This window comes from Papaver somniferum, chromosome 9 (genome assembly GCF_003573695.1).
Source record: "Papaver somniferum cultivar HN1 chromosome 9, ASM357369v1, whole genome shotgun sequence".
NCBI classification, from domain to species: Eukaryota; Viridiplantae; Streptophyta; class Magnoliopsida; order Ranunculales; family Papaveraceae; genus Papaver; species Papaver somniferum.
The window spans coordinates 168,799,743-168,871,831 of NC_039366.1; the positions used below are offsets into that span (position 1 = coordinate 168,799,743).

Consider the following 72,089-nt stretch of genomic DNA (forward strand, 5'->3'; position numbering starts at 1 on the left):
CTTCGGAAAAGCACGATAGACAGGTATCATCATATTGATGCATAATTACACCAATTATTGTTCAGTCACATTTGGATTGTGACCCTCCAATGCCTGAATTCTGGAGCTCTTGACATAATCGTTTGAATTTTCTTTGTTTCGCTGAAACGTCTGACAGAGTGATTCTCCCAAGCTGTGGATTCTTTCTCGACATGGTGATGACGCGGGCATCGTTATCTTCTTCAGGCTGCTCTCTTGAGGTGTCGGCTCCAGTAGATCTGAAGATGTCTCAGGCTCGCTCTTGTCCGGGTGGACATAATAGGCGAACCTTTTATGATAATTTGAAGATGTGTCAAGCCTCCTTTGTTATTGTAGATGTACGAATTCTCGGAATTACACCATGTTCTGGATCTACACGTCTTGTTGATGAAGCGATAGCGGATACTCCTGACCTTAAATTGGTAGCAGTGGTGGAACAGAGATAGACTTTTTTTCTTGTGACCTCTACAGGTGTCTTCCTAGGACTCCCTTGGTGCTGAATTTGTTGTCGACTATCTCCATACTAGAACAACAGCTACACGATCTTCACTTTGTATTTCTGGGTGTGGACCCTTTGAGGCATTTCTGGCTTGCTCCATACAACACTTGTGGTGTTTGAAGAAAAGGCGGTTGCTCCATCCGGATCTCCAGAGAAGCCGTTGCGTTCTTCTAAGTAGTAGTCAAGTCTTATTGTGCCTCCACGCGGCCTTCTGGTCCTTTCATCTGGGAGATTTACTGGTGCTCAGCTATCCAAGGCGTTTCCAGTAACATTGCTTGTAAAAGCATTTTTGTAAAGCTTCTTAGCGAATGGAACACCAGAATTGAAATTGGTTGTTGAACCTAAATTGAATTTAATGATTGAATTGGATCTAAGATCCACCCTTTTGAAATTGAGAAAACTGGAATGAATATTGAAATATTTATTTTGCAACCGAGAGATCAATCTCCCACTGTGGTCGCCAATTGTTTGAGGGTAAAAACTGATTCTGCCATTTTTGGTACATTTGGGTGTGTTGATGAGAAACGAATCTAAACCCTAAACAAATGCACTGCACCGGAGTACTTTAGATTCGAGTGATCAATCTGTACAATTCTGGCCTAAACCAAGAAATGGTCGTTCCATACTTGCTTCGGTCATAAAGTGAAGGAGAAGGGTTGATCTTAGGGAGGGAAGCGAAGAAGGTGTTGAGATCAAAAATATTGAATTTTGAAGGTGTGGCCATTTATGACTTGTATCAGAATGTGGAACTGGCTTGCATAATGTAAGCTATCAGTTCTGGGTGTTTTCTGGATACTGTGTTAACAACACTTGTGTTCCTGTTTGTCGAAATAGGTTGAAAACCTATTTATACAAGTCATTTGAGCGCAACCTTGATCTCGTAGGAAGTGGAGAAGGTTAAGTGATGGAGTAGTGGGGTTGTATAGGAGATGGTGATCATCACGTGGTCACTCCTTCACCCACTTCTCTCATTGTTGTTAACCGTTCATCTCTTCCTGACACGTTCTCGTGATGGGCGCGTTGCACGCCGCACGCTGTAAATCGCCAGACCAATACCCCAGTAAGTATCCCCCAGTTTGCGACATGTGTGATGTCTCGAGTAAGTGGGTCAAGTCGTTGGACTTGCCGCAAAGAATAACATACAATGCTATTAGGTGAAACAACTAAGTTGTTTATGGAGTCGATATTCATAAAATATCGCATGTGTTCGATGCATGTAATGCATCGCTTTTAAGCAAGAAGCTCAAGACAATCGATATGCATGAAGCATCGTTGTTTTAAAGCTTGATTGAATAAGTCGCTGATTGAGCGTCTTAAAATAGCAGCATGTCCGACCACCTTCGGGTGATCGTTTGAAGGTCGCATGGGCGAGCCATCATTTGGTCGATCGTTCCCCGTGACAAAGTGGCGGCCGGTGATCATTAAGGTACCTCATTGATCGCCTAATATCTAATCCAAACTGTCCGACCAAGCAGGAGAAGTTGGACGGACGAGATGATTTGCGGCAGATGTTTGTCGTCATTGATATAATTTTAAGGTTTAGGGACATGCGGACGTTCCTTCTTTGGCTAGTCGAATCCAAGCACTGGTTGCTAATTCGAACGGACCGATTGGGCATGTGTGGAGACAAGCCGCCAGCGTGCATGCCTACATCTCTTGGTCCATCAAAATCGGATCTAGGCCACTCGATTCGGCCGGCGAAGATGAGCGGCCACGATCAATTTACGACAGAAATATATTGCCGCAAAGCGCAAATTAGGGTTTTGGACAGCCGCGGCTACTTCAGTTCGATCGAGCAATTCGATGCTCCATTGACCTCCCACAGGTAAGTCGATCGAACACGAATAGAGTTGGGCCAATGGTGAACTCGTGTGCACTTCCATGATCTTCCAAAACGCGATCTAATCCATCCAAACAGGATGGCTAAGTTGGATGCTCGTGATCGATTTAAGACACTAATGTACTTCTGCGTCCCAAATTAGGGTTTAGAAGCATCACGCCTGCCATAGTTTGGGCAAACTATTTATTGCCTTATGGTCTTGCTGTGGACAGACCGATCGAGTGGGGGGGAAAGCTGGGCCGCCGGTGTGCGTGCTAGCAATTCCCTAATCACTCGTGGAGTAATCCAAGCCGTCCAACCAGGATGGCAAAGTTGGACGACCGTGACGCTTTTAAGACTGTCTTGGACAGTCTATGCTCGTTCGAGCTTCTTTCCACAGCGTGACCACCCTACTTAGGGTTGGCGTTTGACAACGCTGGGATGCTTTTAGGCAAGGTCCGATCAGTTGGGGCGTTGGTGGGCCCGCCGATGGTCATCATGATGGTTGCCTATTTCCGCCAAGGCTTGGCCAGGCTTGTTGAATTGCGCGGCCAAATTGTGTGGCCGTGATCGTTTCTGAGACTGATATGGACAGTCTAGATTTTCCTTAAGGAAATTAAACATGTCAAATCGAGACGCCTTTAGTTAAAAGCGCGTCGATACAATATTCTCTTTGTTAGAGAGTGATGTAGCCAGTGTGGTTTTTTTTTTTTTTTTTAAGGAAAGCTTTATTAAAAAAAAGAGAGTTAAATTTATAGACCAAAAAAAGAACTAAAAAAGGTAGGAACAGAACAAAAGCTAAGGAAAAAGGAACAAAAAACTAAACAACTCTATAGTAAGGTTGCCCTGGGAATTCAAGTCTTAGCATATTGCTTGGTCTTTCATTAAAACTCAAAGTCTGCCCCTTCTGCAAATGAGCCCCCTTCTTAGCAAAATGATTAGCTGAGAAATTGATATCTCTATAGGCATGTTTGAAGGTAATTGATTGAATGCTAACCATAATTCTTTGCCACCTAGCCAGCAAAAACCAAGGGATCTTCTTTTGTTGTAAAGCTTTTGCACACATACTAGAATCAGATTGCAGAATTAACTTGAAGGAGAGGTGCTCAACTGCATATTCTAAAGCCTTGATACAAAAAATGAATTCTGCAACATAATTAGAAGTAATCCCCAAACCACCAGATTCTGCAAAGATGAAAGCTCTAACATGATCCCTTACTACAAAGCCATCGCCTGCATTGCCTGGATTCCCTCTTGAAGCCTCATCACAACATAATAACAATTCATTCTCATTTGGTAGATAGAAGAATATTTCAATAATTCTTATTCTTCTCAATAATTCAATATCTGTTCCCCCACATAATACCTTTCAGTCTAATTTCACAATCATGGACTTTTCTAGCAATTCTTAATTGTATTTTAGTTAACACAGGCTTCTCAGCATCATAATATATTGCATTTCTTAAGAACCATAATTCAACCATAACTGTACAGGAACTGATAATCCATAACTCTTTGATCCCAGGACTAGAATTTGTATGCATTTTCAAAACATCCTCAAAAGAATTTGGTTTGGTAGATAAGAATATACCTGAAAGCCAATTCCACAAGCTGGTACTGAATTCACATTTCCACAAGATATGATCTATACTATCTTCTCCATCATGACAGATGTAACATCTTGAAGCAAATTGAAAACCTTTTTTCCTCAGATTCTCTACTGTTGCACACACATTTCTGGCAATCTTCCAAACATTAGCATATGTTGAAGGAAGCACTGCAGGGTTCCAGATTTTTTTATACCAGTGCAACTTAGGCTGGTGCATTCTGATTTTGTTAATAGCATCAGAAACTGTGAAAACCCCAGAATGACAGTTACACCATATAAGTAAATCATCACCTTCTTTCAGAACATGTAATTGATCAGTATTGAAGAATTGAAGAAAGTCTTCATGAAAACACCACTGATTATCAACAATTAAATCTTGAACTTTAAGGTGAGCATGCAAGGCAATATAAGGATGATTAGGAAATAACTTGCATATTGGTTCATCAAAAATCCATTTATCATTCCACAAGGAAACCTTTGCACCATTACCAACTATCCATCTAGTATTTTCAATGAATTATGGGAGGACTCATTTAATGCCATTCCACACATAGGATTTCCTCTAATAAGTAATCCAGTTTCCATGTTTGTCCATATACTTAGCAAGAAAAAAATTAGCCCATTCATCATGACAGTTAAGGATTTTCCACAGTAGTTTCATTAAAAGAGCCTTGTTCACATCTTCTAGCTTTCTAATATCAAGACCTCCTTCTTCTTTAGAAGTGCAAACATTGTCCCACTTTAAGGCAATACATTTTCTTTCTTCAGCATTGCCTAACCATAAGTAGTTCCTGATGATTTTTTCACAAGCTTCTAGAACTTTTCTAGGCCATCTATAAATGGATAGATTATAAATAGGAATACTACTTAGCACATGATTTACCAATGTGAGTCTAGCTTGAAAGTTTAGGATCTTTCCACTCCATGAAGCTAGTCTAAGATGCATATAATCAACCAAATACCAAATATGAATAGATTTTATTTTACCTTGAGCAAGAAAGACTCCCAAATATTTGTCAGGAAAAAAGGAAAGATCCATTTAAAATTACTCTGCAATTTGTCTTCTCCTTGTATCATAAGTACCATCTACAAAACATTTGCTTTTTGTAGCATTAAAAACTTGGCCAAAAGCAGCTTGATATTCCATTAAAAGAGATTTCAAATTTCCAATGCTTTTCTTACCTCCATTGCAAAATAAAAAGATGTCATCAGCAAACATTAGATGTGTAGGATGAATACCATTTCTTACCACCATTGGTTGAATTTTTCCTTCCATGACTAATTGATGAATTTTCCTACTAAGGACATCTTGAGCAAGAATAAACAGAATTGGAAAAAGTGTGTCTCCCTGTTTAAGGCCTCTACCCACACCAAAAAAGCCAATTGGTCCTCCATTGAGCGTAATAGACAATTTAGTAGACTGGAGGACCATAATCCAGTTACAAAATTTAGCTGAAAAACCAAACTTTTTTAAAGATCTGTAAAGGAACTCCCAACTCATAGTATCATAGGCTTGTGAAATATCTAGTTTGAGACCTACATTACCCCCTCTTCTAGTAGTTGACATTTCATTCACTAATTCAGAAGCTAACAATATCTGCTCATGAATATTCCTTTTAATGAAGGCATATTGTTGCTGAGAGACAAGATTTGGAAAATATCTAGTAAGCCTTTCAGTAATAATCTTGGTGATAATTTTAAAGCAAAAATTACTAAGACCAATTGGTCTAAAGCTTTTAGCAGTTTTAGCCCCTTTAACTTTAGGAATCAAGACAAGAAAGTTTGAATTCATACCACTTGGTATTATGTTGTTCCTCCTACAGAATTGAATAGCATCCAATAAGTTTCCTTTAATGATATCCCAAGCTTCTCTATAAAAAATTCCAGTGAAACCATCAGGGCCTGGTGCACTATCAGCATTCAAATTAAAAACAACCTTTTGTATTTCCTCTTCATTTGGACATTCTTCCAAGAAAGTATTGTCAGCTTCATAAATGAGATGAGGTACAACATCAAATATTGATTCATTAATCTGAACTGATTGGTATTCAAATTTCTTCTTGAAATAATCAATTAGAATCTCTGAAATACCCTGTTGAGTTGTTATAATATCACCTGAATCATTCTCCAATTCAGAAATAGTATTCTGAGCTTGTCTCATCTTTATAGTAGTATGAAAAGAATTTGGAATTCACATCACCATCCTTAATCCAATTCAATCTTGATTTATCTCTCAAAGTGTATTATAGTTATTTGCAGCTTCTTCATATTTACCTCTAGCAGTAACCAAATTATTCAATAAAGAAATGTTGGCAGGATCAACATCTGATTTAATTGTTTCTTCCATAACCTTGTCTTCAGCTTTTTTAAGATTTTCTTGAACATTTCCAAAAACTTTACAATTCCAAGCCTTGAGAACTTTTTTCAGCCTTTTGAATTTGTTCATAAAAATAAAGATAGGATTACCAGTTAAGTCTTCATTCCAAGAATCCATAACCACTTGTAAGAAGGTAGGATGAGTAAGCCACATTTGTTGAAACCTGAAAGGAGTATTTAGATCTCTTCCAAAAACAGTGTCAGAACCAATAAGAGGACCATGATCAGAAATACCTCTTGCAGCTACATGATAATGCCAACCACTAAAAGTATCAAGCCATTTCAAGTTAAAAAGTGTTCCAAATTACATAGATATTCTTTTATTCCCAACTCTGCCATTACACCAAGAGAATTCTAGACCACTTTTAGGAGCCTGAATTAAACCACAAGAATCAACACAATCTTTAAAATCACTCATTGCAGAATTAAGAGGACTTCTACCACCTTTTTTCTCATCAGCATTTAACACAGTGTTAAAATCACCTATTAGAATCCAAGGTTTATCAATCAAACTTATTTCATATAAATCCTCCCACAATTCTCTTCTATTCACTGTATAAGAATTTGCATGAATACCAGTCACCAAAACATCACCAACCTCCACAGTAATACATTGACTAGAAAATTTAATCAATTTAGGAACTTGAATAGAACAATTCCAAAACAACCAAATGTTTTCTTTATTATTGTCTTTAGAGTTATGTATAATTTTATGATGCATAACGGGAAGCTTTATTCCAGATTTGTGAGCTTTAATTTTTTGTTCCACAACCCAAACCAGAGTTGGATTATTTGTTTTGAATAAAGAATATAATTTATCCTTGTCCTTTTGTCTCTTAAGGCCTCTAAGGTTCCAAAAAACAACTTTCATTTGAAAGGAGGTTGAGGAGGAGGAGTTGGACTCCCTTTATCAACCATATGCTTCATACTTTCTTTACTAGCCTTTCTTGTAACTACAGCTGGTTTCACTGGAGGCTTTTTCTTTCCAGTTATTTTGCTACTTTCATTAGCTTCAGGGACATATTGAGTTATAACTTTTTCTTTTTGCAGAATAGTGACTGGTTGAGATATTGAACCAAATTCTAATAAACTTGAGGAACTGACCTCTCTGATTTCACCATCTTCAATTTCAGAATATTCACTATCATTGTCTTGTAAAACTTCATATTTATTATTATTAGTTTGAATAACATGATTAGAGATAGGATTTAAACCTGGATTAGAGACCCCTCTTATAAAATCAATAAAAGGAGCTTCAACATTTGTAGTGGTCTCTGCTGGAGCTTCAACATTTGTAGTAGTCTCTGCTGGAGCTAAAGAAGAATTACCTTTGGTGATACTTGAAGTATTTGGATTTGAAGACTGGGATATCTCAATTGGTATAGGATTTAAGCTTGGAACAAGTGGAGACTGATTAACCATCAGTGGAGTAGGAGTATCATTATGTGTATTCTTTGTTGGTGAGGAATTAGAAGCCTTCTGTCTATCTGTTGCAGTAGATTGCATTCTGCATTCAGACAATTGATGTCCAACAATTTTACATTTGTGACAGAATTTCGGTAAATTTTTTAGAGTTACCCCTTGAGAAAAAGCTCCATATCTTGTAACAATCCAAAGTTTATTAGGAATACTTTTAGCTAAGTCAATTTCAATTAGAACTTTAGCATAGTATCCACTCTCATAATTCAAAGTAGCTGCATCAACCTTGATTGGATTACCAATGGCTCTGCTAATCTTGAAAAGAGTTTTTTCATCCCAGTATTCTAGACTTAAGCCTGGAATTTGAACCCAAACCATGGCTTTAGAAGTGCGTTGATTCTCTGATCTGAAATTTGGAATCCAGTTTCTAACTCTTAATATTTGATCCAAGACTTCCCAGTTACCAGTTCTGATGTAATTTTTATCTTCTTCATTATCTAACTTGATCGTAAAAAAACCTTTACCTAGTGGTATCAGATGACATTGACCCTTTAAAATCCATTGATTTCTCAATAGAATAGCATCTTCTGAAAATTTAATACGAAGAAAATCCAGTCTCCCAATCAAAGAGAACTTCCAAGAATCATATCTATCATTATCTTGATCATCAATAAAATTAATTGCATGATGAATTTCAAGAGTTTTTGATAAGTCAACAATCCATGGATGAATTTCAGATACATCGTTGTTAACCTCAAAATTCATTTTGGGAAAAAAAACTTGAAAAAATAGCTAGAATCAGTGAAAAGAGTAAATTGTAAAACCAATCATTTGATTCTTATAAGAGATCACCTGAAATAAATGCAGATCGAAGAAAATCTGAGAGAGCGTTGAAAAAAGAAGAACTGAGTCAGTCGCCCGATCCTCAGAGCTTAACTCGCCCGATCCTCAGGTGTCAGTCTAAAATGGGACTGGGGGATTCGAACCTTGAACCTGTTGCTTCCTACACCAATCTAAGACCACTGTACCAGGTGTCTGTTGGTAAAAAATAATAAAAATAAATAGCAAAATATGTGAACGTCTGTCTGGGTATTTTCATGCAAATCTCAATACTGGCACTTCGGGAGATTCATGCTATTCTCCTGAGAATGAACACTTAATCGTAATCTCATGTCAATGATGAGAGTTCGGCTGACAACATAACACGGAAAATACTAGGTAAATCATGCATTAATTAATAATGTTGGTATAAAATAGAAATCACAGAATATTTGGGATTGCTACTACGCGCACCATTCTGAGTGAATTTCATACGCATTGAATTGCTCAATGAGAGAGGAGGTTTTTTGCACTCGTTACTTTTCAAATGGCTTTACCCTTGCAGGGTGACAACGCATTAAATACTAGTTTTACAATTTTAGCCTTGAACCAAAAACCACCATCAACAACAGTGTTAGAGCATTGCTCGGTCGAACTCGCATGTGTTTCTATATCAAGCATGTTTGTCAATATTAGTGATAAAAACTATATGTCTTGATTTCTAGTATACTTATGACGAAGTCTCGGTCTAGGATAGTTAGGAATAGTTGAGCTCCAGACTCCATGGCGATTATCTTGCAAAGACGAAGAACTACTCAAAGAACTAGTGGAACTTCATCCGACTAAAAGTTATGTGGAGAATTGAACTCATATTGTCACTCAAAAGTCTATCTACTCTATCTCCTACTCTTGAGACAACAGTCGTATAAGTATGATAGTTTTCATACATACACATTTGCTATTTCGAGCCGAGTTTACTCGCCTATCTTTTTCTCGAAATACGTGTTGGTAAGCTTTTGCTTTAACCATCTTTATCTTTACTCGTGACGAAAGTCATGATGACGTTTCAATCTTAAAACATCTTTGATGACGATAGTCGATTCTTTATGTCTAATGACTATTATAACATTATAGAAGAATGATTCAATGATTGAAATGTAGAGTTGAGAATATGTAACCACCTATGGATGTAAGTATTTAGTGTGTTCGCACATTTGTGTATAAATCCATGTGCCGGAAACCAAGTGTGTGCATATTTGTGCATGCGGTATTGGTTAAGGAGACAGGTTAGGTATGCGTACCCGTACGCATACTGGCGGAAGTTCACGTCCGTGAAATTCTGCTGGGTTTGAAGTTTACGAACTCAAAAACCAGTCACCTTAGGTACGTATACCCGTACGCGTACTTGCGGAACTTTTTCACCGAAAAAGTCTGTTGAGTTTGGAAACTAAAACCAACTCAAAATCCGGTAGCCTAGGTACGCATACCCGTACGCGTACCCAAGCTGGTTATTTCTCAAATCGGTAGTTCATGGACTTAAAACAATAAATTATAAGGAGTGCAATCTTTGCAAACCGTGGGTATATTGTTCATGATTTGATTCAAATGAATCAAACCGATTTTATTTCAATTGTGTCTATGTATAAAGACCTAAGCAATTGGACAACTCTTGAACTAGTTCTTATGAGTCATTTGAACTAGTTATGAGAAAGATGAACACAGTTGATATGAAAGCACTCATATGGCTAACCATTGGTAAACCATTTGTGAACCAACCAATGTACATGTTTAGGTACGGTTACTCAAACCTAAATGAATACATTTCATTTGTGTGTGACAAGCTAAGTTTCGATCTAACGGTTGAAAGGTATTAGCTTGGATAAATCAGGTTTTTCATCTAACGGTGAATATTGAATACTTTGTTATCAAGTTACCTAGATTGCAAACCCTGATTTGAAAACTATATAAGGAGACGTCTAGCAACTGTGCAAAACTAATCCCCACACCTCCTGTGTGATACTAGTTGGTTTGCTAGAGTCGATTCTCCTTTAATCGTAGGTTTCTTCTCGAGACCCTTTCGATTAACGACTGAAAGACTTCATTGGGATTGTGAAGCCAGACGAAACTACTTCTCTTATAGTTGCGCGATCTGATCTTGCCATTTTCTATCGTACGATTTCAATTGGAATAATTGACTTGAGATTATATCTCCGATAGGGCAAGATAAAAAGAAATCACAAACATCTTCGTCTCATCGTTTGTGATTCCACAATATCTAGTTTCACTACCATACGATTTAGATTATTGTGAGGTGATTGATAATACTAGGTTGTTCTTCGGGAATATAAGTCTGGTTTATCAATTGGTTCTTGTTCACCTTAATTTTTATCAAAAGACAGAACAAAACTTTTAGGTCTATCTGTAGGAGACAAATTTATATATCTTTGTATACTTTTCTGTGTGATACAGATTTGTTTGCTAAAGTCTTCGACTTTGGGTCGTAGCAACTCTTGGTTGTGGGTGAGATCAGCTAAGGGAATCAAGTGTGTAGTATCCTGCTGGGATCAGAGACGTAAGGAGCGCAATTGTACCTTGAATCCGTGTGAGATTGATTAGGGTTCAACTACAGTCTAGACTGAAGTTAGTTTGTAGAAGGCTAGTGTCTCCAGCGGCTTAATACAATGTGGTATTCAATCTGGACTAGGTCCCGGGGTTTTTCTGCATTTGCGGTTTCCTCGATAACAAAAATTCTAGTGTCTGTGTTATTTCTATTTCACAGTATATTTTTTTATATAATTGAAATATCACAGGTTGTGCGTTTGTATCGATCAATTGTGAAATCCAACCTTTGGTTGTTGATTGGAAATTATTTGATCCTTGGACATTGGTCTTTGGTACCGTCCAGGTTTATCTCTCTTGTATTTAATCGAGACTCGCAGATTGCTTGAGTAAGATTTAAATCAAGAGATAGAGATATAAGAACTCTTTGATATACTTTTCTATTGATTGAGTCTAACTGTCTAGTTGATTCTCATAAAAGTATATTGGAGTTAGTCCATACAGATTGCTAATCGAAATATTGGGTGAGGTTGTTAGACCCCCACTTTTTCAAACAGTATGCAGACCGGTTTGCAAACTTATATGAAATTACCGAGTTCCGGAGTCTACAAACTTTTCATTTTATAAACCGGTTTGCAAACTTATGCAATTACCAAGTTCCGGACTGTACAGAACTTTCAGGTCACGTACCGGTTTTCAAACTTTGAACCAACTCAAAGTTCCGGAGTCAACAGAACTTTTTAGTTCACGTACCGATTTGCAGACTTAAGACCTTTTCCAGTTCTGGAGTTCACAGAACATTCAGTTGCATTCCGGTTTGGGTACTAAACTGTATCTAGAATATAGAACTGTTTTGGATCGCATACCAGTTTGATTATTTAACCTGGTTCGCTTATCACAGTTCCAAAATGGTTTGTATACGAATATACATTCCTATCCGGATCACGAAACAAACAGATTTGCCCATCATGTACATACGAATATGTATATCACACAAATCTGAAAGTCGGTATACATCTACTCCGATACGTGTACGAATACATGTAATACAACTTCAGACATATAACAGTTTTCTCAGTTTGTAAGACTGATAACATTGTCTTATATTCAGAATATAGTAGTTCTATATTTCTCTAAATCAATTCGAAACATTCCTGAATAACATCAATGACACATATCACTGCTCCATGCTATTTTCGAATGATAAAATTGAATCATGATTTGGTTCTGAATAATAAATTGTTCTCCACCGAATTTGATCAAGTATGAATAAATGTTCATTAAGCTTAGTCATTATATTTCGAGAAATTCGTAAACTAAATAATTAGTTCTCGACTCGAAATTCTTGTCTATGCAAGCTAGTCTAATTAGTATTGCAACAATCGTCTCAAGGATAGAAAGGTGAATATAACTTGAGAAATAGGTGGTTCAGTCTTCACTTACCTTTTGTTGATGAAGTTCTCCAAAAGTTTTGGTTGATGTTGGCCTTCAAACGGTAGAACACAAATGATGACTAGTTTGTTTCTCAATTCCACTATCCTAGACCGAGACTTAACTAATTGTAGACTAGAAATCAAGATATAATTTTGACAACTAAATTTGACAACAAGCTTGATATAGCATCACTTGTGAGTTCGACCGAGCAATGCTCTAACAATCTCCCCCTTTTTCAATTTTAGTGACAAAAGTATATAATACATATGGATAACAAAAATAAAGTTTTCGAAAATACTCCTCGATCCACCATTTCTTCTTGATTTCCTTGGTTTCTCCAACTTTCCTTGAACTCCTCGTTATTTCAAGTTGCAATGATTCCGAACGTGTTCAACTCAATATCGTTATTGTTGAAGAACTGATTCCATAGCGATAACAACTTTTTGAAAACAAATATTCTCAATCGTTGTTATGCAGAAACATAATATTATTATCTTCTCTCCAAAGTTCAATTGTATCTCAACTCTGAAGTAATACTTCGGTGATATGTTTCTCCCCCTTAATCAATACTTACATATTTTGTTTAATAGGTAAACCTATTGCTTAAATGATCCACTCCCCCCTTACATAATGATCTGTAAATCATATGTATGTGTATGAAACTACTAAATAATTCTCCCCCTTTTTGTCAATAAAATTAACAAAGGAACGAAAATCGCGGGATCATAATGAAAGATATAGCAATTAAGCACAAGTTCATTTAAGACCTCTCCCCCATAAAATGTCATTCTCGAGAGAACAACATGAGTGGCCTTACTTTCGTGAAAAAGAAGGATTTTGAACATTACAAATCACAAGGATTTGTATCCATAGTACCGACATAAATTAATCTCAAGGCCAGTTACGAACAACGAGATAATTTTACTCGATTTTACTCAACATAAGAGAATCTTAAGGAGTGTGTCAAGCAGCAAAAGACAGAAGTGTGATCAAAAAAATATCAATACTGCGAGAAAAATCTCAAAGAGTTTGTTCTGTTTTCCATTTATAAAAACATAATAGATTTAACTTCTGAGCATATATGAAATATTAGCTCGATTCACGAGAACGTAAAAGAACAAATATTTCATAAGAATTTTGCAATAATTAAACCAATAATGATTACATGCTGCAAGTTCATCTTCCAACAACTCTAGAATTACAATAAATAAATCTAAAAACATGCAAGATGAAGAATGTTGGAAATAGCTGTGTAATCAAAATCTTCAAAAGAAGTTTTCTAGATAACAAAAGGGAAAAAAAGTAAAAGGATTATTCATGTTCTTCATCGTCGGAATCACCCATAGAAGCTTGAATCTTGTCTATTTCGTCCTTGATATCGGGAAATTTTGTAGCAATCATACAAAATTGTTTTTGCATACCTTTTACCTTGGAGTTGATCTCGCAAACATCCTTGTAAATTCGTTGAAGAAGACTCAAGGTTGTTGAATCACAAGAACCATCAAGAGGTGAAATAGAGGCCCTTTTTCTTTTGTTCTCATTCGTTCTCATACGTTTGAACGTACTTTCACGAACTAAAGTGGGAGCTCCAATGAAGTTCCCAATTGGATCAATATCAATTTCTTCACATATGCGTCCAATCAAACAAGGAAACCCTAATATCTTCTTGGATACCGTCATTGATACCATTTGAGAAATGATCAACCCACATATGTCAAGATTTTTGGTTCCCGCTTTAAGGAAATAAACTAACTCTTGAAAATCATGACTCCAATTTGCATCCCCAGTTGTGGATGGACAAGTGTTGGGGATACCCAACTTACCAAAAACCTTAAAAGGCATGCTAAGCTCCGAAGTAGGAAGCTTCCCATCTTTCCAACCAACATTCTTTCCACAAAGCTCAAGAGAAATGGTTTCAAGGGATGGTTTCTCTTCTTTAGGCCTTGGAAGTTGAAAATTACCAAGAGTAATATTTGTGTGTTCCGGGATAAAATATCGATTAACAACAATTTTTCCTCCCCTAATCATTGATTTAAAGCTCATCTTATCGAGATTAACATCATACATGTTCGCATAAAACATTCTAGTAAGAAGATCAAACCCTCTCCCAAGCCCGCTAAAAATGTCTCATATATCATATTCATCAAAACAGACAAGATCTTCTGTTTTAACATACCCTTCTTATAATTTCTTTTCTAGAATAATTTCTCTAGCTAGTTGCAATTCTTTCAAAGGTCTCATTACAATCCATGTTAATAAAACGAATCCTAGGATCTTCAGGAATTTTCTTATGCTTGGGTTTTTTACTAACTCCTTTTGTTCTTGCCATAAAAACACAAATAGAAAAGATTTAATCTTACTTGAATAGCTCCTTTAAAGATCATTGCTTGATTTGGTCCTTCTTGATGTACTTCCTTGTAACAAAGAGAAAGACCCAAAGGTTGTGAATTAACAACTCAATTTATGAAGACATCACACTGGTTCGGAAACCCTAACCTCAATTTCTAATCCCGTTTTTGCATAAGAAGAAGGTGTAGGGGAGTGCGCGTACTCTTTTAATAAAGCCTTAATGGGCTTGGCCGGGTTTGGGTGTGGGTCTTCAAGTTCAATCGTCCCTCCCGCCTTTTTTTAAAAAAAAATATTCCGTCAGGAGATACAATCATATCATGTTTTTGAATTCCGGATCAATTCCAAAAATTGATAATCTAGCTCTATGGAACAATTCCAAAGCACACGAAAACAGATTGAAAATCACAAAAAATAGAAGACCCGTAAATTACATCGATCTTATGACATCGTGAAATCGGAGCCAGCTCAACAACTCGTGATGTTATGATCATAATTTGTTACAAGTTTCTTCTAGTTATGTGATCATGGATCTTAAAAACATGATAGATAAAATATGGAACTTAAAAAAACAGAAACAATCCTTTACAAAAACTTCTTCATCTTAACTTGATACATGATGGGCTGAGCCAGAATCTTGCTAACAAGAGGTTGGATAAGCAACCAACTCACAAACAAACCTAGCATGATAGTTTTCTGGAGTAGTTTTTTCATCCTCGTGTTGATCAAGAGATGATTTACCAATATCATCTGAAGTAGTCAAAAATATAGCAGTTGTACAAGCTTTTCTGACATGGCCAGGTTTTCCACACTGATAGAAATTCTTTTCAGAGACTGAACTACGAAGGGGAACCTCCTTACTTATGATCACAGCAATGTATTCTAAGAACTTAGATGTTTTTTCAAAAGTCATAAAAAGATCTTCGTCAACAGACCCCTTGTGTTGCATTTCTTAAACAAACTGTTTAACAATTTTTTAAGACAGCGAAGCTTCTTACTCTTAACAGGACGTTTCTTGTTTTTAAAAATTGCATAGGATTCTTTAATTTTTCTCGTCGATTTTTTACAATCACTCAAGATATTAGAAATATTAAGTGAATTGAGATCATCTGGTGAGACACAAAGTCTCGAGGAGAATAGATCTTGAAGAATCGCGAAGGAATTCTGGTGTGCGTCTGTAGAGATTTCGTCTATATCCATATAGTCAGACTGCTTCAAACACAGACTTATTAGGTCTTAACGTGTTTTCCTTCTCTAATACCAACTGAAAGTGCTGGGGTTACCAAAATACTATACCAACTTTTTCTTAGACAATATGTATGGACAAACTCAACACTACTCCGAGAGTAAAAACTCAATCAAGGAAAGTGTCTATAGCTATATATATATATATATATATATATATATCTTGTAGTTAGAACGTTTACAGAATTGAATCTGTGAACCTAACTACAAAGAGAGTTTTTGGACGGTACCAAATACCAATGTCCAAGGATCAATCAAGTTTTATCCAACTAGCAATGTTGGACCAACCTACTATGATTGATCAATGCACAACCAGTGATATTTTAATTATAAAGATAAATAATATAATGCGAAAAAATAAATAACACAGACACCAAAAATTTTGTTAACGAGGAAAACACAAATACAGAAAAACCCCGGGACCTAGTCCAGATTGAACACCAAACTGTATTAAGCCGCTACAGACACTAGCCTACTGCCAATTAACTCCGGTCTGGAATGTGATTGACCCCGAACTCAGTCTCCCACTGATTCAGGTACAATCGCGCTCCTTATGCCTATTGAATCCCAGCAGGACTCCGCGCATCCTTAGATAGTCTCACACCAACTAAGAGTTGCTTCAACTCAATTGAAGACTTTAAACCAAATCTTCCTCCCACAGATTGAGCCTATAATTGATTTCCTGATTTACGATCTAAACGGATGATCAGATCAAACGATAGATCCAGGTGATGACAATCGATAGAAACTTAGACAAAATTCTGGCTATCCTCATAATTCGGACTTATGCAACCCGAAGTGCATCCTAGATTATTATTCACCTCACAAGTATAAAACTTGCGGAATCTACAAAGTACGAGAGGAAAAGACTTTGTTGATTACTATCTATCTTGATTGATAGAGCAAGGATCTACAAACAATCAATTTCAGGATACTCAAGTTATCAAGATAAAAGATAACTGGACATGTCTTCACGAATACCAATGAAGTCTTTGTAGTCGCTAAACCCTAAAATGGTTTCTGGAGAGGACGACTATAGATACAACTAGGACACACCAAAAAGTAGTGTCCGGATTCAAAGATCCCAGTTTCCAAGAGTTTCCCTTATATAGACTTCAAAGCCTAGGTTGCTTTAGGTTTAAGCTAAGAAAGCTTTGGAACCAAGCAATTAATATTTTCCATTATATGAAAGCTTTGAATGTTATTCACATATACAAGATACACTATGGTTAGGTAAACCGTAACCGAACCGTGTATAAAGATTATGTTCACCATGGATAGCCGAAACTAGCCGATTTGAACTTTAAAAGCTTAACACTCATTTTCATGTTCACTAAGACATTAATATTGAGTCACAATTATGTGATCAAATGAGTCTATCGTTAATTAGAGAATTGATCAAATGCAAATTACTTCATAGAAATAATTTAATTGCAATTGAATTTTAATCGACGTAGTTTGTAAATGCACAAAGTACAATTACTTGAACCGTTCGTGAATCGGATGAGTCACAGTACGCGGACCAGTTTGCAAACTTATATGCAATTACCGAGTTTCGGGGTCTACAAAACTTTTTCAGTTCATAAACCGGTTTGCAAACTTATGCAATTACCAAGTTCCGGACTCTACAAACTTTTCAGTTCACGTACCGGTTTGCAAACTTTGAACCAACTCAAAGTTCCGGAGTCTTCAGAACTTTTTAGTTCACGTACCGATTTGCAAATTTAAGACCTTTGCCGGTTCCGGAGTTCACAAAACATTCAGCTTGCGCACCGGTTTGGGTATTAAACTGGTTCTAGAACATAGAATTGTTTTGACTCACATACCGATTTGATTATTTAACCCGGTTCCCTTTCCACAGTATCAAAATGGTTTGTGTATGAATATACATTCCTATCCGGATCACGAAACAAACAGATTTTCCCATGATGTATATAAGAATATGTATATCACACAAATCTGAAAGTCGATATATTGCTATTCCGTTATGTGTACGAATACATGTAATACAGCTTCATACATATAACCGTTTTCTCAGTTTGTAAGACTGGTAACACTGTCATGTATTCTGAATATAGTAGTTCTATATTTCTCTAAATTAATTCTAAGCATTCCTGAATAACATCAATGACAGATATCACTTTTCCAGGCTATTTTCGAATGATAAACTTGAATCATGATTTGGTTCCGAACAATAAATTGTTCTCCACCGAATTTGATCAAGTATGAACAAATGTTCATTAAGCTTAGTCATTATATTTTGAGAAATTCGTAAACTAAATAATTAGTTTTCGACTCGAAATTCTTGTCTATGCAAGCTAGTCTAATTAGTTACGCGACAATCGTCTCAAGGATAGAAAGGTGAATATAACTTGAGAAATAGGTGGTTCAGTCTTCACTTACCTTTTGTTGATGAAGTTCTCCAAAAGCCTCAGTTGATCTTCGTCTTCAAACGGTAGAACGCAAATGATGATTGGTTCGTTTCTCAACTCCAGTATCCTAGACCGAAATTTAACTAATTGTAGATTAAAAATCAAGATATAGTTTTGACAACTTAATTTGACAACAAGCTTGATATAAAAACACTTGTGAGTTCGATCGAGCAATGCTCTAACATTTGCAATCTCAGGATGCTAACTGTCGTGAAGAAGCACGAATATTAGCCGATGTTATGAAGGAGCAAGAAGATGAAAAGGTAGCAGAATCGTGGAAAACTTGAAACTTAAATCCAGGTTGAAGAATCCACAACACGACCACTGCGGAGAAGTAGATTTCACAAAACAAATAATTAGTCAATGCTCAAGCCCTGGTTGCAAATTTTTTATGCATTTGCATACTTCTACAGAAGAAGACACATATGGAAAACACTTCTAGCAATGTCCTTCGTGTTTGAAGTTTGAGTGGACCGATTAAGTGTATGCTGATTCCACCATCGTTATGTTGTCATTAGCTTAATTAATGGAAATGTCTTTGTATTTGCACCACTCTTATGTTTATATCAAACAACATTAGATTCCATCAAACGTTATATTAGTCTCACATTAGCTTTCATTAAACGTTACATTTAGATTTAATTACTAAAGTATAAAAACAAGATAATAAAACATCCTGCTTCATTGAGCGGCTGATGAAACAACTTAGGGAGCGGCTGGTAAAGCGACTTGTGGAGCGGCTGGTGGAGCATCTAGAAGGAAGAAAGGGTTGAACCTGTGAAGTTCTCTAAGGATATTAAAACAAGCTAAATATTGAAAAGGTCTCCCGTTGGTTTCCCACCACTGCGCTGCAGGTCTTTGGATAAATTCAGCTTCAGTTTCACCATTAAACCTATTTCGGTTGGCTTCCATTGCCATACCAAGAAATTGGTTGACAACATGAGCAATTAAAGAAAAACGATGAGACAATCCATGAGATCACGGTTTCTCGGGTTTCCTGTTTCTGCAGCGAACATTGCAAAAACTTGTTGCCAGAAAGTCGTTTCGTAAAACTCGTAATACCGTTGATATTATCTCTTGTTTGAAAAACATAAGCTGTGGAAATTGCTAAATTTTCTTCTAGTTAAAAACTAGGAGCACAAACTCTGAAGAATTTATAGGTGGAGAAGATGTGATTTTGGAGTTGAAATCAAATCAATTTATAGGGAGGGGATTGGTAGTCGTTGGATGGACTAGCCGTTGCCGGCTCAGTCTCAACCGACCGGCTCAATGTGAGCCGTTCGGTCCAGGTTACCCCAGTCTTCTTTCTTTAATTCGTTCGACTCACTTTGAACCACAATGAACAAAACATTTTAGTTAGAGGTTTCTCCATCCGGGTTTGCCAGCTCCATTATAAATGGTAATCCAGGATTCAAGGTTTTTCTTGGATCCACGTCACCAAAATACATCGACCGGGCGTAACGGGGATACGAGATTCCTAGTGGAACCGCGTTTTGAACCTGCGCAACGCGCATTTTCTAACCACGTTTCATTGGTAAACTCAAATGCGCAGTTTCTAACAGCGTATTGACCTTATTGACCGGTCAATCCGCGGTTTCAAACTGCGTGGCCAGGAGAACCCTAAATGTTACAGACGCCGCACTCTTCTTCTCTTTTGTTATTTTCTCTCTTCTTCCTCATACTAAACCCGTAGAACCTCACTTCCCATGGGTTGATTGAAGATGATTTCGTGTTTTCTAGCCTAAAATCTTTTAAGGGTTTGTTCTATAAGCGGTGGGGAATCTATTGGTGGTATTTTTGGGAGATTAAATCAACACAAGGTATGAAATTTTAATTTTCATTGATTTTGTTGATTTTGGGTTTTTGAATTTAGTTATAAAGGATTGAATTTGATCCTCTCCAATATAAAAACTTGATTATGTTGTTATTGAGCAGTAGTGAAAAAATGGAATGTTAACTTAGGGTTTTGGCAATTTGGGTTCTTTTAGGTGAAACAAAAATTGATTGCTTGATTCATTAATTCATGATTGTTGATGAATGATTAAACTGTTATTATATACATGGTGGAATGTATTTGTCATTTGTAATTTGAAAAGCATGTCAAAAAATTTTGCCTGAGCATTTTGCAATGAGTTTGAGGATAAACTCATTTGTTGTTTTGAGTTGATGTTGAGATGAATATATGGGTGACATTGATGTGGTCAATATGATTTTGATGGAGGTTTTCATTAGAGCATTTTGCAACTATTTTTAGGATGAACTCATGTATTGTTTTGACTTGATGTTTAGATGATTAGAGGGGTGGAATTGATGTTGTTAATATCATTTTGATTGAGGTTTTCATATGAGCATTGTGCATACCTCAATGTGATGTGAATTTGATTGTTTGTTATTCACGTGTTGATTGTGCTTCCCTTCACTCTTTTCTTTTTTAGATAATGGATCATGTCGATTGGTCTAGGTATGAGAAGTTATCCCAACTATCTCGAGGTGTCGGACCACCACAACATAAATGTGAGAACTTAGATGAAAACAGAGACATAAATTTTAGGAGTAGTTGGAAAGAGGTAAATAAATTTTACCAGATAGTGGTTGATAACAACCCCCGTGCAAGTGTACTTCTTCAAGTGTGTGGTTTTGGGTCCGTATTTGAATTAATTTAAGTATGCGGATAAGGCATTAACTGAAGCTATATGTGAGAGGTGGTGGAAGAAGACCAGAAATTTTCACTTCCGTGAGTTTGAGATAGGTTTGACCCCTCTATATTTCTTCTGGTTGAATGATATTCCAATCGGAGGAGGTAAGCCAATCCCAGAATTACCAAAGGAAACTACGCCGCAAGAATTAGAAGCTATGGATGTTAGGTATTTCCATGGTGTATTAGATGTTATGGTCCAAAGAAAAAATCAGAGTCTGAAAACTGGAGATCATGATTCCAAGGACAGCACTATGCGAGTTTCTCACTTGGCTAATTACAAAAGAAGTAGGGAAAATCTTGACAACACAGCCATTGCCGATGAATTGACTAGAATCTTCTTGCTTTGGTGTATTGGTGATTTTTTGTTTGCAGACTGTAGTGTTAGAGTAGATAAACGATGGTGTGTAGTGTTGGATAATTTAGATGTTGTTGGGTCTTACGATTGGGGTACTCCAGCTTTGGGTGTTTTGTATAAACATCTGGATGACTGGAGTTCGTGCAAACAAAAGGATTTAGGTGGCATGTCGATGATCTTAGAACTCTGGTATTATTTTTATTTCCGTAATTGTCAACCGGTTTTGAAGGAAGGCCTAAAAGATGATGAACTTGATCCACACCCTGTTATTCTTCTATTTGCTGGGACAAACTTTAAGAATAGGGGACAAGTAGATCTTCACAAACACTCTGTGTCTGATGCACACGCTCAGATAGATATGAGGATGAGAGATGTGGTTATTTGGGACCCATGGTTCAGAGATAGTGCCCACCAACACACTGATGCATTCCAAGCCGCACTGGAGATGTCTAGTAGGATATTTGTTTTCAAGTGTGTTAAGGACGGCACAAGAGCTTCTTGTTATCTGGCCGAGAGGTGTATGAGGCAGGTGTTAGGTGCGGTAGTTATCCCATGCAACCCCCCTAGGTTGGAGGACGTATATGATAGTACAGTGCTTGATCCAGGACACCACTACCTTCCTGTCGCGGCAGAAGTGTATTCCCATTTTTGGAAAACTCATAGCGTGGGAGCTCTTAGGGGAAAAACAACTCACAAAGACACACATGATGATATCGGAGTTGGTCACGCAGGTATACCCCGTAGTTTGATGCCCTAATTCCCACCTCCTACCATGTCATCCCAGACATACACATACAACCAAGCAGGAAAGTCCATGACGCAACTTCCAAACCTACAATGGGACTTGCCTTTCTACAAAGATGAGTCTGAAGAGCTAGTTGCAGTACCAAGGGAAGGAGAGAACCCATACAATTTTTCTGATCTCAACGTCCCGGAGGTTAGTCCTTTTATATCTCACTTTCATTTTCATTTGGAGATTATTTATTGTTAAATAAAAATGTTTAATTTTTTTTTAGGAAGAGTTACGCCAGTTTTCGGGGGAGGCTTACTGGATGATCCAATCTAGCAGACAGGTGGTATACGATGAGACTCGTCGTCGGGCGTTGTATAACACTCCCACAACCCTTCATAGTTCCGGAACATCTGAAGGCCTCTTCAATTCAAGTCAAGAAGAACACACATTTTCCAACACTTATTGCGCCGGAGTATCTTTGCCGAAAACACAACACCGTCGCAAGCGTCCGGCTGCAAACCCTTCCGCATCGAATGCTTATTATATCCCTCAGCCTTTTGAGAGTAACCTCCCTGTAGATCCCAACCCGTTCATGGCGCATGCCTCTCCGGTGAATAGTGACTTACCAAATTCTGGTGAGTTTTTAGGGTTGAGCATGGGTGGAAGTTGGCAGGGTAGTGGTCACAGAGGTGATGATGGTGCTGATACCAGATCTTGTGCCAGACAGTCAGTTTTTTGGGCATCTCTAGTAAAACTGGTTAAAATTGTGTTGATTAGCTAGGGCGTAGTAGATGTTTGTTATTTTGTTCTTGTATGATATATTTAGTTTCTCCTCATATATGCTGGACAACGTATTATCCCTATTTTATGTTCTTCATATTTCGTGTTTATGTGCGATATATAATATATTTTTTTTGTGACATTTACTAAACAATACGCCGTTTTAAATCCATTGCGATGCTGATAATAATTGTTTTTAGTTGAAAAAGTGGAGTCCGCTATCATCAGATATATGCGACGACAGAGAGAGGCTACATACCCTAAATGATACCACGATGATAGCCATGGAGATTATGCAATCATGTATCAGCAAATTTCGCAGGAGGCGCATGATTTGCACCAACCTGAACCGGTCCAGGTTTTGATCAGAAGAACCGTTAACAGATGTCGTGTGGATGCAGATGTGAAGATGATGCAGGACTACTTCAACCCCAATTGCAGATACGGACCTGAGCGTTTTAAGGGACGTCACGGTTTGCCCCGAGAACTTTTTCTTAAAATATTGCCTCAAATTTGCGCCAAAGACCCAGATTTTTTTCAGCGAAGAGATGCTTGTAACATCCCAGGTCATTCTCCTCATATGAAAATGCTTGCCGTCATGAAACATCTGACAAAGGGGGTAGTTGCAGATAGCCTCGACGATTACACCCAGATGGCTGCGGCAACCATATACATGTACGTTAAAAAGTTTATGGATGCACTTCTTTGGATTTTTAACGACCGCTACATGAGGCTACCAACAACCGAAGATACTAGGAGGCTATTGGCTCATAACGAAGCTCGTGGTTTTCCAGGAATGCTTGGGAGCCTCGATTGCACCTATTGGGAGTGTAGGTTATGTCCCACCGAAGAAGCAGGCCGACACGTGGGACACATTAAGAAACTAAATCTTGTTTTACAGGCAGTTGCTTCATATGATAGATGGTTCTGGCACTGTTATTTTGGCGAGGCGGGGGCCAACAACGACCTGAATGTGTTGGCGCAGTCGAGATTATTTGATAGAGACAATGATGCCTTATCCCCTCCTTGCAATTTTAGCATCAACGGTCACGAGTACGAGCATGGATACTATTTGGTGGACGACATATACAATGAAATGCCGGGGGTGGTCTATAGCTATAAGAGACGCGAGATTATGCCGCTGGTCCATAAGAAATTTAATGAATACCACCACGCAAATAGGAAGGACGTGGAGCGTGCTTTTGGTGGTCTTAAGTCCAAATGGGGTATAATTAGGAATCCTTGTCGTTACTGGTCTCATCGTGACGTTCAGACAATTATGAGAGCGTGTTTAATAATGCACAACATGTGTGTGGAACATGAGTATCGTGATACGCAATGGGCGAGCTACGATGGAAGAGAAGAAACACCTCCAGTACAAGGTAATGTGAGAGAAGCGCGTAGGTATTACCAAAGCCATGCCCGCTGGAGATTCTTACAAGCAGATATAACTGAGCACATTTGGCAGCGTCATTGTCTAGGATTGCGAGACGGTGAAGTCGGCCCCGCTGAGGTGCATGATGGCCTCCCCACTTCCGATGAGGATACTACCGATGTGGTTGACAGCGCAGATGAATACCCATCTAATGATGATAACTTTTATGAGAACGGAGAGTAGGATGCAGTTATTTTTCTTTCTTAAGACTTTTTCCGCACTTCTTTCCTTTCGTATGACTTTTTCTGCACTTGTTTCTTAAGACTTGTTGTATATTTTTAATTTTAATTATTTTCTACGGCATTTTAAGATTTTTATTATAGAATGAAATTTCACTTTCAATTTTCACCTAGTAAAATTAATTTTGGATTATATTGGTGTTTTTATTATAAATGTTGGTTAGACGTTCACATGTCTACGGTTTCACTACAAACATCCCTTTGTCATTCACCGTATCCAATTGTGATGATAGAGCCTATGTATAGCTAGTAATCAACACACGCGTTAACAATGAACGACCAAAACTTTTTGGAAAGACTATTTTCACTATTTACAAATGACCCGTTTTTAAACGTCCTTTGCTGTTCATACGCGTCCCTTTTGCATCTGACTAACACTATAAAAACGTCGGTAAGGTTGCCTTTCAATATCACTCCTACAAAGTATCTTACATCTTTTAAAAAAAGAATAATATTGTTTGAAACACAATCATCTGCAATGAGTTATAATCGCAAGTGAAAACAAATTGTTTCAACATATTAAGTTCTTGCGAATAAACCAACCCACTAATCTAACGTGTCAGAGAAACTATTACATAATTTCAATTACCTATTCAATGCGCTTCAGTGGTGAAGATGATTTAGGAGTTGTTGTAGCATGGATTGCGGTAACAAATCAAGGTCCACCTGGGGGGTTGAAGATGATCAAAAACTGTTATGGAGCCGTGTTTTTCAAAACTTTGAAGATCTTACCGGAAACGGGAACGACAGAACTAAAGTCTCACCAAAAAAAAGATTTGGTCTGATAACGACGGATGTTGATGCTTTTGTTGCATGTCTGCTTCATGTAAACATAAGCCATCCTACTCTATCATACGAGGGTCGGGTTAGTAAACATATCCTTTCATAAATACCGAGTTTTAGCACTCTTATTATAAATATGAATGCCGAATAATTTTATTTATATTTTATTTACTTTTACAAAAAACAAGATCCAGGATTGATTTTCGTGCGGATTCAAAGAGGCCTTTCATGTATGACGATCTGTACGAGCTCCTAAAGGATGTTGTGCCCGCATACAATGTGGAATGATTATATGCTTGTAATGGAATTATAATAAAAAATATCGTATTATTTTCTAATGCAACTATGTTTAAAGTGATTTCATTCAAATTGAAAGTTCAAATAACATTAAGGGGTACAATATACTAAGTAACTTCTACATTGGAAACTAATTCAAGAGGGGAAATTTAATTCTACAACGAGGTAAAATAAAAGCAAATTACATAATGCGACATGATTAACTAAATACTTAAATTCATAACATCCTGATGAATGCAACCAACTGTTCAACATTAGGTATAATGACGACTTGACCCCTTAGTCGACGCATAATGTCATTTTTCGGATTCACGAAATACTCCCTTTGCATGTCGTCGGCTATTTGGCCCAGATCATTTTTCATTATTTCCATATCAGTCACACGCTGGGTGTTCGCTGCTATCTTCTCGTTGCTCGCTGCTATCAACTCGTTGCTCGCCGCTAAATTTCTAATAGATGGACCACCGTCGTTTGTTCGAAGAAAATCCATCCTTTCCTGAGATTCTTGTTGGTCCCATGCAAACCTTTGTTCATCCCTTTGTTTGAAATATTCTAATGTCTGGTTCACTCCTTCAGTGACTCTTCTCTCTTCCAGTCTACTTAATTTGAAATATTATATCTTATGATCCAAGGGGCTAGAGGAAAGGAATAAATTTGAAGTGTTAAATACCTTGGGGTAACCCTGCCATTTATAGGTTCCAACTTACGAAACAAGTTGGAACACCTTTTTAAACTCACCCCCTACTGTTCATAAACACCCTTTACTGTTTTAAACACCCCTTGGATGATGGGGATAGACGACACCCCCCACCATCTTGCATTATCACATCCGGTCAGAAATTTTGAAGCCCGTGTCTACAACACTTTCATACTGTTCGGTTTACACAAGCATTATATTAGACTGTGTCGAAGACATGACTCAACCCTTAATATCCTATAAAAGGAGTCCTCTGTAAAGATAAATAACACACCACCAGTCTTAACATCTTGTTTAATATCTACTTCTAATATTTTATTTGTATTCTGCAATATGGATCATACGTCAACCCCGGAGGAGAAAAAAGCATTTATAGCGTCGTGGATCGCAGTAAGGTCAGTTCCAGTTGTAGAAGGAGTTGAAAGAGATGTAGATACCTTGTTGTCCGTTTATTATCGTTGAACTTTTATATCGTTTCTCCGTACGTGTACTAATTTCAAATTAATGAAGTAAATCATATTATGTTTCAAAGCGATTTAATTCTTACTAGACATTGTATCCAAAAAATATGTTTGGGGATAAACAACACAGTCATCATTTAAAATCTTCCAATTATTTTATCCTGAATTACTTTTTCAGACAAGGTTAACTGTGTAGGATAAAATAAAGAAAAAGATTTAAAGTGTCTGACATCTTGGTGGTCTTTATCGGGTTTGTCACCCCACTTGCAATACAAGATAAGCCTTACACATCATCGTTACATGAAAGGACTGTTACAGAAGGTCCTCTATAAAATAACTTCTTCGCCATGCTAAATAATAGTGCAAAACATAAGATACTATAATCCATCTGGTTACATCTTCTCCCGGAATATTATTTCTTCTCGTCCATTTTATCCGACAACTACACAACCAGAAGAATGGCTAGGTATACCGTCGAAGAGGATGTTGCAATCACAAATGCGTGGGTAAGTGTTGTTACCCTTCCCGAGGTTGACCATCACAGGGTTCCGGCTAATACGGTTTGGAGCCTCGTATTCGAAAATTACACACAACAGTTCACAAATATTCATCAAAGAACAACTTTTGCTATAAAGGGTAGGCTTGGAGTAATAAAAAAGGGGGTGAGGGTTTTCGTTCGTTACCAGAAAGAAATTTATATTTCCCATAACCGATCTCCACTATGGACAGTTGAGAGGCTTGTAAGCAGTTTATTTTTTTACTCAGACCACTTATATTTTTCAACAAAAACACTTGCCAACTTATGATATTTTTTTTGGTGTAGGAGCGATATGCAAATGGAAAATACGCTCGGGATACAGGAAAAGAATTCATGTTTTATCAATGCTACCTAATCATGAAGGCTAACATCCCGGAACTTAACACGATACAACCACCACCAAATCATCCTCAAGATGGAGCGGAAGATTAAAAAAACAGCATCAACGACATGATAGTAATGGTTTTGTGGGCATACCTCTATGTAAACCCTCACGAGACAAAACTCGTCCGTTATTGCCACATAACGGTTTAAATGCTTGACGCACCTATTATTTATTGCCTAGCATTCGCCGAAATTCATCTAAGAATAAGATTCAATAATCGTTTAGAGACCTTTATTCATTCAATACATGTAGCCCTTAGGTTAATATCAAATTATTTATAATGGTGTATGTTTAACCAACGCTCACCCTGATAGAAAGTATACGCACATAACTTGTCATATAACCTGCGAGTGTAAACCGGGTGTAGAAAAAAAAGGTCAAACAAATATATATCCAGCGCGCAAGTTGTAACCGCGTACTGGAAAGACGCAGTTTGAATCAGCGTGGCACGCTGTTTGCAACCGCGTTTGGTGCTTTTTCCACACGCAGTTTCAAATTGCGTCCCCGGATTACTTCCATCTTGGATCCAAGCCACACGCATTACTCTCTGGGAAGCAAGGCTACTATTCATCCATAAACGACACTTCTACAGGGAAAAATCTTGGATCCTGGATCCCATTAGAGCCAGCCTTATAGGTGTAAAACTGACAAATTTGTTGGTGGACTTGCTCTTAATAAGTTGTCTTGGGATCAATATTCTATGCTATCAACAAAAAGAAGATTTTTGTCAGAGGGAGAGCAAAAATATATCCGAGAAGAACAAAACTCGGTAATCGGCTCGCTTATTGGGACCGAGTCAATTTATTTCTCAAACTCGGACCGAACTACCCCATCATAATCACCCCTGACTTCTCACTACAATCGACAATCAAATTGAAATTCTAAAATAACTCAAGCAAAATGACTGGAGATAATATAACTTCAATCACCTTCACAAATCTATTCATGTGCTCTTAAAAATCTTTCATGATGTTAGTCGCACCATAGGTTTAGGGATTAATAGATGGATCCCAACTCATTTAAGTATTAAACATATTGTCCATGAATCATTCAATTATTCGCATCTTGTCAATATTTGTAGATGATCGTGAAAGTACAAAAATCATGAAATCATTAATTAATCATCTTGTTACGGCTGGAAGAGATATCCCAAGTTATCTTTTATAATCGCCGATCATTGGTATTTTTGCAAACTGTAATTGTAATCGACATCTATCTCTCACAGATCGGGACAGATGGGGTGGCGATGGAGTTAGAGGGAGGTGGTGGAGTTTGAGGAATGTGCGTGAAATCTATAGTTAATATTTAATGGGGATAGTTTGGTCTCATAAGAAAATATCTATTAAATCGGTCCCAACAGCAAGTCAGCTGCAATTTTTGGACTCCTCGAATTTCGTTTTGCTCCCCCTCTAAAAAAAATAAAAAATTAACACACTCCCCCCTCATGAAAAAAATAAAAATGATCACGATGTGAACATGGAAATCATTAGTATCATCGAGGCTGTGTTTCTTGGTATCTATGAAAGGACAATTGTCAAGTACTGATGGCTGATACTCTCCATTACACTACCTACCAACCCAAGTTTGTTTTGATATTCAATTCTTATCACCAGTAACCTCATTAAACGTAGATCAAGATAACCCCTGCTGATAACAGTTCACATGCTCACAGTACCTAACTACAGCTTTACCAGACACATGACACATCCCAACAACATATATTAACTAGGGTCTCATTAACCTACCTTAATACGTGTGTAAACAGCTAATCCACTTCGGTCTTGGCTAACCATGACGGACTCAACGAGAAAGAACTAACTTTTCAGAAACTTCCGCCATTTAAATAGGAAGAAGAAATTAAGAGAGAGAGTGCGTGCAAACTCTTTCGACCTAAAAACGAAAAATAAAAACAGAGCGAAAGAGAAAGTAAAAAAATCCTTTCAGTAATGGCGTCTATGAGTTTCGTTAAGTTAAACGCGTCATCATCACAATGGATCGGACAACAATCTTTCAATCAAAAAAATAATGGATCATTATTTTCTCGGTCTGCACGCCGAGTTTCCATGCCGATCCGAGCTGGTTCTTACACTGATGAACTCGTTCAAACAGCTGTAAGTGAATTCTTGATTTGTATTTATACGTTTTGTGCTTATCGTTCAACTGATCTGATCTGTGTTTTGGGTTGTTTATGCCTTGGGATTAATGATCTCTTCTGATTTTCATTTTTAGTGATCCTGGGTTAAGATTTGAGTTAGGGTTTGAATTTTTAGCTTGTATGATCTAGATCGTTTGAATTTCCCCCGTTTTGGAAACCTAGATTTGGTGTGTTTCGAGAATTGACTGATCAGTGGAATGAATATTAGTAAATTTGAATTACCCCGTGAGTTTTTTTTTTTTTTTTTGTTGTTGTTGTTGGGAGGATATTTTCCTTTTAGTTTTTGTTTTTTATATTAGTTACCCAGATTGTCCTTTGTGAATATGTTATATGTCAATTCATTCATTTACAGTGATATTAAACAATTAGATCAGTATTCTGATTGAATTTAACTATAGACTGTAGCGAATAAAATTAATTGAGGCAATCATGAATCTAATGGTGGAAAGCTAGGATGTCTTGGTCTTTACATTTTGTATTAGTGTGGTAAATTTTCATTTTTCCTTTGTCATTTCAGTGAGTGAATATATTGTGTTTTTTTCCTATGTTCAGAAAACCATTGCTTCTCCTGGACGTGGTATTCTTGCCATTGATGAATCTAGTGCAACAGTTGGGAAGAGACTTGCATCAATTGGGTTGGACAATACAGAACCCAACAGACAGGCGTATAGACAACTTTTACTGACAACTCCTGGTCTAGGCGAGTACATCTCTGGTTCCATTCTCTTCGAGGAAACTCTATACCAGTCAACAACCGATGGGAAGTCATTTGTAGACGTCATGCGTGAAGCCAAAATTATGCCTGGAATCAAAGTGGATAAGGTAATAACTACACTGTCACATATTACTGTGATGCTTAACTGTCTTTACTAGTTACCCCCTGGCATTGCTTTGGTTCTAAATGTAACTGTGATGCTAACATTTCATTTGTTGTCATTTGAAAGGGTTTGGTTCCTCTACCTGGATCCAACAATGAGTCCTGGTGCCAGGGTTTGGATGGACTGGCTTCACGATGTGCTGAGTACTACAAGCAAGGAGCTCGTTTTGCAAAATGGTGAGTCTCAAGCCATTCTAGGTCATGCTTGAACATGTTTTGCATGTTAGTGTCTTACAGCTACAATCTTTTTCCGTCTATAGATTCCGCACTCCGTACATTATCTTTTATTATAGCTAGTTAATTATCTACTTTTATCTCTTTTCTCTCTGTTATATAATTGCAATATTTATTTGACTTCCTGCATCGGCAAACCCTCTGCTCTGTATACTTTGTATGAGTGATATGTGCCTGTTTATCAGTTAGAATCTTCTGTTTGATTCTTATTCTGTTTTTTCCATCACATTTCATTTAACCATATTGAAAACTTTCAGGAGGACAGTGGTTAGTATTCCTTGTGGCCCTTCTGCACTAGCTGTTAAAGAAGCCGCATGGGGACTTGCTCGTTATGCTGCGATTGCTCAGGTATAATTGATCTTCCTCTAATAAGAAAAGTATAGGTGGTGTGGAGGCTGTTATTAGTTTTTAACTTCTAGCTGTGAGGATTAGGTTTCATCAATGTTGGAATCAACCTTAAAGATTTTACTGTCGAAAACATGATGCAGGATAATGGTTTGGTGCCAATAGTAGAACCTGAAATTCTACTCGACGGAGACCACCCTATTGAAAGGTCATTGGAGGTAGCTGAGCAGGTGTGGGCAGAAGTGTTCTATTACTTGGCACAGAACAATGTTGTGTTTGAAGGCATTTTGCTAAAACCCAGCATGGTAACCCCAGGTGCCGAACACAAAAACAAGGCTTCCCCAGTCACCGTTGCCAAAAACACCCTCACAATGCTTCGGAGGAGAGTGCCTCCTTCTGTTCCTGGAATTATGTTCTTATCCGGTGGACAATCTGAAGTCGAAGCAACTCTAAACTTGAATGCAATGAACCAGAGCCCTAACCCATGGCACGTGTCCTTCTCATATGCACGTGCACTTCAGAACTCTGTGCTGAAGGCATGGCAAGGACGCCCTGAGAATATCGAAGCTGCACAGAAAGCACTACTCATCCGAGCTAAAGCCAATTCCCTTGCTCAGCTCGGCAGGTACTCTGCTGCAGGAGAAAATGAGGAAGCTAAGAAAGGAATGTTTGTTAAAGGTTACACCTACTAAGGCAAGAGAATATATCCGTCTCTCTTTTCCGCTTCGAATCTGCTGATTCCACCTCCTCGCACCAAACACTATCTATCGGTATTTGCCTGTTCTATTGGCTTATGTGTAGTAGTTTTTCTTCAGATTGTTTTTTTCCCCATTGTTCCTGGGTGCTATGCTGCTAGTTGGATTCCTAGGGATGCTTGCTGAATCCATTACTTTTCGTAGAAAAGGTTCCCGTCTTTTTGTATGTTCCCCCCTTATGTTAGTGTTTTGGATGATAATAATTATAGCAATGGCCAACCGGTGAACAATAACTGCCGAAAGTTCAGTTGTAGTACTACATGAAAGAATTCTCATATGAAGGTAAAAGTACTGGGAGGAAAATTCCTCTCAGTTATTATGTTGTATTCTAACTGCACACAGGAGGATCTTTTACAGTTTGAGAATACAGTACATAAGATTTTTGGTTATATACCGTGGCTTCAATGAGCTTAGAAGTATCACGTCAGTTATGGTCCTAATTGTGCCTACTGCTTCTACTCCAAGTATTATTGCCTTTAGTATTTTCAGATCAGTGGCGCAGTTCTCGTCTTAAAACTGATTAGTGGCCCATTGAAGTTAACATGACAGACCTGAATTTCTTACCTGTAATCCTTGCATCTTAATCTCCAAATCTTTTAAAAAGAGCCCGTTCAAATGGTAGTCAGTATTAATGCTCACCCTTCGATTATTTCAATGGAAAAAAATTCGATTGTTTTTTTTTATACTGTACTGTCTCTATCAATTAAGTAAAGGCCAGGGATAACGTGCTGCACATGAAGAATGCATGTTTGCTAGTGCTTCGGAAGTTCAGAGCTGGTCCGGGAAGCCTTAGTTAAGCTAGTGTTAGGAGTCAGATGCGTGGCGCAAAAATTTTCAATGCTTAAATTCAATATTAAAAACCCTGGACTTGGTCACTTAGATCAGAGTTTATGCGATGTCATCGAACAGAAATAGAAAAGTTCTAAAAGTTCCCTTGATTACGAAAAAAGATAGATATCCTGAAAAAGATAGATATCCTGAAACTCCCCTTTTCTTCGACAGAAATAGAAAAGAAAATTTTGAACCTCTCCTACAAAGATATTACAACACCCTTCAGGGTTGGAAGGCAAAATCTCAAGCGGGAAGAACAATTTTAATACAAGCTACTCTTCAATCTTACCCCACTTACCAAATGCAAATGTTAGCTCTTCCCAAAAAAAACTTTGGATAAACTAGACAGAATTCAGAGAGATTTTTGGTGGGAAAAAGACGATTCCAAGAAGAAAGGTGGATATATAAGGGCGTGGAATAATATGTGTCGACCTAAATCTCAGGGAGGATTGGGCATCAAGAACCCACACAAGTTTAATATAGCTCTGCTCACAAAGCTAGCCAGTAGATTAATAATTGAAAAAGACCAATTATGGGTAAAATTTTTAGAAGCGAAATACTTCGATAACGGAAACCCAATAGAACCAACTAGAAACTATGAGCTTTCTTGGATATGGACAAGCATTCAAAAAGGTCTGAATATTATCAAAGGAAATTACACTTGGCAAGTGAAAAATGGAGATCATGTGAAGATTTGGGAAGACAATTGGATACCCAATGAAGATATCGTGAACCAACCAACTGATAAAGAAGAACCCTTACCACAGAAAGTCAAAGAGCTATTAAATGCAAAAGGAGAGTGGAACTGTGATTTAGTAACTAACTTATTCACCCCCGAAATAAAGGAAAAGATTCTGATAATTCACCCTAGAATAGAAGATTCGGATAAAATTAGATGGAAACACCATGATTCGAGGGTCTTCTCGGCAAAAAATATATACAATTTTTTGATAAATCAAAGCCAGGATAATGAGAACGACAAGGATTTCCCCTGGAGATCTTTATGGAAAATATAAATTATCCCAAGAATTAGACTATTCATCTGGAAGTTAATTCAAAAGGCCTTACCCACAAAAAGTAGACTGGCAGCACACAATTCGGAAATCTCACGAATTTGCCCCGTGTGCAATTCTCAAGAGGTGGAAACGGAAATACATCTTTTCAAAAATTGCCCCTTCGCGAGGGCCATATGGTTTGGGTGTTCTCTAGACGCAGCAAATACGCAAATTTTCACAGCTTCGATTGAGGAATGGGTTAAAACTTGGATTGAAGACCCAAATTTCTCACAATTCAAGGAAAAAATTGCCACTATTACGTGGTTTATTTGGAAATACAGGTGTGAGGTAGTTTTTCAACAAACAAACCCAGATCCCATAAGACTGATCGAACAAATCAAGAATTATATGAAAGAGGCAAGCACAAACGACAGTCTTTTAACTAAAAAAGGAAATAAGACTAATAGATCCTCTTGGTCGGACTTCAATTCAGATTGGATAATATTTGTTGATGTTGCTTTTAAAAAGGAGGATTTTTTTATGGGGTACGCTTTCATACTTTACTCAACTGACCAAGAAGCGTTCATGCATATATCAGTGGGTTCACAGTTGGATTTCATAGTCGTCCATGCAGAAGCAAAGGCGCTCCTAAGAGCTTTGAAATGGTTAGAAGAAAATCTCCTCTCAAGTGTTACAATAGCTACAGATTGCAAAATCTTGGCTGATTCTATCAACAAATCTAGTGAGGTCACTTCTTGGGTCACTGAGAATACTGTTGAAGACATTATGCAAATTCTAAAAAGACTTCCTCGAGCAAAAATCGGGCACATAATTAGGGACCATAATGCAGCGGCGGACTCAATAGCTAAAGAAGCGAGGATTTCGAAATCCCAACACAGGACTAGCCACATTCACCGAAAGGTCAAAAAGGAGAGTATCATCTCCGATATATTTGCAAAAAATGAAATTATAGAATTATTATACAATATCTTTAAGTCTTAATATAATTTTCTTTTCCATCAAAAAAAAAAAATCGAACAGGTTGGAGTTTATGAGATTATATTCCACACACTAACATTACAACCATCTTGTGAACCATGCTAGAACTGTCTTCACTCTCCAGCCACGTCTGTCTCTAGTACACGCCTTTACTCGATTGAGTTAGGTAGGAGTCATAGGACCCCCAACAGATATTTCCTTTAGGTGCAATGATTGGCATGCCTTAAAATGCGTGCCGAGTTGGATAGGTCCCGAACACATATTTCCTCTACGTGATCTCCATAACTTTAATCCTTACATTCAGTACTGAGAACCATGAACGTAGACTATCCTTATTCTCCTTGTTGTTGTGCCGTTTGTTCCATCTTTAGTTAAACATGAGCGAAGAATGGAAATTTGTATCAAAAAGACCAATCAAGGATACACTGAAAGTGTAATGTTAACATAATGAACTTTAACCGATTTTAATTCCTCTCTGTACATGCTCATTCATATTCAACACTGAAATCCCCCAGAATCCTAAATCATCTTCTGGGATGAACGAATAAAAAATATCTGAGTACAAAAAGAATAGATTTTCGATACAGATTTACCTTGGGTAAATTCATTTTACAATTCGAGCGTGGTTGCCTTAACAACGGTACTGAATTATATACTTCATAATTTATATATAACGAGGAGAGTTAGAAAGAAGAGCGACTTCTGCATTACCAGTGTTTAACCTCAGCTGTCGTAACTGGTTCTTTCAACGCCTATCTGCATAAAGAACCATTCAGCTTTCAGCAGATTGTGATCTTCACTATAACTATACATTTGACACGTCTACCAGCCGCTAGAAATGTTTTGGCTGTATGAGCTGGCGAAGGATGCAGCCACTGAATTCTTCGTCGAAACTTGGAGGTAATTTCTGACCACCATCACTCTTCACGTGTCTTCCGTAAAAACTTTGTACACAAAATCACGGAAGCGTTTTGAATATTGCTTCGGATCAACTGCCGATATTGAAGTTGGGTCATATTGAAATGATTTATAAGCATGTTCAAGTTTCTTGCTAATGTCATAGTCTTGAAGTATATCAATGATGCCAAAGAACAGAACAACATTGTAACATTCCCCTGTTGGTTCTCCAATCAACTGAGTTTCACAGTCAGTTTTTCTTATCGTCTGTTCGACTCTTGCTGGCATATTGATGCCCAGTCTAATAGTTTCCCACCTGAAGCAGTTTTACAGTGAAGTTTTAAGTATACGCGGGAAAAATCATCAGGATGAAACAACATCACCAGCATGCAACACCAATATAATTGAAGATGCAGAGAAGCCGTTTATGTAAAACTATGTATATTACCATGCTTACTAGTTTCAATGAGCAGAAGTACATTCTACGCGATTTATGTTTTATTTTGAAGTAACAGCATACTGTTATTATATGAAATTACCGTGTAGGATCAAAAAGAAGCTGATCCATGTCCACTCTAGAAAGTCGGACAGCTCCATTTTCAGAGTCACCTTTACCTATAAGAAAGGATCAAAACAAATTCAAACATGGTAAGAAACTCAAGCTGAATTTAGCAGGATGAGTAATGCTAGAAAAGATGAGTACAAACCTGTTGGAGTTCGGCAACCAGTGGGATTCATAGGTAAATCTCGACTATATGATGCTTCTCTAAAGTGAATTCCCACCAAAAGACTATAATCCATAATTCTTTCCTGCTCCAGAAGCTCGCAGTCCCTATCCACTTGCCTGTAAACGACAATCACTTTAGAAGACAACATAGCTAATGAAAAGCAAAATTCGTATTTGTGTCTTATTTCCTCTTTTTGATAGATATTAGAAGTCAATGGTGGTGGTTTCAACTACCTCTGCAGCTCTTGAAACCATGCTCTCTGTAATCGAAATATAAAATTAAGATCAAGGTCTTTAAGGGTTGTATTTGCATCAACTTCTGAATCAGGCTTATCTGTTGTACGTCCATGTGACGACCCTTTTAGGTCGAAGCGTCTGTGAATGGTGTATTCTGTACAAAATAAATTCCCCATGATGACGAACCGAACCTGGGTTCACCAATCAAAATATTCCAATTTTAGGACAACTGGAAACCGAATTGTCAAATTTAGAAACTTCTGCAGGTAGTTTTATGGTGTGGACCATGTCGTAGCCTCGTCCTTACCTTTTTCTGGGCAGCTCCAGTTAACTTTACACAATGGAGACCGTAAAATTTGGTCACCAAAGTATTTTCAAATGCACGAACATGATTATAATAAGCTGGTAGCATCCTTAATAGTACCTGCTCAAATCAATGAAAACAGACCAACTTAGATCCTTGGAATTCATTTTTGCTTTCCCTATTTTGCGAGCAAAAAGAAAACAAGGAACCCACCTTTACTTCCGACTTCTTCATCGTTTTAATCATGTAGCGGTCATCATTTGTCAAGTAAAAGAAACTTCCACTTTTTCCAGGAGAAGAGAGTTCTCGAAGTGCATCGTTTCCACAAATAGATATCATATAATCAGCTGGATCCACCTTGAACAACTTCCGTAGAGTCCTGAATGCAAACCAATATAAACAGTCAGGAGAAAACGAAGGCAATATCCATGCACAACAACAGGAACAAACCTATCCCAACAGGTAAGCGTACATAAATCCTGACCTGAAAACTAATGGACAGTAATCCTTCCACCTGAAGTCGCAGGACTGATGTGGCGGAGTATATTTGCTTCCTTCAGGGGGAAACTTTGTCCAAACTTTTTCCTTGGGATCAAAAGCGGAGGATTTCAGATCAAGAGATGAAGATGGAGCAGGTCTTCCTACAGAATGCCTGCATAAGAGTTGTATCGTATGTCAATAGTGAGTAACAAAGATAACCTGCTTAAATTTGGTAGCACATAGCTCATGTAATATCATAAACAGACAAATAAAATGAGAAAGAAAACAAATCGGCAAATGAGAGCTGAATTGCTTAAATGCACTGGTTTGTATGGTTTCCTATTTAGCCAGTTCTACATATAAGAGTGACTATAACAATCAAGGAATTCTCAATTTGGTAAATAGAAGCATAATGGAAAGGCAGTAGAATCACAAGAGGCACCAAGGCTTCTAATTCAGTCTGAGTAAATAGATCAAAGCAAAACAATATTCCCCAGCCAAAATAGTTGTCAGCTAATAGGGGCATGACGCCATGCTTGAATCTTTAGTCATAATGAAACAAAAAACATAAACTAACAAACAAACAAAGTTCTCATTTTTTTTTTTGGATGAAGTCAAAGCCATTCTTTCAACTTCCTACAATCAACAACAATTTTAACACTAACAATAAGTCCAAGAAGGCACTATCAAGAATGCAAAGACCTCAAAAGAGAACAAAAACAAAACAAATTACCAAGTAGTCAATTAGGAAACATGAAAAACAGAATTAGATATCACTAGATTTCAGTTATACCTGATACCCAACTGCAGATTAAGCATAAGCTCATAATTTTTATGCCCTTTAGAAATAGTGACTCCCTGTCTCTTCATTTCCTTAGGCTGAAATCTCATAAGCTGTTGCTTTGGACCTCGCGGATCCATATCTTCAAGCTGGAGACTGACCAAACCATCATCTTCATTGTTACCAATAATCGAATTCCCATCAACAATATCGCATGTAATATCCCCTTCAGACTCCCAAATACAAATTTTATCAAATCCTACCTTACCATCAACTGATGTTCTCCTCAACCTCCCAGTTGAATCATTAACCTTTGATGTTCTCCTTTTATGTTGATCCCCATCCATTCCAGACAGATTTAATATCTTTTGTGAAGGCATAATCGAAACTTTCTCACTAGGACAAACCTTACAATCATTCAAATCAACAGAAAAAACATCCTGTGGATTCCAATCAAGGTTACCAGCAGGAGATGAACCAGAAGGATAATAAGTACCATTTTGCTCCCTAGGATCTTTACTCCATGTACCTACATAAAAACTCCCATCTGACCATCTGAAAGTCCCATTCCCTTTAGGAAATCCATCTTCCCAGAACCCATCATATCTATTCCCATTTGACCAAATCAATGTCCCATTTCCGTTGATAATACCATTTTTCCATTGCCCAATATAATGATTCCCATTCTTCCATTGATACCTACCATGACCATCTTGTGATCCTCTCCTCCATTCGCCTTCGTAACAATCGCCATTAGAGTAATGTTTAATACCTTGTCCATGTTTCAAATTCATGACCCAAGTACCTCTATACGTATCACCATTAGAACCTGTATAAGTACCTTTCCCATCCATAAAACCGGTTTTGAAATCACCTTCATAAGTAGCACCAGATGGCCAACAAAATTTGCCTTTACCCATTGTTTTTCCTCTAAACCATTCACCTACATACATACAACCATCAGTCCAGAGATACTTACCATTACCATGAGGCAAATGTTCAGCCCATTGTCCTGTATAATAATCTCCATTAGACAATAGCCTTTCTCCATGATAAGTCTCTCCACCAGCACCATTAATACCACCACCATCTGCTGCTGTGTTAATAATATTTTCATCATCATCTACATGAGCTACTGACATTGTTGTAAATAAACTGTTCCCACGTCTCTTAACTGCTGCTTGTGATTTTCTTACTGTTGTTTCCCAGGCTTTAGAACCCACTTGTTCACTGCTCATTCTCTCTCTAGAGATCGAAAATAACTCACCTAGTCTATCTTCCTCCTCCTCCTCCTTATATCAAACCCATATTCCTCCCTTCCTCTTCCTCCTCCACCACCACCATCTTGACCATCATCAAAATGCTCAATGATGATATAAAGGAAATCTATTTTGGGTGTGGGTTTTCTCTGAATTTGATTAAATTAAGGATTATGATGATTTTTGGTTCTTGTATTTTTTTGATTTGGGTTTTCTTTCTCTGTTTGAGTTCTGATGAAAGAAAGAAAGAGAGATGGAGGGGTTGAAATGTGTATTTTGATTAACGGGAAAAAGCAAAAGGTGGGAATGAAACCAAGGACCTCCTTTTTTTCTTTTCTTACTCAAAGACAACCACAACTACATCAAACAACAACAAACCCAAAAACATTTTTATTTTTCTTGTTTTAATTTTTTTACCCTATTTTTAAGGATTGGTAAATTTTTCTCCTTTTCTGAGGAAATTACTTTATTTAGGGGAACATTAGTTGACCCATTTTCCTAGGAACAATAACAAACCTAACATCTGTAAGAAAAAACGAATTAATGGTGATGTAACCATTTTTAGGATTTTAGATTTAGGATTAACATTTAACAACAACAATAAATGAAAATTACAACGACTTTTTTTTTTTTTTTTTAATTTTAACACCAAGGCAAAACAGTTGCCGACTCCCACCACGCACTAATAAGTTTAATTAAGTGTAAACCCTGCGTCTATTGCTATGGTCGTGCTGCCTTCTCTCTCTCTAGCTGCTCTTTTTTAGGTCTATCAGGGGGTTTGACTTTGTCTCTCTCTTGACAGATACATATATGGGAGACCACTTATCTTCTAATTTTATTTGTTTTTTTTTTAAAGAAAAATAATTATGGACTCTGGAGAAATTTATAAAGTTCTTTTCTTCCAGTTAATCTCATTTTCTACTTCCCTTCTAATCTCACTGTTTCTTCTGATGTGGAGCTTATATTTCAGTGAATCAGAGCTAAATAGTATATACTTAAATATATTTAAGACACCAGTCAACTCGGATTAAAGAACAAAGGTTGTGCACTTGTTCTCTTGTCATCGAATGAATAAAACAATCTGTTTTTGTTATTGGGAGAATAGGAATATCAAAATTTAGATTTGATTGTACGTTTTCTCTGTTACAGTTTTCAGTTCTGTCTCAAGTCTAATTTAAATTTATTGAATTTCGTTCAAAAACAAACTTCTTCTGGGTTTTAAACTTTAGCTTGAGAACTGGGTCACAACAAAAAGCACCCTAAATTTCCACATATTAGTAGCACAGCTTGTTACGATATAACCAAGAAAACATGGCTGCTACAAGGTCCCCCAGTCTCACTGGTTCATGGTAGTTCCAGCTTCCAAGTGACTAACTGTAATACTGTTATGTTTGACTGGATATAAAAATTCCGGGTCGTGCAAATTGGCCTGTACAGAAAAACAGGAACGGTTCTGTACAAAATTTCGGTGATCTTCTTCGTCTTCTAGTTCTGACCCCGCAGAAAGCAAAGGCGACCCAAAAGGCTAATGATGGGTTATTGGACTCTTAAGTATGTTTAATGGAAAAGTAATCTTAGAGCTGCAGATTTGAAAAAACACAATAATTAGCGATTAGTAACGACAATATTAAACTATATGCTAGTTATCATTTATCATCCACATAGATTCATACATTGTCTCCGTCTAGGTCTCTACTATCATTCAAATCCCATTCAAAATGCCTTTTGGTTAGATTTAATTTAATATAAACGTTTAAAGATTTGTTTGGAACCGAAATCTAACACTTAACATTAAACTTAAATATGTTTTAATCCACTCCATGAAATAAATGGAACTGTAAGCCTGAAGGGGAGAAGTATGAATGGAGGAAGATGCTTAAAATATTATGATTCGTTCTCCAAAATGGCTGAACTGCTTAAGTATGTATCAGCATAATGATCCGATCTGATTCTCTCCACATCCCTAACTAGAAAAGTAGGCATTTTATTCATAGCGTAGGAGTCAAAGTAAAACTAGTGCCCTCGATTATTGGATATCTCCAATTAAAAAAGATCATGCTTCTGTAGCAAAGATTCCAGTGAATGAAATAATAATAAATTCCAAGAATATAAAGTTTGGAATGATTCGAGTGTTGAGGCTTACCTACTTCATGTTCATAATTTTTCAGGAATATGTCGCATCCTCGGCAATTTGGTATCATCAATTATCACAAGTATTCCTAATCTTTTCTTCTTTCTTTCTTTTAACAATTCCTAATCATGTTCGTCGATGGCACGTGTAACCTATAAATCTTTAGTGTAACGTAAAACGGGGCACTTTGATGTACCAGAAACACAACCAATCATTAAACATGTAGATGATAATGACAATACTTACTAAAAACACTTGATAAGAAAAAAAATTGTCTAAATTAAATGAATAGGCTAAATGTCGTTCATAGTTCTCAATAACTGGTTATGATACTCCTACATCAAAATATATTGGAGCAGTGTGCGAGCAAATTTTTACCTTTAAAATGTGCTTAGCTGGAGGGGTAAAATAGATCTTCAGAAAATATAATTTCCAATCCCACGATGATAAATAGGAATAGAAGAAAAAATGGAATAAGATTCCTTCGAGGCATCATAATTTAAGTATGTGGAATGATGGATTTAGGATTCTCCTTCTCAAGAGTATATATGATTCCTAGAATGGTGGATTTAGGATTCTTTCTTCTTAAGACTGTGTATGATTCCAGGATGGAGATTCTTTTTTCATTGTCCACACATACACTTTGAAATTCATTAATGTTCCAAATAAAGTCATAAAATCTTGACAACAATCATAGTTTTACTGTAAAAACATATTTTGAGTCTGATTCTGAGCATGTTTTTTAAAGGGTGTGCATTGTGCTTAACATGTTACTTTTGTCTTTTAATTTAATATTGAGTTATATAACGAGGGACGTGATTTTTAGCATATGCCTCATAGTGTGACCATTTGTTAGTTAATTAAGGGAGTGACTAAATACAACCTGCTTTAAAATTTTAAAATTTATATAACCACACTAATATAGGTAAACAAAACCCACGGAAATCTTGAGAAAAATAACCACCAAATCAATACATAAACAGATCATTTATCTCCTTTGATTTTATAAAAATCTTCCCTTTAATATACTTCAATATTTTGTGACCGATTAATATCTTTCGCCGAAGTAAATTTGTAATAATTTATACAACTTGAAATTTGAAAGAGTTTTATTTGAATAACAAAAAACCAAAGTCAGTTCTTAATCTTAAACCCTATATGTTAAATAAAAATAGATTTTGCCAGATTTTTCGTACTATTCAATTTTGAACGTGAATAAATATAAAGTAATAATGATAAAGATGGTAATTAGTAGAGATGAAGGATTCGATCAGTTGGATTACATGTTGTATAAAGCAAGTGATATATATCACGACAAAAGAAGATGATCCATGTCCAATTTTCCCAACTTAAGCAGCAATTGTAAAAGTCTTTGGTAGTACATCATAAATTGATTGAGATTGATAATTAGCATTGAGAGGTGAAGAATAAATTTCAAAATCATGTTCTGAGATCCGGAAAATTTAGTCCATCTCAATTCCAAAACTCTTATCGAAGGGTTCTGGAAAATTAAGTCCATCTCAATTCCAAACTCCAACCGGAGGGTTTGTCCCGTCCAGTGAAAACAAGAGGCCAATAGGAAAGTGGGTTTTGGTTATCCAAAGAATATTAAGTTACTGGTATTTTGGATTTTAAGATTAGGTTGTATTTATCCAGAACGAGAGTTGTAGTTAGTTACTACCTAACCAGTGAAATGAAAGAGTCAAATTGATAATCTTTAAAGGACCGTGCATATACATAGATTCGGGAATCCCTACGTTTCATGTTGTATTTTCCATTTTATAATCACGTTGATTTAACTTGAAAAATTCTTCTCCTACGAGAATTAAATAGAGAATGTAATAATTATGTGGCTGACAATTAGATTTACATCCACTAACCCGTCTTACAATTATTTCAAGGGATCTCATATACGACTAACCAATCTATATCACCATAATCTTGTGTTAGTTTTTTTTTTAACTTGAGATTTTTTTTTATTTTACAAAAAAATAAGTTGTTTTCCCAATGAATTAATGACAAGTGTATTGCCACTTATATATTTATGTTTTTTTTTCTTTCCGCTGACGGTGATTTTGTTACACTTCCTATGATATTAGAAATCTAGTCTTTAAAAGAGTCTTACTGACAACGTAGATAAACAAAATATGCAATTTGGTATTATTATTGGATAATGGTCCCTCTAAATTCTTGTCCAACCAAGCAAATATTCTATGGAAATCTACACCAATTAGAGGATGTTCAGCGAAGAATTGTTATCTTTGGTGTTTGGAGGATAAAGTAACGATTGAAGCCTCGTCTTTCTTTCATAGTACATCTTTTTGGTATTAATTCTACAGTACCTATGAAGGTTTGTATCTTTCGAAGCCATGTCATTCTTAATAAAATAGGAACTAGGGAAAATTTGGGAAGAAAAAAAATAAATATGTCTGGATTGTATGTTCTTTGTAATTTAACTGACGAATTCGTTTCTCAATTTTTTCTTAATTGCAGCTATACTTTGAAAGTGTTGGAAGGATTAATACCTCAATCGTATTTTTTAGTGATGGACTATGTTAAATAACATTGTTCAACTAGTAGAAAATCAGAAGAAGACTAAAATGAGAGACACTAGTGGTGTTATTTTGAATTTATTGTTGCATGCTACGCTTTGGCTTGTCCGAAAAGAATGCAATGGTCCAATGTTCAGTGATAAAGCTCAGAACTCCCATCAATTGGCATGCAACATCAAAGCCACAATTTTCTCATGGTGAAAGTTTTTCATCTTGAAATATTATTACTTTTAGTTTGTGAATCTTTAATTGGAATTGAATTTTCAACTGGGTGCCACCTTGTGCGACTTTGTTATTGAAGTCTTTTGGATTTTATTATCCGAGCTCTCTTGATATCAAAATTCTTGTCGTATCTTTTGTACACCTTTTTTCTTTCAATACAATCATTATTTTTCTAAAAAACAAAAACAATAAAATGACTACAAATTAACTTGTGTTTTTTTGTTGTCAGTCGGTCAAAATTATAGCAAAAATACTGAATTTGTTCCTCATGCAGTGATGCATTGTTAACTATAATGGATAACTCAAGTAACCAAAAGAAGATTGTGCTTGATTCAAACGTAAACAAAATCTAAGAATTGAAAATGAGAGGGTACCACGTACACCACCAAATTTTTTGTTCGGAAATATGTATGGACAAACTCGTCACAATCTGTAGTACATATCAACAATAAAAATCTGATACATGATATGTAAACAAGTTTTGTTGGACAATCTCAAAAATCAATATCTAAGAATCAACTGATTTCCAACAAGAACGAATCTTGTAATTTATCTTTCAAGATACAAATTATCAAGAATAAGTCTTGTAGGTTATGTATAGTATTTTAGGCTTAAATACTGTATGTGTTGTTTAACGTACTGCTTGTGAATTTCTATTATAAAGATAAACAAAATAATGCGAAAAGAAATAATAAAAGATATCGTAAATTTTGTTAACGAGGAAAACTGCAATGTGTAGAAGATCCCTGGGACAAGTACAAAATTTGAACAACACACTCTATTAAGCCGCTACAAACACTAACCTACTATCATACTTCATACTGAAATGTAGTTGGGACCGAATCGAACATTCGAGTAGTTTATCGTTAGTTGTGCTCCTTTACGTCCCTTGGGTCTCGCAAGATCCTATGCAACATGATTCCCCTAGCTGACATCCTTTACATGGCTATGAATTGCTTCAACCTAAGTGAATGCTTTTTAACTAAACTGAAGTTGTTGTAGCGAATGACAAACATATGTATACCATCCAAAATGGTGGTATACTAACTTATTGGTTTAAAAATAATTTAATTTTAAAGTATTATTAATAAATTTAATTCTAAATCGATACATTTAAAAAATAATAATAATAATTGTTATTGTAACTATTTTTACTTATTTATTTTTATAAAATAAAAGGAGAGCCGCAAGGGCTTTTATTGAAAATTGAGAAAAGAAATTACACATAGTTGTTTGGAAGGGTTGGGAGCCTAACAACAAATTGCGCCCCAACGCCTTTTTGGATAGCTACTCCAATACGTTGAAAGAGAGAACTGCCTACCTTATAGTTAGCATCATAGTTGGCTAGGCAGTCCCTCAATTTGTTCAGAAAAACAACAAAATCACTTCCCAATTCACCTAATGTCGAGAAAGCTATAACACCAAAGCCATATCCATGCGCCGTGCATTTGTCTAAATATTTAGTGCGTTTACGGCTAATAGCAGCAGCAATAGCACGTCCCTGAACGAAGCTACGAAGACCATCTCCCGCAAAAGGTGAGACTCCCGTGACATTAAGGCATGTATCTTGAAATAAGTGTATATTTTGAACAAAATAATGTGCTTATCAGTAAGAATTTAATTATTATAACAATTTTAAAATTATAATATTTGTGTAATTAAATTATAAAACTAATGGTAACAATTAAATTTAGTTGAAGAATGATTAGGAGTTTCACATTTTCTAAAAAATATTCTAAATTCAGAAGACCTCTTTGAAGATATGAAAATCACTGTCTACTACACAATCTTACATTTCTGTTTTCACTTCTGCATTTGAGACCATTTTATTTTTAGATATAACTTAAAAACTCCTATGCACTTACATCATGTGAGAAAATAAGCCCTTTTAGATTCCATCTTTTAAATAAATTGAATGTAATTTCTAAAAGAGAGATTGTTATAATTTTTCTTGACGAATTAGGAAACTACCTACTGCCACGTTAGCTTTTCTAGGTTGTTGTCGGCTAATATATCAATTGTATCTTGTTCAAGGAAAAGAAAAAAAAATTCTATTAGTTGCATAAAAAATAACTCCGGAGATATATTATCTGACATAAGTAATATTGGTACTCTTTTTTTGAATATTTTAAAAATCTCTACCCTTCCAGCCCTCCATTTCTGAACTTTTAATAGACCAAGATCTCCCATTTTCTTGGCAACACATCAACTAAAGGACCTCTTCTAAAATCACGACCAATTTAAGTAAACTGATGTCGGAGCACATATTCCGTTTTGTATATGTTTCTTTATTATTATACAGACCATACTTACATATGATATAAGAAAGACTTCAATTCAATGATCGAGATTGAGACTGGGATGCATATTCAATCTTTTCAAGAAGAATTCCTAGTTGACCTTCTTTCCAAATTTTCTTTGATGAATGATAAAAATCTTTTAGACATCCCTCTATCTCCTGAAGAAATAAAAGATGTTGTCTTTCAAATGGGGGAAAACAAAGCTCCAAGACCAGATGGGTTCACAAGTCTTTTTTCATTAAAACTATTGAGATATTATTGGGGATTCTGTCATTGATATGGTGCAAATCTGTTTTAGAACTGGCCATGTGGCAAATTTCCTAAGTCACAACAATATTGTTCTTACACCCGAAACTCATATGGCTGAAGTTGTGTCTCAGTATAGACCCATTGGTCTATGTAATTTTGCTTATAAAGTTCTTTCCAAAACTGTGTTAATAGACTAAAACCTCTCATGGATGGGCTGATCTCTCAAAACCAAAGTGCTTTTGTGCATAAGAGAAGCATTGCGGATAATATCCTCATTCCTAATGAGGTGGTTTTTACAGAGAACCATTAGCATGCGACAGAAGGTTTAGCTGCTATCAAACTTGATATGTCCAAAGCTTATGACAAGCTTGAATGGAATTTTATTGAGAAAGTTCTCAGAAAAATGGGTATGTGTGAGCACTGGAAATCTCTAATAATCCAATGCATGGTCGTTGTCTATTATTCTGTTTTATTCAATGGAGACCCCCACTGGCATGATATCTCTAATAATCCAATGCATGGTCGCTGCCTATTATTTTGTTTTACTCAATGGAGACACCACTGCATAATTAAACCTGAAAAAGGCCTTAGGCAAGGAGATTCCTTATCCCATTACCTTTACATTCTTTTTTTTAAGCCCTATTTTCCTATATTGATAAACTTACCAGACTAGAATTAGTGCAAGGAATTAAGGTTTGTAGGAATCCCCCCACCCCACCCCCCTGCCCGCCACCCCCCTGTCCGCCTCCACACACACACATACACACATTACTCATTTGATGTTTACTGATGATTCTTTACTTTTTCTCAAAGGCCATTGTTCATGATTTTACTACCATTAAAGACTATTTGTATAAATATTGTTCAGCATCTGGTCATGAAATTAAATTTGATAAGTCTGGGATCCTTTTTAGTAAGGAATTTCCTCCTTATTTGATCCAATAACTTCCTTATATCCTTAATATTTCATTCTCATTAGTTTTTCAAAAGTCTAAAATCCAGACTCATATGAGCATCCTACAATCTGTTGATGCTAGAATTACTTATTGGTTTCATAAACTCTTATCTGAAGCTGCCAAAACCTCTCTAGTTAAACATGTTGTCCAAGCCATTCCTATTTACCAAATGACAACTTTTCTCATTCCTAAAGCACCTTGTAGGAAAATGGACTCTCATCTCTGTAAATTTTGGTGGGGGAAACTGTAGACCCCAAAGATACAATACTCCACTTTCTTGGTTGAGATATTTTATGCTTTCCTAAGAGTGAAGGTGGCATGGGTTTTAGAAAGGCCGAGTCGAATAAGCTTGCTATTCTAGCAAGGAATAATTAGAAACTAGTTAAAAATAATAACTTTCTTTTAGGCACCATTCTTAAAGCTAAATACTTTCCTAATACTAATTTTTTGAATGCTAATTGCGCTTCTACTTGCTCTTGGGCTTGGAAATGTCTTCATACCATTAAGGATCTCATAAAACCATTCATTTCTTGGATTGTGAGCGATGGTCAATTTATTGATCCTTGGTGTGATAATTGGATTTCTACTTTAGGCTCTGCAAGACCTAATCCTCTTATTCCTCATTCCCCCAATTTTAAAGTGCCATATTTCATTGACCCTGATACTAGATCTTGGAATATCTCTAGATTGAACACCCATTTTGAAAACGCTTCTGTGGAGAAGATTGTTACTATTCCCTCAAGTCATCTTTGCACTCTTGATATGAGGTCTTGAAATCTTTCAAAGAATGTCAGGTTTTCTAAATCTGTCTACTTGGGTCTCAGAGGTCTTAGACCTTCCCAAGCAACACTCTTTGGAAGTGCATATGGAAACTTAGAGTCCCACATGATATTCAGATTTTCATCTAAAAATCTACTAGAAATGTTTTACATGCTAGAATTATTTAGCAAACTAGAATGCTATTGATATTATAATTTGTCTTAGATGTCCATCCTATAATGAAATTGTTATGTATGCTTTGATCTTATGCCCCTTTGTTACTTCAGTTTGGCTTTCTTCTTCCTTTTATTTTCCTGTTTAGAACTTTCATAACTCTACTTTGCTTGATTGTCTTGATTATTAGCTTGTTAATGCTACTATCTCTCTTTATGACAAGTCAAAAAAAAGTTTTTGCTGCTATTATGTGGTCCATCTGGAATTGTAGGAATAATATGATTTTCAATAAGAAAAAGGAGAATCCTTCTATAGTCATTACTAGAGCTAGAGCCATGACTTTTTTTAGGAATCCCTCTGTATCCCCTTCCCCTTACACTAATGTCATTGGTGCCGCTACATGGATTCTTCCTCCATATGGTTGGATGGAAGGCAATACTGATGGCACTTTCGATCATGTCTCTCTGGCTAATAGTGCATGCTATATAATGCGCGACTCTGTTGGAAAATCATATTTTTGGGTTGTTAACACCTTTGAAGTCTACTCTCTAGATGAAGTAGAAACCATGGCCATATGGGCAGTTTTGAAGAAAATAGTGGAACAAGAAATTACTCACTTCATCATGGAAAGTGACGCAAAAGCCTGATTGACCAATTCTCTCGAAGAAATTTTTGAAAGCAATCAACAGACGAATGCTTTATTTAAAGATATTTCTCTGTTTAGTTCAAGTCTTGTAGCTTGCATATTTTATTTTCAACCAAGAAGATGTACCAATGTGCTCATTCTCTGACAGCTTGGGCCAAAGATAACTCTGATAGTTTTTTTTGGTCTAGACCTCCAATCTGAACGTTGCCAACTGTTGAGGCAGACCTCTAACCTTTGCCGATCCAATTTAGCCTATCCAATATCTTGCAGGCGGGTGTTCAACCCATGCATTAATGGGTCCGATGATGAATTTTGGATTGAATATGGTTACCGACTCAAAAAATCCGTTGGACATCAAGACCTATTTGGTTAATGATATTTGTAAGATTAGCAGGTGTTACTCTACGCTTCACTAAACAAGCCATAAATGAATTTTCCTTCTCATAATGTCGCTATGGTATAATAGTAAAGTTGTTGGGCGAGGATACTCAGGACCTGCCTTAATTTCCCCATGGATCGCTTGTGCTTTGTTATTTATTTTTGTTATATGTGATCTTTGAAATGCGAGCAATAATGTGTTAAAAGAAGCTGGTAGTGCTCTTTTCTTGCCGGATCCTTACCCAACCAACCTCTCCTACGAGACAATTATTTGACTTCCGAATATCGAGTTAGCGAAAAGTTTAGTTTCAAATATTTGCTTTACATATTCGTGCATATATAAGCCTTATAGATTTCATTTAATCCGTCATAAATAGATAAATAGAAGCTGTAAATATAAGTGGATCACGCAATTGAATGAAAATTTATTTATCCATCTGCATATATTCGGCACACTTATCCAATGTTTGATCGGATGATGTTAAATTAAAAATTCGTCATATATTGGATTGGACGTGCATAGAATTAATCCCGTAAATTCTAATTTATTTTGGTGATGTAAGTGTTCACATCCGGATACCGCATCGAGAACAACATTACCTACAGTAATCCTTCTCGGGTTTTTTGTTTCTTTCATTTTTCTGATAGCTGGAAACGAAAAACAAAAATAAAACAAAGAAAGAAAGAAACTGAACTCCCCTGAAAGAAGTAAAACAGGATGGGAGATTTGGAAAAGCCCACTGCCCACAAAGTGTAGATGTGATTAGACACCATAATCCTGATTAGAGATATATTTTACGGCATTTAATTAATTTTCAACCTTAGCTTGCAGTATAAGCCTTCCATTATGGTGATTGTTTACACTTTAGAAAGGAAGAAAATATGCCATGAACACTATAAAAGTGGTCCAGTATGTGTCCTCTTCTCATCGATATTTTTTTTGTAATACAATAAACCCCATCAAAAACACACATACAAACAGCATAGACTGTGGGCGTCTAACTTTGCCTGCCAGATAGGAACACATTAGCCCACATTTTAAGGGAAAGCGAGGGCTAAGAGAAAAAAAATAACATGAGAATGGGGCTTTGGTTGATCATGGTGTTTGTTTTGGTTTGGTTCATGCTTCCCTTTTTACTAACAAAACCCTACTTCCTACTTTTGGGATTGGGATACCATCCCATTACTGCATGCATAGTACCAAGTTATTTCATTAACATATCATTCATGGAGTCAGTATTTACACTACCTACATTATTAACCCAAATTATACACAGTACAAAGCTTTACTAAAAGGATATCCCTACCTAGCGTGCAACAGAGGGTGAAGGAGCCAGAGAACATTGTGTTGGGCGGAGAGACAACACCTATCTATTCACCATTAAATTTGAGGAGCAAAGCCCATATGCAGTCATTCTCTGTGGTGTAACAGTCTCAAATTCCCTAAGACTTGAGTCACTTGAAGTTGACTCTACTAATGAGTCTCTTTCTCACCTCTTCACATCACATGAGCACACTACCCATATGTAACCACGTTCAAAAACTTTCTGTCTGTCTCTAGTCTAGAACGCAAAATAATGTAAAGGTCATTGATCGAAACAGATAACCAAAAAACCAACACCGTATTATTACTTAATTAATGACAACTGCAAGATGAAACTTAGCTTATATAAAGACAATTCTCTTTATTGATGTTTAGAAAATCTCTCAAAACTAAACACAAGCTCTAATATTGCTCATATGATCAACCACAACTTTGGTGATCATATATATATAGAACTATGAATTCCTTTTCCTAGTCCTATTACCTTATTACATGTCTTTCCTTTTCTTAGAACTAGATGACTTCTAATTCCCTTAGGATTACATCAATTTCCTAATCTTGTCCTAACCAGCTTGTTAGTGACTTCTATGTTGAAGTTAATCCAACATTCTCCCCGTTAAGCTTCAACCTTACCCGTGACATATCTTGTACTCCAATCAGTTGTCTCATTTCTTCAAACTTGATCCGAGCTAATGCCTTTGTCAATATGTCTGCTTTCTGCTCAGTTCCTGGTATGTGTTCCTACGTTAATGACCTCCTTCTCGATGCATTCTCACATGAAATGATACCTTTTTTGAATGTGTTTCGTCTTCCCATGAAACACTGGATTTTTAGTGAGTGCAATTGCAGACTTATTATCAATCTTGATGAGAACTTTTTCAGGTTCTCTTCCTTTGATTTCACCCAACAGTTCTTGAAGCCATATTGATTGTTTAGCTGCTTCTGTTGCGGCCATGAACTCAGCTTCGCATGATGACAGAGCTACTGTGTCTTGCTTCTGTGAGCACCATGTAATAGGTGCTTCTCCTAGATAAAATATATGACCAGTTGTACCTTTTCCATCATCTTGGTCAATATTATGACTGCTGTCACTATACCCAACAATTCCTTTTGATCCTCCTCGACCATACTTCAATCCACAGCTGATTGTTCCTCTTAGATATCTCAATATCTGCTTTATTACATCACCATGAGACTTGCGTGGACTCTGCATATAACGGCTTGCTACTCCCACAGAGAAAGCCAAATCTGGTCTTCTGTGTAATAAGTATCTAAGGCATCCAACATTTCTTCTATAACTTGTTGGATCAATCTCTGCTTCTTCTTGTGCCTTTGAAACTTTAAGTCCAAACTCCATGGGTATCTTAGTTGGATTACAAGTTTCAAGTCCTGCTTCTTTCAGAATTCTCCTTGCATAAGCTTCTTGTTTAATCTGAATCCCATCTACTCCTTGATGGACTTCTATGCCAAGGTAATAAGTGAGTTTTCCGAGGTCTGACATCTCAAACTTTGATGACATTTCTCTCTTGAACTCATTGATCACCTTAAGGGAGTTTCCAGTCAAAAATAGATCATCTACATAGACTGCAATCACAAGAAGCGTTCCCTTTTCTTCTCTTCTGTATACTGATGTTTCTTTAGAGCACTTAACAAATCTGATTTCTCTTAAGATTTGATCTAACTTTGTATTCCAGGCTCGAGGAGCTTGTCTTAGACCATATAGAGCTTTTGATAACTTACAAACCTTATGCTCTTGTCCTTTTACTTCAAAACCTTCTGGTTGTTCAACATACACATCTTCTCGCAATTCACCATGTAAGAATGTTGTCTTAACGTCTAAGTGGTGAATTTCCCATGAGTTTGATGCTGCTTCTGCTATTAAGAGACGAATTGTCTCTAGTCTAGCAACTGGTGTGAAAACTTCATCAAAGTCTATGCCTGATTCTTGAACGTATCCCTTAGCTACAAGTCTTGCCTTATATTTGTTGACAGTACCATCAACATTCCGTTTTATTTTGAAGATCCACTTAAGACCAATTACTTTTACCCCACCTGGCTTATCAACTAGAAACCAAGTCTTGTTTCTGTTGATTGAAATAATTTCTTCTCTACATGCTTGTGTCCATTTAGTCGAGACCTTTGCTTCCTGAAAATTCTTTGGTTCATCATTAACAGAAAGTAGCATAATCTCACATTCTTCTGCAGCTTGAAGAACATAATCCTCCAGATACTGTGGCTTTTGTATCTGTCTTGTTGATTTTCACAGTGGAATGGGTTGAGTTATTTCATCGATCTCCTCTTCTTCTTCTTCTTCTTCTTCTTCTGCTTCTACTTCTTCGTTATTCTCAGTGTTTTCATTATTCTCTTCTTTTTCTTGATTAACATCATTGTTTCCATAGGTATTGATGATTATGGGTCCTTTGCCTTCATCAATTACTTGACCCCATCTCATGTGAAACATTCCTGGATCCCTACTTGGTCCATCATTAGTTTCTTTCCAGTTCCAATTTGTTTTTTCATCGAATACCACATCTCGACTCACTATCACTCTTTTCGTTGTTGGATTGAATAATCTGTAAGCTTTGGATCCAGGCTCAATTCCTAGATTCACAAGAGTCTGAGATCGATCATCCAGTTTCTTAAGAGTTGCAGAATCAACTTTTGCGTATGCTTTGCAACCAAACACTCTTAAATGATCTATGTTTGGTTTTCTCTTTCGCAAACTTTCATATGGAGTCATGTCTTTCAGAGCTTTCGTAGGTATCCTGTTTATTAGGTATGTGGAGTGTCGTACAACTTCTCCCCATAGATAATTAGGTACCTGCATAGCCTTTAAAGAACTTCTTTTCATCTCCATTAGAGTCATGTTTCTCCTCTCCACCACTCTGTTTTGTTGTGGTGTATATGGTGTAATAGGACCACATAAATCAGCATGAAGAAGCTCTAATGGCTTTGAGGCTCTGAATGTTGTTACTTTTGGAAAACCTTGACGCGTTTGTTTCCCAACTAAACATGATTCACAGATCCTTGATTCATCGTTTATCTGTGGTAGTCCTCGAACCATCTTGTTCTGAGACATTGGCTTTAAAGTTCTAAAGCTTATGTGTCCTAACCTTGCGTGCCACTTCCATGTCTGATCTTCCAGTCTCATATTCAGACACAATGACCTTCCAATCATGAGACTTATCTTGTAGAGTCTATTCTGTGAGCGTGAGACTCTAACTAAAAGTCTTCCACTTGGATCATGAACTGTTAGATAATCTTGTCGCATTCTAACATCACATCCAACTTCTGTAGCTTGTCCTAAACTTAGAATGTTGATTTGTAAGTTTGGGATGAAGTAGATGTTTGTGACAAGCTTCTGTTCTCCGGTCTTGCTCTGAAATAGAATTGATCCTTTTCCTTCAATTTCTACAGAAGATCCATCCCCAAACTTCACCTGTCCTTTGATTTTATCATTGAGTTCAGAAAAGTAGCGTCTCTTACCAGTCATGTGATTGCTGGCTCCATTATCTAAATACCAGATTCCTTCTTCTCCATTCTTTGATTCGTAGTTCTTTGGTATTAGTTTCCCTTCGTTTAAGAATACAACTTCGTGCATGAAAAGAGCTGTATCTGCTTCCCTTGTTTCATTCTTGTTTGCTTCTTCCATCTTTTGTATTCTTTCAGGGCATACAGAGGAGAAGTGTCTTGGTTTATCACATCTGTAACAAATAATGTTTGATCTATCCTTCTTTTCTTTCCCTTGGTTTTGATCATTCTGACTTGTTGTTCTATCTTGTGAGTTAAACCTTCCTCCCCTTCCTCGGCCTCTGTTTACTCTACCACCTCTTCCACGACCTCTTCCTCTTGTCGCAGAGTTTTGTTGGTAAGAGTATGTGTATAAGAGTTTTCCTCGAGTTTCTCCATTGTTTTCTTCATCAAGGATTCTCTCTTCATATGCTTTCAATCTTCCAATTATATCTTCATAGCTAGTCTTCTTTAAATCTAAGACTTGTTCGAGAGAAGCTATGATATGAATATACTTGGATCTTGGTAAACTATTGAGAAACTTCTTTACCAGTTTATCTTCATCAATGGATTGTCCAAGTGACGCAGCTTTTGAGGCTATTTCTGATAGCTTTCCTGCAAAGCTATCAATAGTATCAGTGTCTTTCATCTTCATTCTTTCAAATTCAGACATTAAGGTTTGCAGACGGGCTTCTTTAACTCGACCAACTCCGAGATTACGTGCCTTTATTGCATCCCAAATTTTCTTTGAAGTTTCCTGTTCACCAACTTGTAGAACAAGACATTCTAGTATTTCTTGAAAGAGTAATCCAATGGCAACATTGTTTTTGTCTGGGTCCAATGTACCAGGATCAATTGTTTCCCACACCTTGTAGATTTTCATCAGTACCTTCATTCTCACGGCCCATACTGTGTAGTTTGTGGCGTTGAGGATTGGAACTTGTATTGATGGTGGCGTGAACTGTTTTGCACCCACAATGGTGGTTTCGTTTTCCATGGCTCAGATCAAGCTCTGATACCAATTAATGGCAACTTCAAGATGAAACTTAGCTTATATAAAGACAACTCTCTTTATTGATGTTTAGAAAATCTCTCAAAACTAAACACAAGCTGTAATCTTGCTCATATGATCAACCACAACTTTGGTGATCATATATATATAGAACTATGAATTCCTTTTCCTAATCCTATTACCTTATTACATGTCTTTCCTTTTCTTAGAATTAGATGACTTCTAATTCCCTTAGGATTACATCAATTTCCTAATTTTATCCTAACCAGCTTGTTAGTGACTTCTATGTTGAAGTTAATCCAACATTAATTAATCAAATCCTTAAAAGAGACACAAAATCAATTATGCAACGTACAAGGTATGGATAAAGCTGATGCTGCATAATAAATATTAAGTTTGCTTTGCCCTATACTAACCACCTATTGCGGCACCTAGAACCCTAATCTTCTTTAACAGACATTATTAATTAATGAGACATTGGCACACTGACGCCATGAAAACGAAGTATGGGATGGCGTGGCGATACAAATTTAAAAATGGATTAGTACTAAAAGTAAAACCGAAAGAGGTAAACCTGTTTTTAATTTGTGGGGGGAAAAGAAGTAGAACGTGAATATCACTAAGTTCACGAAACTTGTGTGCACATATTTAAGGTCGTTTCCCTATCCTAGGTTGCCATTAAAGAAGTAAGAATGTCAAACCAAGAGTCAAATTTTGCATTCATTCTTTTTATTTTTCTATTTTTTGTTTTAGTTATTCCGCCGATCTCTGGATACGGGGCATACTTGCTGCTTACCTTTAATTTTTTTTCTCCTATAGACAGTTGCACAAATTTGCAAATTCGAAGTGGTTCAATTATACACATTGCATACTAGTTTGCTACTACGCAGAATTGCAATACTTCATCTATGCATCTTTTGAAGAGAGAAAAAAGAGCCGTATCCGAGGCTATTAATTTCATGATCTAACGTGGATAGGTACTACGTTCTTGCAATTGCACTTTGAAAGACATGTTGCTGTTTTTTCCTCTCCATATTCTAGCAAGAAATACGAAGTAGTTAGGAAGTTACAGAACATAAGAGCGATAAGGTAAAAAATAGAAACACAGACGCAAGGTAGGCCTTTCGTACCTCCATGAACCAACCGACATCCGTCGTTACCAAACAAAACATGTACATACCAAGTGGGCACAACTCTATCAAGTATGAACAGTTGATTGGATATAAGTACACCAATTTTTCCCCTATCACTAAAAAGAAGAAACATTTCACTGCCTAAAATACTCTTGAATAAATTCAGGGAACCTTACACAAAATTAAGAATTTCTTACAGGCAAACAAAACCCACAAAAACATGAAAACAATGCGTATGGATTATTAAAAATTTAAACTAACAATCCTTTAAAAAGTCGGAAAACTTAAACAATTTTTTTTTCTTTTGCCGTTCACTCTGAAAATATAAAAATTATGATTAGGTTCAAAATCTTGAGACTGTTAATAGATATTTAAGAATGCGGAATTGGGGATATAAGAAAAGGACAAAAACTGAATCTAGATATCAATTCGGGGTCACCCCTTATCTAAGTATTTTACGTATTACCTAATCTACCCCTCACCAATCAGGATTAGTGATTAATAATAATTAGTAAAATCATAAGATTTTTGATAAATGATTAGTGTGTTTTTTATTTGAATTTGGGTGAGTGAGATGAGAGTAGAAGGAGGGAAAAATATTTTGAGTGGAATTTTTTTTGTGAAAATGGAAGATGATTTTGAGGAGAGAATTGCAGCTGCTGAATCTTTAGCTCAACTACAACAAGGAGCTAACGACAACAACTCGCAATTGCAACTCTTTGTTGAGCCAACACCCTTGAATGATGATTTTGACGAGTATGGAGAGTTTTTCGAAGAAACTACACACGAAAGTAAACTTGCACAACATGCAAGCATCCTCAATACACGGGTAAAGCTGCTAGGAGGCTGAAAAATCGATTTTTTTCTTTAGACCCGCCATTTTTTCAACTGTAAAACCTCGGTGCCGGCATGGAAATGGTATGAATACCATGCCGGCAGACTCAATACCGACATGGTATTCATACTACGACCATGCCGGTAGAGCGATATCCCCCATGTTGAATATTGATCCGACATAGTATTCTACCAAAAAACTATGCCGGTACGCAGTTAACTTTTTTACCTACCAAGGAATATACTACTGAATGTTCAACCGACATGGTTTCGTTGATAGGTTTTTATGCCGAAACTGCATGAAAAACATACAGGAAACATTTCCATCTAAAACCAAACACCGGCATGGGAAATTAATAAACATCAACGCCGGAACTCCGTAACGGCGTGGTACCATCAATATCGAGAATGCCGGTAGCGCAACCGGCGTTATTAAGTTTCAATTTTACAATGTCGGTACCTACCAAAAAACACACAGGAATAAATGTTTTCCAAAGCTAAATACCGGCGTTACATATCAATTATTTTTAAATGCCGGATGCGTGTACCGGCTTGGGACAATAAATTACGAGAATGCCGGCACCTTGGCTTCCGGCGTTGCTGTCTAATGAATCTTTTATGCCGGAATATGTTTCAAATTTGGTCTTCAGTTTTGGTTAAGTTCGACAATGCCGGAACATTGGTCGAGCATGCCGGTACGGGTTTCCGGCATAGTGTTTTAATTTCATTTGGAACTAATTTTCATTCGATCTTTAGGTGGTGACATATATTGATCCAACAAATGCAAAGTTGCTTCATCGGGATACGTCGGAATACTATAAAATACCTCTGGTATGTGACCAAAGAATACTTTTCACCTAGTATCTTGAACTTCACCAATGGATTGCTAGTAATGAACCTTCTAATGAACGTGAAATTGATCTTATGTAGGGAATAATAGATCGAAATGAAGCAATCGCTTGGGCTAAAGAGACGGCTCTTAAGAACATGTGTGTGTTGGTGAGGAATACCGAAGGTTCAAAGAGGCGTTTTGAGATGTCTTGCGAGAGAAGTGGGAAATACAAGGAGAAGAATAGCCACAAGAGAAAGGATTATGTATATCCAAAGAAGACTAATAGGGTATACAAGACTCGTACGAGGAAGAATAATTGCTCGTTTAAGCTTGTATTCCATTTAAATGACATGAACAATTGGGATTGTGAGGCTTTGTGTGGCTGTCATAATCACCGGGATCCGAAAGATTTTGTTGGTCACTCCCTAGTTGCGAAGCTAAAACCTCATGAGTTCGAGGATGTAAAGAGATTGACCAAATCACTTATCAAACCGAGACAAATTCTCAAAGGCTTCAAGGAAAAGGATGCGTCTAACGTGTCTTCTCTACGTACAATTTATAGCGCACAAGCAACTATTAGAAGGGTGGAATGGGAAAGGAGGTCCGTTATGCAAGAATTTGAGAAGATAGCTTGGGATTACAACTACACGCGTATCATTAAAAGAGGTCCGGACGAGAAGCCCCTTCAAATATTCATTTCGCATCCTTTGCTTTCACAATTGGAAAATACATGTTGTGGTGTTCTTTTGATGGATTGTACCTACAAGACAAACAAGTACAATATGCGTTGTTCAACATCGTGGGGCAAACATCGGACAAGATAACATTCACATTGGCTTGGTGTTTAATGGAAAACGAGAGGGACTATAATTATTATTGGCCATTACGACAATTGAAATTATTCTTCGGGGAAAATCAACTTCCGAGGGTCATCGTAACCGATCAAGATGACGCATTAATGAAAGCAATATCCGACGTCTTCCCGGACGCACAAAATTTCCTATGTACATATCATATACGTCAAAATATCATAAAAACTTGCCATGCCTTGTTTGAACCCACTAAGGTGGATATTAAGAAGAGAATGATTGTTCAACTAGAGGAAGATGTTTGAAAGAACAAACTATCCCCCGAAGAAGAAGAAGATGAGAGAGGCAAGATAAAGGAGCGAGTGGACAAAGAACATGCGGAAAATCATAAAAAGTGGTTGGAATTTCTAAGAGGTTGGGACAAAGTTTATTGGTCTCTTACCGAGGTTATGTACGAAAACAGATTGGAGAAGTTTATTGCCGATTCGAATGAAGTTTATCCGACTGCCGTCTGGTATTTTCGGACTCAATGGTTGGATAAGTTCAAGGAAAAATTTGTGCGTGCATGGACAAACCGGTATAGACACTTCAAGAATGAAGCAACTAGTGCAGCGGAGTCCGCTCATGGGAGATTTAAAGATCTCATCCAGTCCGGTCAAGGCAATGTGGTTACGGTCACCGAGGCAATGGAGCAATACTTTAAGGTTGATATCAATAGGATCAAGGAGGCTTTTGAGAAAATCTCAATGGAAAGGATGACTCAATTTCTTCGTTATGGTAAGTTGCTCCAAGGAATAGAATTCAACGTCTCTCATTGGGCAATAAAACATATGATGAGACAAATGGAATATGAGAAAAATTACGGAAAACCGGGTGATGTGTGTATTTGTCCCGACATGTCTACATTGGGGCTTCCGTATCGTCATATGCTTGTGAAGTATGAAGAAGTGATACCTATTGAGGTTATTGATCCGTTTTGGAAGTAATTATCTTTCGACCCTCCCCCTTTGGGAGATCCCGGGCAATCTCCATGGGATACGAACGAAGCAAAGGAATTCTTCGAAGCTTACTCACGTGGCACATCGGTAAGCCGACAAGTCTTGTTGAGCCAACTAAGTCTAATTACTCTTCCATGGATCACACAAAGCGAAGATCCAAGAAAGGGAGATCCAATAGGTAGACCACAAACTAAAACGTCAAGGAGAAAACAAAGGGTAGAATTGAAAGAAATGAATCAACGTGAATAAGAAGGCGCGGCAACTAAGAAATGAGATCTAACCGCATGTGATATTTCAGAACAAAGGTTCGTGGAAGCGCAGGTTCCAAACAAAAGAGGTATGCCGAGGAAGGAACCGCTATCAAGTCAACAACAAACGAAGGATTCTGTATCCACACCAAAAGCCAACTCATCGGAGGTTCCAATGAAGAGGGGTAGGCCTCCAAAGGTATCAACATAAAGTTACAGAGAACAACAAGGTGAGCGTTCCGAAGCCATACCCATAGTCGATGTAGCGGAGGTTCCAAGGAAAAGGGGTAGGCCTCCAAAGGTATCAACATCAAGTGACATAGAACAACAAGGTGAGCATTCCGAAGCCATACCCATAGTTGATGTAGTGGAGGTTCCAAGGAAAAGGGGTAGGCCTCCAAAGGTATCAACATCAACTGACATAGAACAACAAGGTGAGCATTTTATGTTTCTTTTAAACTTCCTATTTAGTCTTTGATTTTCGGTATTAGTACTTGATCTTCGTATATTTGGGTTTTCTTATATCAGAAAATATGCTCAACATACAACGCTGAAAGGTCGCAGGGGCATTACATAGCCCGAAAGGCATGCAAAGGTATCAACATCAAGTGACATAGAACAACAAGGTGAGCATTCCGAAGCCATACCCATAGTCGATCTAGTGTAGGTTCCAAGGAAAAGGGGTAGGCCTCCAAAGGTATTAACATCAAGTGACATAGAACAACAAGGTGAGCATTCCGAAGCCATACCCATAGTCGATCTAGCGGAGGTTCCAAGGAAAAGGGTTAGGCCTCCAAAGGTATCAACATCAAGTGACATAGAACAACAAGGTGACGAGGCAAATGTGGTGACAAACCCAAGTGATAGCAAAGTTGATGTAGTTTTAGTTCCAAGGAGAAGGGGTAGGCCTAGGAAGTACCGACTCCCATCACATATCGAAGACAATGAAAGTGTATAGATTGCAGAGGATGGTTTGGATATAATCAAGTTAGAAAAGGGTAATATGAAGATGTATAAGAATCCCAGAACAGGTAGGACAATTAGAAGTTATCATACCAAGATACAGTCTTACATAGGCCAACTTCCTGAGGTTATTCGCGAGTATATTGTATATACGGATGATGTCGATGGAGATGGAAATTGTGGCTATCATGCTGTGACAGAAAAATTAGGAATCTTTGACACGGCGGTTAGTAGAGGTATGACACCATGCCGATATGCTAGAACGAGGATGGCCGAACAACTTGTAAACAAGAGGAGCTTTTATGAGAAATTTCTCGGTGTAGGCGAGGGGTTTGATGATATTCATGCCCAAGTATTAGGGCCCGAGCAAGAGATGAACTTTCTTCCTTCTCAATATTGGATGAGAATGCCGCTTTGTGGGAATCTAGTGGTGGATACATTTAGATGTGTTGTTCATTATTTTACCCCCACCGTAGAAGTAACATTTACCCCAAAGTGGCAAAAATGCGAAGGATACCTTAAGAAGAGAAGAGTTGTTTTGGCGTTCGTGAACGGTAATAATTTCGTTATTCCAAAACTCAAGGACAATTGTCCATTGCCACCTGTTTGTGGGATGGTAAAAAACAAGGATCTAGATCCCAATATCTGGAAGGGATGGATGGCATTGTATGAGGAGAATCACCAATTTTGGGATGCGTTGGCCTTATCAAAGAAACCTCTTCAAGAGGAGGAGATTCAAGTTAATACGTGTGGAAGCGATGATGAGTAATTTCGATATATGTGGTTCACTAATACGCAACCTTTTGTTTTTTTTGGAAGTTTGAATTGTAAATACTGGCATAGTTGTGTTTTATAATTAGTAGATTATTGTTTTGAAATCATGCCGGAAATACAGAAAAAACATCCGGAGAAATCAGTAAATTCTCCGGCATAGAAGTTAACATAATAACAGTGCCGGTTTTCTGTGAAAAACATATTTTCCAAGGAGATTGCATACCACCGACATAGTATCCAAACACATTTGAATGCCGGAACTCTTTCATTTAGGAAACCGGCATTGAGTTTACTCTTTTCGAGCATGCCGGTACTGGAGAAAACTTAGAAATTTATGTGATCTTGCCACATTCAAACTCTGTAAAAGAGGTAATGTGACACAAGTTTATCAACATAATAAATATAATAACAATACTAGATTGTATACAAGAACAAACTCCAAAGTTATGTGGTTCCAAACCGAAAACAAATCAAACATAAACCAAGTCAAGCAAAGAGTTTAGCAAAACACACAAATAAACACATTTTTCAGGACTCACAAACAAACATAAACCAACACTAGATTGTTCAAACCAAACTAATACTATAGAAGAAACACACGATCACTCGGTTCTTGGCTTCTTGTGTACTACCCTCTTCTTCCTTTCGCCCCACAAGTCTTTTGCCTCTGGATCTTCAATTTTGTCTATCTTTTGCTCGACGTTCTCCATTTCTTTCTGGGTCAGCACCTCTCCTTTCTTGTTCTTTTTCTTAAAGAACTTTGACAAATTTTCCATTCCACCGACGCTGTTAAGGAAATTTTAAACATGTACTTAGTATGTACAATTGTATAAGTTCATAGATATATATTAAAAGAATAGTAATGAACAAGACGTACGTACCAACAACCTAAAAAGCTGTAGAAGTGCGGGTACGATTTCTGGAGTTGTGGTGGGACGTTCCGGTGGTGGAGGAACATCTACGATATCCGGGAGTACAACATAAGGATGTGAGAACTTCCGATAGCCTCTTAAGAAGGTTGGTTCACTCTCATAACCGTTCTCAGTCAATTCCCAATCAGCCCTATCCAACACAAGTCCTTGTTCTTCCCTTTCACTCCAATGTGCAAGAATAGGTTTAGGGTCGTAAACTATGAGAGTATGGTTCTCATTTGATTGGCATTGAGGAAAGTCATGAGAGAATTTCTGATAAGATGTATCCGTGAGATCTTTCTGCTTGTACCCAAGGTGGCGCATTACACGGCGAGGGTTGTGCATAACAAATCCTTTTGGATGAAATAACGGTCCGTTGTAAAATGAAACATTGTCACGCCTTTGCAAGTAAACTCCTCTGGCATTCCTATATGGGTCAAACACAACATCTTGGACAGCCACCGAGTCCAAACCCAATCTTATTGCACGTAACCGTTTCTTGTTATTGGGCCTCGGGGTATTGTTGAAGAAGTATTTCTGACCTAGAGGCCTATTCTGTTGATATTCAGTGAAAACACTCAATCCTTTATACCGTATGAACAAATTTTGGGAAGTATTCATAAGCCCACACCTATGCCAATGAAATGTATAAGAAAATAAATAATTGGAAACTAACAAATTTAATGAAAACGATAACAAAATAAGTAGTTCACTATACCTGAATTACAGTGAAATTTCCATTAAATTGACGGGCGTAAGCCTTAGAAGCTCGACGCATTTCTGCCAAAAAATGTGCCAAGAAAGCAGCCATGAATACTCATGAACCTTTTCCAACGGATCCAAGTATTGTAGGTTGTTCATATGCACCCTGTTACCATTAGCGTCAGGGAATATAGCGGTTCCCAAGATGAACAACATATAAACAACGGCAGTTTGCTGAACTTGTTCGGGATTCAGTTCCTTGTTCTTCGTATTCCCAAACAATTCAATGAGTTTGACGAATGTGATAGTCTTTGTCTAGGAACGGTTTGTCTTGTACATATTTGCCAAAGTGGTTTCCTTGTCCCATCCAAACAACTTTTTAGTCAGCTCATAGATCTTGTCCCATCCTAGGTCCTTAGAGTCATCTCCTACCTTAACGGCTTTCCCAAGAACCTCAAGACCTATTATCCTTTGGACATCTTCAGGGATAATGGTCATCTCGCCAAAAGGAAAATGCATGGTATCAGTTTCACCAAAAAACCTCTCCAAAAAATAGTTCGTCGTGACGGTATCAGTGCCCAAATAATTTTTTATCGCGGGATACAACCCAGATGCTTTGACTACTGCTTTAACAGCGCCACACTCAAGCTTCAAAGGCCATAAATCCGATTGTTGATGGAGGCTAACACGAAAGGCTTTCTTGTGGTCCTATAAAAACACACCAAACTTAATTAAATTCACTCGATCACAAATAAATAATATAATAAGAAGATGCAAACATCTTACATAAGTTTGATAGATCCAACGATCCCAAGAGTGTTTGTAAGCAAATAAGAGTTACGGGTTTATCGGTTCACCCCAATGTTTGCCATCATCGCGGTTTGGAATCATGTCATATTTATCAGAAAGGTGGGCAGGGGGTGCCTTTTCATTATCCTTAGGGGCTTCAACTCCCACACCAGTTTGTCCTAAGACACCTGCTTGTGAGGATGAGCCACCTGCTCGTTCTGGTACAGGTAATTGTTCCCACTCATCATCGTCATCACTGCTAGTTGAGTCGCTTATAGGTTGATCCCGAATTGTGACCTTAGCAGTAGCCGGATCAGGACGGCTACGTTGAGAAGACTTACGTTTTGCTTCTACAACAACTTTGCCTTTTCCTTTGTTCTTTTGTTCTGCTGTAGACCTATGTTCCAATATGTAAACTGAGTTAAATAATCACAGCCGACATATATATTGGACATAACATCAATGCCGGGAACTGAGCCGGTATTGTAAATAATTAAAAATCCATGCCGGTTGTCTTGAATTTTAGACAGAAAATTAACAATTTTTGGTAAAGAAAACCGGCATAGTAAGTTCACATATAGACACTGCCGGAACACTTGCCGGCATTGTAATATAGATACTGTGTATGTCGGAACTATGTGATTTTAGTACAGAGTTTTTAACAAAAGAGGGTAATGAAAACGACATAGTATTGATCAAATATACAACGCCGACAACTAAAACCGGCATGGTATTCAATTAAATATTTATGCCGGCAGGCTCATGCAATAAAATAGGGATTCAAGACATATAATCTGACATGATTTTCAAATTGAATTCTACCGCGAATCAAACATGTAACTGAAATTCAAATTTCGATTTCAAAATTTACTTCTAGTGTAGTAGAAAGACTAAACAACCAAGTTTCACTTTGGATAAACCCTAAAAATACTTCAATTCAACATATACATCACTTACCGGAGCAATTGTGTTATTCTCGCCTCACCAACAGACTCTTCAGGCTCAGGCATTTCTTGCGCTTTTGATTTCGATTTACCACCATCATCAGCAGATTCTTCAGGATTGGTTATGGTTTTTTCACGAGGTTTGTGACGACCCATTGTCTTTGGTATAGAATATGAAACAAAAAGGGAGAGTGAATACAAAGGGAGATTGAATAATTTCTTTTCTATAACCGTCACTTAAATAGAATGAAGGAGTTTGTAACCGACGCATAAACTGGTATTAAGGATTTTATAACCGTCAAATAAGTGGGATAAAATAGTTTATAACCGTCAAATTAGTGGAATGAAGGAGTTTGTAACTGCCACATAACTTGTGTTTGTAACAGTCAGAATGCTGGCATGTAAAGATGGCACAATTGAATGCCGACATTCTGACAATAAGTTTCAATTGTAACCATAAAACCGGCATAGTAAGCTGATCAAAGTTCAACGCCGGTAGTGATTCTTGATTCATTATTAATGGTTCTCCAAAAGGTTTAAGCAAGGAAACTGACCCAAATTGGGCTTCATATTAATACTAAGGGAATAAACTAAAAAACATTAAATACATAAACAACGTTACACATAAATATTAAACACATAAAATGAAAGATCTCAAGCTAATTGCAACTAACATCATTTCTTGGTACGAGATTCAACAAACAACGCAGCTTCGAAATGCCTGAAAGGCTCTTTTCTCCATTTGGTATATGTGGCCTGAGCTTTATACCTATTATCTCGGTATGTTGCGAGAAACTCGTTGTATTTGCGACAAAATTTTATGAGGGCAATTGTCCGATTCGCTACAAACTCATCCCCGTAATCCATTTTGCATTTCTTGCACTTACCGATATATAACCTTGACATATAAGGACCATCCGCAACAAGACCCCAAAAAAGGTTTGAAGGGCGGTGGTCTTCCGGCAAATCCGAAACTATGAAGTAATTCTTAATCCATCTGATTTCTTCCTCAACATCCGCTTCTATGTTCGCTTGTTTTACACGTTCGATTATCTCTTTAGTTTCTTTGCGATATTTTTCTTGTATTGCTTCCTCTTCTTCTAATCTTTTCCTTCTAAGTATCTCTTCTTCCATTGCGGCAAGTGACTTGGTGGTTTGCTCATTCCTTTTAAGTTTTTCTAGTATCACGGGAATTGAGTTGGTGGTGGATGATGATTGATTCCCTATTGGAGTGGATTTTTTTTTATATATAAAAATTCTCTGAAATCGTTAGTTCGTGATTTCTTTGCCATAAGAGAAATGTGTTGGAGCTCACCTTTTTTTTTTGAGGTATCAACTGCAATAGGTGTATCCATTCCTTTAAATAGATGAGGACACAACGACTCTTTTCCACTTTATCATTCCGGCATTGTCAGTATCTTAGATCCCACACCGGAAATGGTCTTTACTGGTTTATGGTTCAAAAAAAATAGCCATTATGCATTGAATGCTCTATTCCGGCAGTATACGATAGATTTTCGACAATGCCGGAACCAGTTGCCGTCACCCTAATGTATATAACTAAAAAGCCGGAACATTGTTTATTGCACTCAGAATTTTGACACTGAATTCCGGCATACAATAATATAGAGTATATATAAGATCTACGCCGATACCAGATACCGGCATGGAATTATGTAAACATAGAATGCCGGAAATGTAATTTATTTCAAATGTAATCCTTGTCGACGGAAAAACGAATGCACTTAGCATGTGCATCAAGCCTTTGAACCCCTAGGCGACCCTAGTGGACGAGTTATAGTCTCGTGAGGGTTTACATAGAGATCTACCCACAAAACATACACTAAAATTTCTAAAGCCATCAATCTTCGTCCGAGGACGACACACTCTCCATCATTTCAGGGGCATACTCCGGGATTTTGGATTCCATGAATTGGTAGCTTGCATCGAATGCGAATGCTTCCACCTTTTCCTCCAAGTAGTGCGCTTTGACGACTTCATGCTACAAAAACATAACACAAACTTACTTGGTTAGTGGTGTTTAGTAGGAAGATCAAACAACATGGATCCCGTAAAATAAACCACAACAATACTTACAAATTAGTCAATGGACAAGTTAAAGTGGGGATCGCTGAAAATTGGTTTTTGGATGTCTAAATAAGCAAGTATCGCACTTTCAATGACTTGGTGCCTATCATGAATCTGTTGAACACTTCTTCTATTCGGATTCCCAAACTCTTGCATATATTTGTTGTATAACTTATCCCGTTATTATACTCAATCAATGAAGTTGTACTTGCAAAATTTGAATTTTGATTTTGCCGGCATAGTAGTAAGGATAAACGAACAGTCGAAAAATGGAGCCGGCATTGTGTCATCTATAACATCAATGCTGGTACATTGTTTATTATACACAGAAACCATATAATTTTTGACACTATACACCGACATGTAATAAATATATAAGATCTACGCCGGTACATGATACCGGCATGGAATTATGTAAACATAGTATGCCGGAAATTTAATTTATTTCAAATGTAATCCTTGTCGACGGAACAACGAATGCACTTAGCACGTGCATCAAGCCTTTAAACCCCTAGGCGACCCTAGTGGACGAGTTATAGTCTCGTGAGGGTTTACATAGAGATCTACCCACAAAACCTTAAGAAATACCTAACCAAATGCCCTAAAAACCTAAGCAAACACCACTAAACGACCAATCTTCTTAAGAAGAATCCGTCTCCGATTCACCCAGCTGGTGGTACTCCGTGACTTTGGTTACAATATGGTTGACGTTGGCTTCAAACATAAATGCTTCCCCCTTTTCTTGTAAGTAACGCGTTTTCACGGCTTCATGCTACAAAAACAACACACAAACTTTGTTTGTTACATAAAATTTGCAAACGAGTAGATTATGTCGAATTAATCATAAAGATACTTACGAGTTGTTGAGGGGAAAATGTATTGCAGGTAGCGTGATTGATCCGGTGTTTCATTTTTAGATACTCAACCACCGCATTTAGGATGATGTCGTGTCGTTCCTCGATTTGTTTGTAAGTTCTTCCTTTCGGGTTACCGTAATCATGAATAAATTTGTTAAAAATCTTCAACCACATGGAATCCCGCGTGTTGTTATCTATAGTTGAAGGACGAGTTTCGGCGTACCATGCTTGGGTGATTGCTAAATCTTCCTCCGAGTCAAACGATGCCATTTGTTGTATATGGAATTAGGTACTATACTAAGCTATTTATAGATAATTATTCTAGGGTTTAGGGTTTCTAAGTTAAGAGGCTCAAGGAGATATATAAGAACACACCAGTTTAGGACTTTTGGGGTCCAAGTATTAGCTTACTTTATATAGGAGAAAAACCTCAACGGCTATTTTTTCTGAAAATCACCAAAACCGGCATTGTAGTAATTGTGACATAAGATGTCGACACCAAGTACCAGTACAGTGTTGCCATAAGCTAATCATGCCGGTACAAGGGAATTTCTTTACAGAGATTGGGCCAAATATGCAACCATTACCGGCATGGTTTTACAACAATAATCAATGCCGTTACACGGAACCAGCATTGGATCTATAATAGCGACTACGCCGGAGTTTGTGAGATTCAAAAAAAAATGGCTAGTTTTTTGAAAAATAAGACCGTTGGTGATTCGTTTCTATATAATACTCCCCATTCCTTGGGAAAAATCTACACAAACCATCCACCAAATAAAAAAATCATTCTCTCAAGAAAGCAAGCACGGTTAAAGCTTCACAAGGGATGGGAGATTCATCATCTAGCTCTATTTGCAAAGTAAGTAGATTAAACATTACTAACAATATAATCTTCACTACTATGACGCATAACTAATATAATCTTCTCTTACAGAGTCATCATTGCAAGTGTCAAATTTGCAAGTCACCTTCTCATCTATCCATGGACTGTCCTTTTATTTATTCAAAGTGTAGAAGCTGTGATGGGACACGCCGGTTTTGGATTGCAAAACTGATGATGATGAAAATGGAAGAATGTTTCTAAGGTGTTTCAATCACCCAAAGTGCGATGAGTTTCAATGGTTTGACAAAGTTGTTGAACTAGCAGAGTCAAGAGAAAACCACAAGGGCCAATGCAAGCCTATCGATGGGTGTGATGGGTGTTATATGAAGGGAAAGAATATGTTGAAAGAGAAGAAGAACCAATGAAGATGATCCTTGACACCCCCATCCCGGACGATGTCTTCGAACAGATTCAGGAAACGCTCAAAGATTCAACAATTGTTGAAAAGGGACGGAAATAGATAATCTTTAACCAAATGTAATCCATTCTATGTTTTTTAGCATGTTTTAATTTAAAGTTTCAAATCCAATGTAATAAACTACTTAGGAATGAAATAAAAGAGTGTTTGAAATGGATTTATACTCAAAACTAGCAGAGTGACGGCATAGAAGCAACCAAGCTTACAGTGCCGGTTTTCTGTCAACTATGAAAGTTTGGAAAAAATCATGAAACCGGCATAGATGTTAGAAAAACGACTATGCAGGTACCTTCCAATTTCTATACAGGAACATGAAATTTTTAATCTTCTAGTTCCGGTATGGTTTTATAAAACATTTCATTGCCGGTACGAGGAACCGACAATGAACTGTAATTTCCGTGCATGCCGGAACGAGTACCGGCTGATAGACACATTTTTGTGTCTAATTTGTCCTCAATGTCCGTATTATTAGTACTTTTTTTTGTCCTTATTATGGTGTTTTGTGTGTTTTTAGGTATTTTTTGGAAATAAACAATTTTGGAAAAATCAGCTCGAAAAGTTGCCCGGGGCAACCTTGAAGGACAATTGTTATTCGGACTCTCACTATTGGTTAAGGGGCACCTCAGTTGGACACCTGCTATCCGCACCCCAGTTCAGGATAAGGGGACACCCTTCCTTCTTCTCAAATTCAAATAAACTTTTTGGCGGGAAAATATTTTTTCTCTCTGGAAGATTTTCAATCAACAAAATGAAGGTGTATAGGGAGATTAAATCGCTGAAAATTTGTGGTATTGTTCCTGGGACATTTAGAAATCTATTGCGAGTGTTGTGGTCGATTAAATTTGGCTAGAATTGGCTAGGTAAGCCACGAACTGGAAACAGGGGAGAACGTGCAGAGAAGAATTATTCACGGGATTTCTTGTGTTTGCGTATGGCTGAGATGATCTGGGAGAGTTATAACTATTGTTTGATGCGTATAACGTCTAAAAAGGGAAGAATCAGAGCTGGAAACGCATGGAGAAAGAAAATATCTCAAAATATTCTCTCTTCACTGCCCGAGTAAAGAAGAATTATTTGGAGTTATTGTGAGGGATTTCAGCGTGCATGTGAGTATATAAAGGCTCCTTGGGTCGACTACCAGGGGTGTCGAGAGTTTGGGGAAGGCTAGGAAGCAAAGAGAAGCGAAAGAAAATCACACAGTGCAAGTTTCTGCTGCTGCTGGCGAGAGGAAGAAGATGAATAATTGACGCTACAGAAGCGTCGTTCTTCAACAGTTCCTGCAGCAGTTCTATTGTGTCGCTGTTTACAACACTGTGTATGTATCGTTCTTTCCTACACTTAAGTTTATGCAGCGCAACAGTTAACATCGCAATTGTAACGCTTATAACTGTTGCGAAATCTCTGTTTAGCATTTTCTCATCATTTTATCAACTTGTTGGGCTATAAAATTGTATTTTGAGAACATGATTAATATGAGAGGCTAAACCCCAACACTGGGATGATGGAGGAAGCCGTACTTTATGCATATAAAAATTATATTTAATTCTTTTATGACTTCTTGCACTTTTATTAAATGTTTTATGATTTTTCTTAATTGATTGTCATTTCTTTTGATGGTTTATGCTTGGTCTTAGTACTTTTGATATGCCATGCTTTCGATTTACAGTTAATCTTCTAAAAATCTACCTTGGCAAGAATGAGAGTCCTTTTATTTGAACTATAACTGTTTGGAAAAAAATATAATAATTATATGAATAATGATGGTGGAATCCTGAATCCTAGTAACTCTTGATCCTGTGAAAATTTTGTATATATTTATGTTTTAAAAATCTATTCAA

At 37.1% G+C, this 72,089-nt stretch overlaps 5 protein-coding genes across 5 annotated transcripts; 2 read left to right on the top strand and 3 right to left on the bottom strand.

The window, feature by feature from the left end:
• Nucleotides 1-3,156: 3,156 nt before the first annotated feature.
• LOC113312847 lies at nt 3,157-6,106 on the bottom strand. Its single transcript, XM_026561580.1, has 4 exons — nt 4,995-6,106; nt 4,545-4,778; nt 3,703-4,445; nt 3,157-3,521 (listed from the first exon to the last, which is right to left on the bottom strand). Exons 1-4 carry the CDS (start codon nt 6,104-6,106, stop codon nt 3,157-3,159), a joined length of 2,454 nt encoding a protein of 817 aa, XP_026417365.1.
• A 1,082-nt stretch (nt 6,107-7,188) lies between these two features.
• LOC113312848 lies at nt 7,189-8,505 on the bottom strand. The gene has a single exon (XM_026561581.1). The coding sequence runs from the start codon at nt 8,503-8,505 to the stop codon at nt 7,189-7,191; it is 1,317 nt and encodes a 438-aa protein (XP_026417366.1).
• Nucleotides 8,506-23,442: 14,937 nt separating this feature from the next.
• LOC113312849 lies at nt 23,443-24,759 on the top strand. Its single transcript, XM_026561582.1, has one exon. The coding sequence runs from the start codon at nt 23,443-23,445 to the stop codon at nt 24,757-24,759; it is 1,317 nt and encodes a 438-aa protein (XP_026417367.1).
• Nucleotides 24,760-29,794: 5,035 nt separating this feature from the next.
• On the top strand, nt 29,795-32,674 carry LOC113309123 (fructose-bisphosphate aldolase 3, chloroplastic-like). Its single transcript, XM_026557542.1, has 5 exons — nt 29,795-30,087; nt 30,684-30,953; nt 31,076-31,185; nt 31,500-31,590; nt 31,731-32,674. Exons 1-5 carry the CDS (start codon nt 29,923-29,925, stop codon nt 32,277-32,279), a joined length of 1,185 nt encoding a protein of 394 aa, XP_026413327.1. The 5' UTR covers nt 29,795-29,922; the 3' UTR covers nt 32,280-32,674.
• A 2,914-nt stretch (nt 32,675-35,588) lies between these two features.
• On the bottom strand, nt 35,589-40,208 carry LOC113310450 (phosphatidylinositol 4-phosphate 5-kinase 6-like). The gene is made up of 8 exons (XM_026559142.1): nt 38,606-40,208; nt 37,817-37,984; nt 37,546-37,711; nt 37,336-37,452; nt 37,026-37,219; nt 36,772-36,908; nt 36,604-36,679; nt 35,589-36,380 (listed from the first exon to the last, which is right to left on the bottom strand). Exons 1-8 carry the CDS (start codon nt 39,829-39,831, stop codon nt 36,092-36,094), a joined length of 2,373 nt encoding a protein of 790 aa, XP_026414927.1. The 5' UTR covers nt 39,832-40,208; the 3' UTR covers nt 35,589-36,091.
• Nucleotides 40,209-72,089: the final 31,881 nt, after the last annotated feature.

Excerpts from the sequence above, each read along its gene's own strand:
- LOC113312847 (XM_026561580.1), bottom strand. The coding sequence starts at position 6,106 with ATGAGACAAGCTCAGAATACTATTTCTGAATTGGAGAATGATTCAGGT. Across the intron at positions 4,446-4,544 it reads GCTAATTTTTTTCTTGCTAA|ATGGATAGTTGGTAATGGTG; the intron begins GTATATGGACAA and ends TGAAAATACTAG. Across the intron at positions 3,522-3,702 it reads TTGTGAAATTAGACTGAAAG|AATCTGGTGGTTTGGGGATT; the intron begins GTATTATGTGGG and ends TCATCTTTGCAG.
- LOC113312848 (XM_026561581.1), bottom strand. The coding sequence starts at position 8,505 with ATGAATTTTGAGGTTAACAACGATGTATCTGAAATTCATCCATGGATT.
- LOC113312849 (XM_026561582.1), top strand. The coding sequence starts at position 23,443 with ATGTATCAGCAAATTTCGCAGGAGGCGCATGATTTGCACCAACCTGAA.
- LOC113309123 (XM_026557542.1), top strand. The coding sequence starts at position 29,923 with ATGGCGTCTATGAGTTTCGTTAAGTTAAACGCGTCATCATCACAATGG. Across the intron at positions 30,088-30,683 it reads ATGAACTCGTTCAAACAGCT|AAAACCATTGCTTCTCCTGG; the intron begins GTAAGTGAATTC and ends TCCTATGTTCAG. Across the intron at positions 30,954-31,075 it reads CTGGAATCAAAGTGGATAAG|GGTTTGGTTCCTCTACCTGG; the intron begins GTAATAACTACA and ends GTCATTTGAAAG.
- LOC113310450 (XM_026559142.1), bottom strand. The coding sequence starts at position 39,831 with ATGAGCAGTGAACAAGTGGGTTCTAAAGCCTGGGAAACAACAGTAAGA. Across the intron at positions 37,220-37,335 it reads CTGGAGCTGCCCAGAAAAAG|GTTCGGTTCGTCATCATGGG; the intron begins GTAAGGACGAGG and ends TGGTGAACCCAG. Across the intron at positions 36,680-36,771 it reads TGGTTGCCGAACTCCAACAG|GTAAAGGTGACTCTGAAAAT; the intron begins GTTTGTACTCAT and ends CCTTTCTTATAG.